This window comes from Schistocerca cancellata, chromosome 1, assembly GCF_023864275.1.
Source record: "Schistocerca cancellata isolate TAMUIC-IGC-003103 chromosome 1, iqSchCanc2.1, whole genome shotgun sequence".
In the NCBI taxonomy this organism is placed as follows: domain Eukaryota; kingdom Metazoa; phylum Arthropoda; class Insecta; order Orthoptera; family Acrididae; genus Schistocerca; species Schistocerca cancellata.
This window is the reverse complement of record NC_064626.1, coordinates 78,461,985-78,534,073: the sequence shown is the minus strand read 5'-3', so window position 1 is coordinate 78,534,073 and position 72,089 is coordinate 78,461,985. Positions and strand designations below refer to the sequence as shown.

At 42.4% G+C, this 72,089-nt stretch overlaps 1 protein-coding gene across 1 annotated transcript; it reads right to left on the bottom strand.

Annotated features, from left to right (window-relative positions):
• Positions 1-18,113: 18,113 nt before the first annotated feature.
• On the bottom strand, positions 18,114-61,907 carry LOC126165450 (28S ribosomal protein S28, mitochondrial). The gene is made up of 3 exons (XM_049920318.1): positions 61,535-61,907; positions 61,339-61,460; positions 18,114-18,415 (listed from the first exon to the last, which is right to left on the bottom strand). Exons 1-3 carry the CDS (start codon positions 61,796-61,798, stop codon positions 18,262-18,264), a joined length of 540 nt encoding a protein of 179 aa, XP_049776275.1. The 5' UTR covers positions 61,799-61,907; the 3' UTR covers positions 18,114-18,261.
• Positions 61,908-72,089: the final 10,182 nt, after the last annotated feature.

Genomic DNA, 72,089 nt, shown 5'->3' with positions numbered 1-72,089 from the left:
TGAGGATATGTCCAGCATTGTCAAACAGGATAATTTTGGTTGTACAGGTGTTATGGTGTGGGGGATGAGTGTACTGACCTCCCAATATTTGAACTTGATACAGCCGCTGGTCAATGTTATTATAACACTACTCCTTCCTCATGTGCATCTTTTAAGGGGTGTATTCGCCCTGATTTTATTTTTATGGATGATAATGTGTGGGCTCATCGAACACCATATGTGCAGCAGCTCTTGGAACGAGAGGACATTTCACAAATGAATAGCCAGTCTGGTCTTATGACTTAAAACCCACCGAACAAGTCTGGGAAGAATTGGGTAGACATATAACATCACGGGATGAAGTGAAGATAATACAGCAGTTGCCAGTCATGCTGGTGGAGTAATAGAACACCCTAACACAAGAACTCACCGTCCTTGTGACCAGCAGGCAAGCATGTTGCAGAGTTTGCACTGCTGTCCATCGTGATGACACTATTAAGAAACATGTAGTGTCTTTGTAAAGGCTGGGGGATCATCTAAAATTGTGGTGACTTCACTGTAATTATTGTCTTTCAATACAAGTGTCATTTCTATTCATCTTATTTCGTATTTCTTTCCGTTATGTTCCGTACTGTAGAGTAGCAGTTCTTTCTCTGTAAGGTCCAAGTTTCATGGATATAGTTTTATTAGTTAGCAAGGATACATCATTGCATGCAAGTGTAGTTTTGGAAACAAAATTAACACAATAACATTAAATAAAGGACAAAACATTTGTAAATATGGATGTCACATTGTTGAACCCAAACTGGATTAAATAATAGTCTTGAAGGCTTTCTATTGCTTTTTGTGTATTGGATGTTTAAAACTTCCTGATGTCATTATAGGGTTAGTTAAAAAGTTGAAAGTCCATCTACAACATCTCTTGATCCATATTTTTTGTACACCACATTCTCTATATCTACTTGTGTATTAATAACTAAACTCAGGTGATGAAAGTCATGGGATACTTCCTAATATTGTGTCAGACCTCCTTTTGCTCGATGTAGTGCAGTAACTCGATGCAGCTTTTTGTTTATTGGATGTTTAAAACTTCCTGATGTCATTATAGGGTTAGTTAAAAAGTTGAAAGTCCATCTCTTGATCCATATTTTTTGTACACCACATTCTCTATATCTACTTGTGTATTAATAACTAAACTCAGGTGATGAAAGTCATGGGATCTGCACGGAATCTGCACCCCACTTGGAGCCTACCATCAGCTCTTAACCATTGAAATCGGGACTCATTTGACTAGGCCACGATTTTCCAGCACACCAGTTGTCCAATCAATATGGCCATGATCCCAGGAGAGGCATTGCAGGCAATGTCGTGCAGTTAGCAAAGGCACTCGTGCCTGTCATCTGCTGCCATAGCCCATTAACGTCAAATTTCACTGCACTGTCCTAACGAATACGTTTGTTGTACTTCCTACATTGATTTCTGTCGTTATTCCACGCAGTGTTGCTCGAATGTTAGCACCGACAACTCTTCGCAAACGGCGCCGCTGTTCATTGTTAAGTGAAGGCCGTCAGCCACTGCATTGTTCATGGTGGGAAGTAATACATGAAATTTGGTATTCTCGGCAGACTTTTGACACTGTGGGTCTCAGAATACTGAATTCCCTAATGATTTTTGAAAAGGAATGTGCTATGTGTTTAGCTCCAACTACCATTCCGCGTTCAGCTGTTAATACCTATCATGTGGCCTTAATCACATTGGAAACCTTATCACATAAATCAACTGAGTACAAATGACATCTCCACCAATGAAATGCCCTGTTATAGCCTGTGTATGCAACACTCCAGCCACATGTATATGTGCAAATCACTACCCCATGTCTTTTATCACTTCACTGAATGAATCACAGTTTTGCAGCTGAAATAACACAATGTGAAAGGCAGCATATTGTTGTCTTTTGATTTGAATGGTCTCCTTTTTTTCACACAGATGAGCGTTCTAAGGAGTAATTTCAGTGACTCTGGGTGTCTTTTGCAACTTTACCCAAGATCATGTCTTAAGGGAGATACGTCTCCATTTCATGAACTTTGTGATCTAATGTTCTCCAGGGCTACAGCACCAGTTTCATTAACTGAGATGCGTTCCTCAAGTTGATCTTTGCTTCTGACCTCTTACTATATGTCAAGTAACATTTGTGTTTCGAAAGATTATCGTGGTTTTATAGTACTGATTTATTTTTCCAGCGAATAACAGATCTAAACAGTTTTAGAACTGATACTTTTTTTTCGTCTCGATCTCTATAAAGTATCCATTACAATTCTTCAGAATGTCTTAGAGTGCGAAATGTCACTCATCTTCATTTGCTTCCAAATGCTCGCCAATGACATAACCAGGCAGATAACTCATCACCATTTGGTCGTTCAACGCTACTGTGAATTTCAACATCAGATATGAAAAATCTTTTTCTAAATTACCATGGTATCACTTTCAACAACAAGATCATCGACGTACATCAATCGAAATTTTACTTGAGTAACTACGTCATTATCCCGTTTTGTCACCATTTCCGTTATAGATTCTGCAAATGTCTTTGTAACTCATGACCAATATAATCAGTAATCGGTTTCTTCACTTCACTTTACTTTACCTTACTTTAATGAAATAATGTTCCTTTTAATGTAAAATGTTTAAACTGACGATTGATAAATGTGGGACTCAGTTTCCACTGTACCCTTTCTAGCATAACATTCTTCTAATAAGATTTTCCCACACTTTTCATGAACAACAATGCTACAGTTCACCAAAACATGGTTGCCAACCATTCTCATCTTAATCCCTCAATAAACATTTGTATACCATCTTCCTTTCGCCGTGTCAGATCTACCCCGTTCACAACACTTTCACTTTGAATAAAACATTCAGATATAGCATTCCTTCTAGAAATGTTTTAGTCAAATTGGCCAATTCTCAGATGTTGCACGTTTTATGGCGACGAAATTGTTTATTGAAAGGCGGAAAACTAGCGTATTCTGATGTTCTTCAGCAAGGATGACGTGGAAGTAAATGTTTTGTGAAAGCAAATTATACGAGGCACATCCAGAAAGTAAGTTTCCCTATTTTTTAAAAACAAAGACAACATAGTTACATGAAACACATCATACGAAATAGGTACAGCAATGTTTGAGCTATTTTTTCGACCTATTCACCAAAAGAATTGAGACATTTGTTGTATCGTGTTGCCTTCAGCTTTTCGTCATTGTCAAAACCCTTGCCGGAGGACAGGAATTTCTTGAGGTGCAAGAAAAGACGGAAATCGCTGGGAGTAAGATCAGGACTTTATGCTGGATGATCAAACAGCTCCCAGCCGAACTCCCGCAAAACAGTTGCTGTGCGCCGAGACGTATGCGGACTAGTGTTGTCATAGAGCAGTACAACAGCTGCATTAAGCCTTTAGTTCTGAATGGCAAGTCGCAGTTCCATATTAATGGTCAGCATTCACTGTTTCACTCTGAGCAGGAAATCGATGAGCAGAATGCCCTTCCTATCCCAGAATACCATGCGCATCACTTTCTGCACCGACACAATCTGCTTGAATTTCGTCTTATTCGGAGATTCACTGTGACACCAGTACATTGACGCTCGGTTTCTGGGGTCAAGTGAGAAGCGCATGTCTCATCGCCCATGACGATCCTCTCGAGGAACTCGTCGCCGTCATTGTGATTCCACTGCAGAAACGACAGCGCCGCTCCAAAGCGTTTTGTTCTGTGGTCGGGTATCAGGTTTTTTGTCGCCAACCTGACACAATTTCTTGAACAGTAGGTGCTTAGTGACAATTTCAGGCAACAAGGATCGCGATATTCGCGGAAAATTGCTACTGAGCTCCTTAATGGTGAAGCGACGGTTCTCCAGGACGCTCTGCCGCACCATCTCAACCACGTGATCATTGTCACGGACACTGGCAATTTTTGGAAAAAAGCCTGCAGCAGCAATAAACCATATGTTTGCACATGACTTTCTGCTCGTAGACCTGACCAGAGCTAACGATGAATTTCGATGGGCGCTGTGCTTTGTGCATTAAGGAACAGACCGATTCTTGCAGTCGGCGGGAGAACGAATAACAGACGTTACTTTGGGGCACTGCTGCTGCAGTACTGGCAACAGGTGGGACCTGTCCCGCTGGTATTTGATTGTCACGTGATAGATCTGTTGCGCATGAGCGACTTTCCCGGCTAGAAACGTCTGTATTTAAAGGAAACAACATCAGGGAACTTACTTTCTGGATGCGCCTCGTAGATATGTTCACATTCAAATGTGGTGTTTGTTTGAAGCAATGAGGATGAAATTAAATTAAATTAAATTAATCCTGTCCTAACGTTTACAATTATTCATTGACGGCTAATGTTGACAGGGGTCTCAAATAGAACACTAATGGCATGACGATTTCCGACTTCTAGCAGTCAGAAAAAAAAGGGGGGGGGGTCGAAACTCCCAGAAATCTTTTACAAGCTACAGTTGAAACCAACAGGCGTGTGTGTGTGTGTGTGTGTGTGTGTGTGTGTGTGTGTGTGGAGGGGGGGGGGGGGAGGGGCGCAACAGCAGGCCAAACTTCAGATTCAAACATTTTTACGATAGGCTCAATTTAATTTCATATTCATTACTAAGTATCACAGTTGGACATAAAACGCTCCGATTCTGCACTATCATGAAACCTAATGATTTTCGTCTGCCATTTTCATCATGGCACTGTGCACGCTGCCATAGTGCCTAATGCTCTAGACTCGCATTCAGGAGACCAAAATTCAACCCCAAAGCCGCCATCCAAATTTAAGTTTCCGTGGTTTTGCAGTTCAAAAAACTAGGTCAATGCTCTGTCTCTAATGACTTTAGCCGTCGCAAGACATAAAGCCCTCAACTTACTTCCTTATACCAACCATAACAGACGAAGTGGAAACCGTGGGTGTGTTGTCAGCACTGAGCAAGATTGACATTCTTTTCTATGTACTTCTCCTCCCTTGTGGCATCATTGTGCCGTTTCCCCAGCTCACTAACCAGTTTTTATTTGAAACTATACCACTTGTTGAAAAGAAGTAGAATGCCAACATGTAAGTGCAAATGTTCACTGCCATCTCTAAACATTTACTGCCATACAGAAACATACCTCCATGGAGACACCACCGACAAAAGAATTTTTCTGATTTCTGCTTGGTGATAAATGTTCTGATTTACTAGTTAAACAATTTCTTTTGCATCAAACAAGTTTTAGGTTGGTGCAAAAGTTCACAGTGTTCTTGCATAACATTAATAAATACAACAGATACACATAACAGATTTCAGACATTAATAACATATTCTCCTTCACTATTTACAACAGTTTGCCAAAGCTGGAATAACTTTTCCATTCCGCAACTGTAGGAATCACGTGGGTTTCAGATGAAGAACTTACCGAGCCATGTTTCGGAGTGCAATTTCATCCAGAAATGAAGTTAATTGAAGACAGACTGATAGAGAGCGGAAAAAGTGAAAATCTGAGGGCACAAGATCAGGTGAATAAGGTGGGGGCAGAATGACTTCCCAATCCAACTCCTGTATAATGTTTTTTTATCAGTCTAGCAGAATACGGACGAGCATTATCGTGGAGTAATGTCATTTCAAGCAGTCTTCCTGGACGGTCTTCTTGGTCTGCGTCTGTAGGACGTCTCGGTTGCTGATAATCATTTTCGTCAATGATAGTTACACCACGGGGATGAATATGAGTGACATTTCGCACTCTAAGACATTCTGAAGAATTGTAATGGATACTTTATAGAGATCGAGACGAAAAAAAGTATCTGTTCTAAAACTGTTTAGATCTGTTATTCGCTGGAAAAATAAATCAGTACTATAAAACCATGATAATCTTTCGAAACACAAGCTATTCCATGTTACTTGACATATAGTAAGAGGTCAGAAGCAAAGATCAACTAGAGGAACGTATCTCAGTTAATGAAACTGGTTCTGTAGCCCTGGAGAACATTAGATCACAAAGTTCATGAAATGGAGACGTATCTCCCTTATGACATGTAATTGGGTAAAGTTGCAAATGACACCCAGAGTCACTGAAATTACTCCTTAGAACGCTCGTCTGTGTCAATTCATAGTACACCACACCATCACTGTTCCACCAGATGCATAATGTTATCTTTGGCGGATGCACACAGGTCTTTGTATGGGGAGTTGCTGCTTCGTTTGGGCTCAACCATTCTTTCTATACCTTACGTTAGCATAAAGACACCATTTCTTGTCACTAGTAATGACACAAGGATAGGAATGGTCAGGATGTTCACGAACCAATTGATGACAAGCAAGCAGAGACACACGTACGCCCAACCACAGATTTTTATGATTTTGATTACTTTTGAATACATTATGGGAGTGACAGTGATCAATATGTTACAAATATTTACTATCAAAAACAGTCTTTATCACAATTTATTTATTACGGTGACCAGTTTTGACCACTACTGTGGTCATCTTCAGACTTGTGCACCATATACTATACATGTCAGCAAAAGATTATTGCACCCTACTCATTGAAAATCGTTTCAATAAAGACATGTTGCTGCTCAATAGTACGTCGTCTGACTTGACAGTCTTTGCCATTCCACTTTCGCAACAACTTCGTTAGAAAGAAGCCTGCTGCCACATCTTTGCACTGGCGTCTATCCTCACCGTGGCAACCACTAGTTTGCCTATTGACTTTACAACAACTTCAGTGGAAAGAAGCCTGCTGCCTCATATTTGGAACGGTGTCCAACTTCACCATGGCAACCAGTGGTTCCAAATGGTTCACTAACAGACCTTGTGAAGGCAACCCATGTACTGTCAAAATGAAGTTCATTTATCCTACATGTTTACATATTTTTAACGCTTCTTAATTGACAATAGCTGTTAAATAAGCTAAGTTCAGTGTGTGTTTATTTTTATTTCTTGGCAATGTTCTTTTCACTAAGAAATTTTGCATTGTTATTCGAGTTATAACTCACTGGTTAGTAATGACATCATACCGTCAGAAGTAGCCGGAGCCTCCATTACATATTTTAAGATGTGCACTGGTTTCTCCAGTAGTGATTTTTCAGCAGAAGGAGGTTCTTACTCATTGGTAATTCATCGTATAGCTTTATAACTTTATGTATTTTCCTTAATGTATGTAGCGCTCTAATTAATGCTTTGTATACGACTTGTAGATCTGAAGATGACCACAGTAGTGGTCGAAACTGGTCCCCGTAATAAATAAATTGTGATCAAGACTGTTTTTGATAGTAAATATTTATGATTTTGGCTTAAATCATGCCGTACCCATACCCAAATTTGAGCCTTCCACTGCATGAAAAAGTCGCACAATGGTGTAATGATCACAGTTCATCACATTTGACAGCTCTCGAGTACACTCATGTGGATCATTGTAGAGTAATGTGTTTATACGAACTGCATCGAACCCCGGATGTCTTCCTTAACATGGATAGTCACTAATGTCAAAACTATCCTCTTTAAAACAAGAAAATCATTTTCTTGCCATCCTCTGTCCAGTGGTATTATCCCCAAATAAGGCACAAATGTTTCTGGCTGCCTCCACTGCTGTCAACATTCTACTGAACTCTGACAGAAGAATATATCGGAGATGTTATTATGATTTCTCCACTTGGCACTCCATTTTCTAATGTCCACAGTTCCAACCACTATCTCCAACTCAAACAGCAAGAGTGAACAACAAATAAAAAATGACAATGAAATAAACCCATGTAACCAGAATACCAACATGGGGAAAAGAAACCTGCTATGAACTTATGCACCAACCTTATATTTTAATGCGAGATTCAAACCGCGTTTGCCACAAAAGTGTCACCCTGCTATAACAGAAAAACAAAGAGAAGGCCATTCCATTTTATTTATTTCAACATGCAGTACTTAAGAAATAAATTGCACTTGCTTTCAAGGATGAATATAAGCAACATGTTCTAGCAATAACAGAACATGGTCTAAAGCAGGACAAAATAAGACACTTTTAATTAGATGACTATTCCCTAGGAAGGAGTTACCATAGGCAGCACAAGATAGGGGGTGAGGTAGCTCTTTATGTTAATATATCAAAGTGAAAAAAAAATTTATTTCTTGAACAGTACTGCAGAGTAGGGTCACTTGAATTACCAGGCATGGTGAAATGCCGTAACAGCTTTATGAACAGCACAATGTAACACATATTTAAGTGGTGGATCATTTTTTCAACAGCCTCAATAACATGATTGGCCAAGTTGGATTCAATAACCCCACAATACATGGTAATTCAAATACTGATGCCAATTCTTGTAACATAAGTAATTTAAAATTATCACACTTATTCCACTCAATTCAGTATGTATATGCAGACAAGGAAAAAAATTCCCGGATTTCCCCATTAAAAATACATTTTCTCCCAGGTCAAAATACATTTTTTCTGTGTTAAGTGACAGTAGACTTTCCCTCAAAACTGTAAAAGTTATCAATCCTTTGAATGGCTATGCTTTTATATACCGACGGAGAATTTCTTGGCACTTTAGAAAACAAAACACAGGGAGAAAAAAGAATCATTTTGGAAAGATCTTTGATGTGCAGCAACATACACGCTATATATATTCGTATCACGAAAGTACAAATGCAATTTCCACCAAACCTTTATTCAATATTCATCTACTCAAAACATCCCAGGAGTGTTCCCTATTCACATATGTTTGAATTTAGAAATATTGCCACTACAGGTCTATCTTCCAGACAATAGTTTGCAAACCATTCTCTTCTTAATGCGGCCTCCTTCGAATAATTATTGGTGTTGATGTTAATAATTATTACTGTTATGTTAATAATTATTGGTGTTAATGAAAAAGTGCCATCACCAACTCAAAGTGCATCTTCTAGCATGCTGAGTATTCTCGATTTTAATGCACAAAATGTGATATGTAATTTCAGATCTGGCAAAAGTGCTTCATGCATTTCAGTATCTTTTCCTTATCGCATAGTTAACTCTGTTTAGAAGAAACGTAAACAGTTTTTGTGACATTCTAAGATAATTAAATAATTCTAAGATAATTAAAAGAACTTCTTGGGCCTTCCATTATAAATTATTTCAGCAAGGTTGCTAAGCACCGAGCTGACGTCTTTTCTTCATCCAGTCACGAATCGAAATACGTTTCTTATTTTTCCTTATGCAGCGATTCCACGCAACAATCCATAACTCCATCACAACTCGTGCGACGTACAGCCGCCAAAACTTTCATTTGAGACACGACTCAGGAACACACAAAAGAACGGAACTGAAGTTTTATTGGTATCGCCCTGTCTATAGTCATATATGAAACCATTTGCGTGCAACTCATTCCACGCAGTGTCAACTATGCTTAACGCTTTTCAAACCACCATTCGCTATATTTTCCCACGACCTGTTAGAAATAGGTTCATTTCAGCAGTTGCCAGAGAGCGACAGGTAACAGGCGTCATCGCGCTTGCGCAGCTACGATAAGGCAGGAAGCCCCTATGTTCGTACGTGTAAAACATTAAAAGGTCTTACATTACGTCATAAAAGAAAGAAGACATCAGAAGGTACTCAAACAGCATCGGAATTTCGTGAACCATACTAAAATGCATAATTCGGCTTATAGTGGACATCCGCATGTCCAGATTCCCAATGAAGTAGGCCTCTACCAGATATTATGTTTTTCAGTGTGGCTTTCTGAATGTAAATTTCCTTGGAGTACCAGTACTGTATCATATAATGTCTGGTTCTTTATTATGGCACAATTCCATACGTGCTAGAAGATGAAAACGTGCACTTGAAATGCAGCGAACAGTTGAAACTAGTCAACAGCGTGGAATTAAACACTTTCAAATAAATTGACTGCCTCAGCAGAAAAGATTAATAAAAGCCAAATTGCTTTAGCAAACCGACAAAAATAACTTCATTGTTCTGCAATGCGTGCTTAATTGCAAAAATGAAGCCTAACCACTACAAACAAACATATTCAAAAGCACACTAGCTAGGGAGAACTGGAACGGTGGCTACCAGTGAGAAGGAGTAAATAATAAATAAAATAAATTCGATTCCATTCTGTTAAGAGATTTTGACTTGTTGTTGAAGTAAAACAAAAATAGCTCCCAAGCAGTGGGAGGAAAATGTCACGTTGAAACTATCAGCTAGATTAGTCAAGCTTAGACAGAATATCCATATCCTCTATAGACACAGAGACTCAAAAGAACAGGAAATTTCGTAATGCAGATTAATGGATGAGCACAATTACTTTACACATATTTATTTAAATCAATGTATAATACAGAGTATGCCATTATTTAATGTCACAAGCATTTTTATTTCTTGAATATCACTTCTGATGCACAAGCTCCCCTTCTGGATACACATTCCTGCAGGATAATAGGATCGTTATGCATGGCCTGCCACATCATATCAAAATGAATCTTTGAGATTTCCTCTTGTAATCCTGGTTTAAGTTTTTTGGTTGTAATAGGTCAAAATTGTGTGTTCTTTCAGACATGTCCAAAAGAACAGACACATATATATGTGCCTAAAACTTGGAAACAGTGCACAATTTTAAATTATCAAAATAGGGTGACAAACTAAGCTCTCATCCATTCCTGGATGAAAAAAATCAACATTCAGTCTATGACAAACAGTAAATCAAGACATGCCACAGGGGTCATTTGTTGTGTGTGTGTGTGTGTGTGTGTGTGTGTGTGTGTGTGTAAATGATATCGTGCAACCTTCCAATTCCCATATACTACTTACGTCGATGACACACACTGCTGTTTCATGGTGACAATGAGGAGGTAAATATAACATATTTTTCAACACATGGCCCATCAGAAGTGATTAAATATTTCAGTAACTAAGCCCTAAAATCAAATACCTCAAAATCACTGTTACTAGAGTTCAAAGCAGGCAACTGATCTCACAGATGGGTAGGAAATATTTGTGGAATTTCATGATGATGATGACAACACAACATCCAGCCGGAATGGAGAAAATGTCCGACCCACCCGGGAATTGAACCCGGGCTCCTTAGCATGCCATTCCATTGTGCTGACCACTCAGTTACCGAGGTGGTCAATTCCTTAGATCAGATTAGATTCAGTTTCCGTTCCATAGACCCAAAAAATAAGATGATACTCGTGGGTGTGGAACATGTCACAAAATATAACATAAAACATTTGAATACAATACTACTCTGATCATTTGTCAGAAGATTGTAGAAATAGGTGATTACAATGCGCAAACTGGAACAGCTAATACTTACAGAATTAACATGCTCTCAGAATGAAACATTGTTATGAACTATTAATTTATCATAAACCAAATATCTAATCTCAACTGTTGTGACAAAGTGTTGTCAAAACTGAGATCTGACAGACATTTCTACTTTGGTAAACTGGCTAAAAAGTCTCTGTTAAGATACTCATCTATAGAGTAGGAGTTGCCTATTGAAAAGTCTTTCAAACTCTCTTCAAACCACACTTCATCTGAAACCAAGTTTTTAATGGTTGCTGGCAGTTTATTGAAAATATGTGTTCCTGAATATTGGAACCCTTTTTGGACCAAGGTAAGTGATTTTAGATCTTTATGTAAATTTTTCTTATTCCTAGTATTGATACTACATGTTTTGATACTCCAAATCTCATTTGATAACTTCGTTATACCTTCACTTCCATATACTGCGTAGATCTCTCTTTGGTCTATGTCTTCTTCAAAAAGAGTTCTGAAAAATCCCAAATTTTTGTTTTGGATAATTGCAATGGTGTTTGTTTTGATTTTAACACACACAATCCTTTTTGTGTCTCACTTATTGAAGTAACAATTGTCTAAACAGATACTGAACACCACTATGTTGATTGGAAGAAAATGTGTACACAATACTTGTGACTGTATTAATGAAATTTGTCATTTTCTTCATTCTTTCTACTAAAATTTTTAGAATAATAAAACATTCAACACATTTTCCTTCTTTAAAAATTTTGAATCTTCACATTTTGCTCATTTTCCACCATTCTTTTTTAAAAATTAATATTACCAAGTTGACTGCCGCAAGCACAGTGTTGGATGTGTCACCAGCAGGCTGGAGGGGAGGGGGGCACTCGTTGTCAGGTGCGAGGTTTCGCTGTGGCTGGTGGTGGCCTTGTGGCAGTCAACATGTTGAATGCCACGCCTAATAGACTGTGGGCTAGTTGTATGGCTCATGTCTTCAGCATGTACTAATGTAGCTAACATAATGAAATTGTTTTTAAACTTGGAACATGTGTCATATGTCACTTCTGTTAAAGTATTTTGAGCATGCTGCCAAAGTGTGCCCCATGTAGCTCAGTTATGAACAATTCCTGAAAACAGATGCACATTTTTCAAACTAGTGCTCACAAGTTATGTTGTAATTACTGGAAAAAGGGTGACATTTGACTCCAACACTTACATAATGGAAAAGCTGAAACACTCCATCCATAGGATAAGGCTTGACGAAAGTTTCTTTACAACACATATAAAATTGGCATTTAGTAACTGAAGACAAAGTTATGCAAGTTCCTCAGGTTAAATATTGCCCAGTTTAACTGTGTCCTAGATCTGGTCAAATGAGATTTCAGGAAGAATTCATCAAATACATAATTGTATCTAAAAACACCTGACCCAACTTTAGCCATAACACTAAAGTAAGAAAATTCAAAATAAAACAATGGAAAATCCAAGATGGAATAATGACAGTATTATGAAAAGGATAGATTGCTACTCACCAAATAGTGGAGTTGAGTTGCAGACAGGAAAAAAAAGACTACTAAACATGTAAGCTTTCAGCCAGAACACTTACTTTTGAAATAAACACACACACACACACACACACACACACACACACACACACACACACACACACACACACACACACACAGCCACTGCTCCTGGCTGCTGGGACCAGACTGCGAGCAACTGTGTATGATAGGGAGAGGTAATCTAGGTGGCGGGAATAAGGAGGAGGCTGGACTGAGGAGGGAGAGCAACAAATAGGTGAGGGATGGTAAAGTGCTGTTTGTGAGAGCCTACAGGGACAAGGTTGAGACGGACCAAACAGCAAGGTCATTGATCCCATTGGATGAGGGAAGGATGGGGAAGGAAATTGGCCATCCCCTTTCAAAGGAACCGTTCTGGCATTTGCCTGAAGCGATTTAGGGAAATCATGGAAAACCTAAATCAGGATGGCGGACAAGAAGAGAAGTACAAAACCTGTGTTTGCACTTGTGGAATAAAAGGCTGTGTAGTGGGAATAAGTAAGGGATAGATGGGTGAACAACAATGACTAGCAAAGGTTATGGAAAAGCAGAATATGTTGTAGGGAGAGTTTCCACCTGCACAATTCAGAAAAGCTGGTATTGGTAGGAATGATCCAGAAAGCACAGGCTGTGAAGCAGTCATTAAAATAAACAATGATGTGTTGGACTGTGTGCTCAGCAACTTGGTGGTCCAGCTGTTTCTTGACCATAGTGATGTGCTTTGTTCTACAAGGGCATGACAAACAAGTTGGCTGTCCACATAAATGGCATCTCTCTCTCTCTCTCTCTCTCTCTCTCTCTCTCTCTCTCTCTCTCTCTCTGTGTGTGTGTGTGTGTGTGTGAGTGTGTGTGTGTGTGTGTGTGTGTGTGTGTGTTCTATTTTGGAAGGAAGGTCTTCTGGCCAAAATCTTACATGTTTAGTGGTCTTTTTGCTGTGCCTGTCTGCAACTTAACTCAGCTATATTGTGGGTAGCAATCTATCAATTTCATTGCATGTCAAAATACTTTGTGACTACAATAGTTTAACATTTATTTTATCGTGACTGGTGTTTCTCCATGCACCTGGAAACTAAAACTAAAAGCAGAACAGTTGCATTTTCACATCATTTTCATTCTACATCTACATCTACATCTACATCTACATCTATACTCCGCGAGCCACCTTACGGTGTGTGGCGGAGGGTACTTATTGTACCACTATCTGATCCCCCCTTCCCTGTTCCATTCACGAATTGTGCGTGGGAAGAACGGCTGCTTGTAAGTCTCCGTATTTGCTCTAATTTCTCGGATCTTTTCGTTGTGATCATTATGCGAGATATATGTGGGCGGTAGTAATATGTTGCCCATCTCTTCCCGGAATGTGCTCTCTCGTAATTTCGATAATAAACCTCTCCGTATTGCGTAACGCCTTTCTTGAAGTGTCCGCCACTGGAGCTTGTTCAGCATCTCCGTAACGCTCTCGCGCTGACTAAATGTCCCCATGACGAATCGCGCTGCTTTTCGCTGGATCATGTCTATCTCTTCTATTAATCCAACCTGGTAAGGGTCCCATACTGATGAGCAATACTCAAGAATCGGACGAACAAGCGTTTTGTAAGCTACTTCTTTCGTCGATGAGTCACATTTTCTTAGAATTCTTCCTATGAATCTCAACCTGGCGCCTGCTTTCCCCACTATTTGTTTTATGTGATCATTCCACTTCAGATCGCTCCGGATAGTAACTCCTAAGTATTTTACGGTCGTTACCGCTTCCAATGATTTACCACCTATGGCATAATCGTACTGGAATGGATTTCTGCCCCTATGTATGCGCATTATATTACATTTATCTACGTTTAGGGAAAGCTGCCAGCTGTCGCACCATGCATTAATCCTCTGCAGGTCTTCCTGGAGTACGTACGAGTCTTCTGATGTTGCTACTTTCTTGTAGACAACCGTGTCATCTGCAAATAGCCTCACGGAGCTACCGATGTTGTCAACTAAGTCATTTATGTATATTGTAAACAATAAAGGTCCTATCATGCTTCCTTGCGGTACTCCCGAAATTACCTCTACATCTGCAGATTTTGAACCGTTAAGAATGACATGTTGTGTTCTTTCTTCTAGGAAATCCTGAATCCATTCTACTGTTTCCAAGACAGTAAAGCTGTTTTCAAGAAAGTAAGGCACCTGTGTATCAAAATTTGGAACATTTCGCACAACTGCATATGAACTTATCTGGCCTGTCAGCATTCAACAAGCCCAGCATATCACACACACACACACACACACACACACACACACACACCATTATCTATTACTCTATTAACACAAGTAATTTGCAGAGCAAGATAAGACACAGATTCATAGACTACTTACAGTATCACATATCCATAACTTTATTATTAGAGAAACAAGGAAAAGCTCTGTGAAGCTACAGCCAAGAATTGATTTCTATTTTTGTGTTATCCAGCAATAATTCAGTAGGTAAACACTTTACTAACTCAAAACATTAGGCAACAAATAGTTTTTTGGAGAATCGACAAAACTGTGCCAAAAATATTGCTCATAAGATCGGAGGTATTCCTTTAAACACTATTATAATACAACTGTTTGGAGAAACATCTGTGGTTGTAACTGTTAGAAGCAAGCATGAAAATAATTAATTTTAACATCATACATACTACATGGAGCTAGTCAATTTACGCTTAAATGACACACATAAATGGCTTACATGTAGTCTGATTTCAACGAAGGTGGCAATTTTTTTGTCTCTTTTGATTTTCTACGAGTTACAATGCATTTTGATCACACTATTGCTTACAATCTTGCAGTATATCTTCCAGATTCTTCAAGTTGTAATATAAAGTAATTGATGTTTGGTACTTAATGTACCATACTTTATTATATTTTATGTAACACTACATGTGCGATAACTAAAATTCTTGCAAAAATGTTTACCATTTTGATCCAGTTTCGGACTTCTTCAAAATGTTCTTATACTCTGCACTGCTTGTATCATACAAGAAGTTATACTTCCTCACCTCTTTGGTAAGTTTTTCTGTTTCCATTATTTCCACAGCGTACACTACATGCTAACCGATATGGCAGATCTGCCTCCCGCCGCAGCTGCCACAGACATAAGTGTGAGAACAGAGCAAAATATGTGCCTGCAGGCATACACAGACATCGGCCGCCAGGCCAAGCCTCTGTTCTGAGACTGCCTGGTCCTGGCTGTGGCAGTAGGCCAGTGGCCACTGCATCAAAGCCACCTTCTGTATGGCTGACACGATGCAATAAGCATTTCAATGTAGTGCCTTGCTGCTGCAGGTCAGGGTCTCAGGCCATGCTGCTAGACCAAATGGTGTCTGTCCAGGCCTTAAGTGAACTAACCATCTTCATAACACAAACAGTCATCTTAACTAGAATGTGACACCAAGAATACTTAAGCAGCAGCCTGCAGGTGCAGCACTTCAGTATTTAGCCACCATGGGTCTTACATTTGCTATATCATTATCTAGGACAAGAAATTTCAAATCTGAGTATAAAATTCATCAACAGCACATCACAAAATATTACTAGTTTTAAGCACTATCAACACAACCAAACAGGACATGAATATCGTGTCACATAGCATATCTTGTTGTGCTGATTATCTTGTGATGTCTGTGTGCAGGTAGACAATATCCTATAACAGTTCACAAACATGAGCAACTGATCACAGTGATTCCTCATGTGCGACATTGCCTGCAATCGATCACTCACCTCAACATATCACACGAGCAATCTGTCATGCAATTTTAATCAGTATTACAAATGCCACTGTGTCAAGAAGTTCTGCTATTGAAAATGAACTATGTTTAGCAGCAGATGCAGTTGGTTTTCCAGTCCTTATGATTAAATATAAAAAATTAAAAATAAACAAGAATTATAATTCATCAAACTTTTTTAGAACCACTTTTCATGGGAACTATAGGTTACTTCACAGAATACATTACTTTTTCACTGACACTAAGCAGCTTGTGTACATCATTCCAAAAAAGTTTGGATAATGCGATCAGTTGTACTTTTGTGTGTGTTTACCGGTGGTATAATCAGTTCTCAGCCTCCAGCAGCAATTGTGGTGCTTATTTGTTAGTTTTCTTTTCTGAATTTTTTGTGGGCACAATTATTACTATAAATGTCAGTCTTGAGCCTGTCTGTCCCATTGTAAAAGTTTTGATTCCCCTCTCACTTGGTAACACACACTTGGTAACTCTGAAGTTAAAACACCAAACACTGTCTTCACTCTATGATACGACGTTTCCCCACTATATTACATTACATTCAACCATACAATCATCAAGTTATCCCTCACTCACTTGCAATATTAGAGTTATCTCAACTCTTTCCTATAGCCATATTTTTCTTTTAAGTTGTTCCTCCTCAATACGTTCCCAGCAGAAAGTTTTTTTTCTTTTTTTCTCCCCCCCCCCCCCCTCCCCGCCCTCCTCCTCTCTCACCCATTAAATGACTTACATGGAGCAGATCAAAAGTGACAATGAATAGCCACTTGCTTGTTTCTGTGCAACACCTGCCAAGGATTTTGCAAAAAGGTGGCAGAAATAATTTCCACATGTGGATACGTATGTGTGCCCTGAGTGATCCAATGCAATAGCATTCTTCGACTTCTCTTGAAGAATAAATGGAATCAATAACTGGCTAACTATTGGTCCATTAACATGAAACACTATGCAAATGCTTCGTCCAAAACTGTAATAGTATACTATTATGTTTAAAAAAAAGTGCTACAGTATGTGATATAAAGTATGGCTGAAATATCAGCTGGCGAAGACAATAATGCCTGTTTACACATCACCAAATACTGAGAAAAAACTCTCTAATTTTCTTTTGTATTACTTCATTGTATCAAGATTACAATACCGTGCCGTTTGTAAATATTTTTCACACATGAGGTCAAAAATTAATGGAAACCATTTTGATCATATTAGAGGCAAAATCAAACCTGAAAGTGAGAAAATAACTTCATCAGCCGTGTACGTCCACAGATTATGATTTCAGTAACACCACAGGATGAACTTCAGAACTGGACTGGCAGTATAGGACATTAAAAATATCAATTCACTGAAAAAGCACATTTCAATAGTATAGTTCACATTTATATTTACTGCTCTGTGAGAACATTATTACTGACACCACTACAAACAAGTTGTTATGATTCTCACTAAAGAAGATTACTCAGGGAAAAAATCTTCAATATAATAAATATATTTTTTTTTCTAAAATGTCATTTGCTTGTAGCAAATATTTTAAAATAAAGCCCCCCCCCCCCCCCCCCCCACACACACACACACGCCCACACACAAAATTCAACTTAGAGAAAGTGCGAGAGAGTTCATCTAAACTAAATGGAAAACATCGCATATTTACAAAATTGTAACAATTTTTGTCACACGAAAGGTAGCACAAATTCTAATATCACTATTTCACTGAAGTTCTAGCTGGTGATGATATAATTCCCATTAATGTTGCATCTGCTTCAAGCAGTGTCAAGTCACGAGACGATCCTAAAAATTTACTTGATAACTCCAAGTCCTTAATTCGAATTCGCACTCTGGCTCCCCGAACATAATCACTGAAACAGGAAAAAACCAACTGGTTATAAAGAAGGAATAAGATTTCTGCATTTTGTACCAATACACATATGGTGAATAATGCAAGAGTGTGAAATGAATAAGAACAGGTAATATACAATGATTGATAAACAGAGAGACTTTATTAGAAATTTAATTAATTCATCCAGCAGACAGAATCAATGAGTTAGGAAAACTGGAAACTAAAAAAAGCCAATGTGCCTCAAACATACTGTAGATAAAGAATAAGAAGTCTAAGTGAAAGCTTCTGTCCCTTCACATAATGTGTCATTTCATAAGCATTTAATATGGTATGAAAGTAAATTAAATTTTAGTACTAGACTACGTCGCAGAGATTCTTAAATCAGAATGGAGGTCATCAATCCTATGTTCAGTTTTACTGTTGTAAAACCCACTTTCATATCCAAAATCACTAGCAAACACTTGTGAAATTGTGACATGTGAGGCAATCTGTTCAAATCATCATAGTGGAAGGCATTTTTACTGGAAGTATTTGGCCGCCAAGTAGTAGTACTGTCAGTCTGTCTGAGAGGCACGTTTAGCTGTGTTCATATTGGGGTTATTTGTGAAGAACAGACTATGCACTGGCATCATGGGTTTTCTGGAATGCCATTATCAACACAGTCAGCCATGCTATAGATACGCATCTGGCAGTACACTTGCAAGATCGGCAATTTTATCAAAGGGTAGATCATGAAGTTGACATGCTCAGTTGCAGACAGGCACAACAAAAAGATTGTTACAAGTTTGAGCTTTCGGCCGAAGTGCAACCCCCCCCCCCCCCCCCAGACAACGGCACAGCCTGAAGGGACTAGATGGTGGCGGGATAAGGAGAGAGGGGGGAGGGGGAGCAGAGAAGGGAAAAAGACCAGTGGTTGTGTTGGAAAGAACGGCATGCAATGAGGGGTTAGGGGATGTGACTTGGAGGAAGTGACAGGACAGGGGGGATGCAAACTGTTAAGTGTAGAATGAGGGCATCAAGTGGAGCCTGGGATGATTTTGGGAGGGGAGAATGTGCTGTAAGGATAACTCCCATCTGTACAGTTCAGAAAAGGTGGTGGTGGTGGTGGTGGTGGTGGTGGTGGTGGTGGTGGTGGAGGGGGTGCTCCAGATGGCCCAGGCTGTAAAGCAGCCATTAAAATCAAGCATGTTCAGCTGCATGTTGTGCCACAGGGTGATCCACTTCACTCCTGGACACAGTTTGATAATGTCTCTCTTTCTGTTGGGCAGCTTGTTGGTAGTCACATCAATATAAAACACTGTTCAATGACTGCAGCAGAGCTGGTATTTGACATGGTTGCTTTCACAGGTCACCCAATCTCTGATGGGGTAGGGTAAGCCTTGAAAGGGCTGGAATCTGAAGAGCTGGGTTAGTGGACTGGGTAGGTCTTGCACCTGGATCTTCCATAGGGATATGATCCCTTTGGCAAGGGACTGGGGTTGAGTAGCACAGATATCGACTAGGGTGTTGTGGAGATTCAGTGGGTGACAGACCACCACTTGAAGAGGGGTGGGAAGCGTCTTTAGTAGGACGTCCCTCATTTCATGGCATAATGATACACACTCAAAGCAATGACAAAGGATGTGATTCAGTTGTTCCAATCTGGGTTGGTACGAGGTCACGAAGGTGGCGCTTCTTTGTAGCTGGTTCTTGAGGGTGGTGGAAGGATTGGGGTTGTGTGAGGATATTGCACAGTAAATCTTTGCAGACTAGATCTGGGGGATAGATCCATCTGTGAAGGCCTTTGTGAGACTGTCTGCATACTGGGCAAGGGAGTTATTGTCACTGCAGACATACCATCCCTGGGTGGCCAGGCTGCATGGGAGAAACGTTTTGGAGTGGAAGGAATGGAAGCTGTCAAAATGCAGTTACTGTGGGTGTTTGGTGGGTTAAAGTGGACAGATGTGTAGATGGAGCTGTCAGAGGAAAATGTCAACCTCTTGGAAGGTGGCAAGATGGCTTGAGGGTGATTTGGCGAAGTGCTTAGGAGAGACCTTGACACTGTCAAGGAATGGACGTAGAGTGCCACGGCCCTGATTATGAAGATATCATCAAAGAATATGAATAAGATCAGGGGTTTGGGGTTTTGGGAGACAAGGAAAGTTTCCTCAAGATGGCACTGGTGGATACTGTGTGGGCGCCCAAGACTGCCGCAGATTTGTTTTTGTATACCTTCCCTCCAAAGGACAAGTAATCTCACCCCTACATATGTCGTCCTCTGCCAACACACCTACAGGTCTTTTCCCCTTCTCTGCGCCTCTCTTTTTCCACTTCCCTCCAGCCCTCTAACCCACAGCCTCCCAAATATGCACCTGTGCACCTGGCAGCCTTGTCCTGCCACCATCTAGCCCCTTCACATTCTGCCAGGCAGCACTGACTTTTCCCTCTCACCCGTATCCTGCTAACCCTCCCTCTTTCCCCTCCACTCTGGATCACTGCTCCCATTTGATGTACAAGAGTTGCATTCTGGCTGGGAATAGCAGTCACAAGTGCATGAGGTGTACCTACTTGTGTGTGTGTGTGTGTGTGTGTGTGTGTGTGTGTGTGTGTGTGTGTGTGTGTGTCCTTTTCCTCTCTGAAGAAGGCTTAGTGACTAAATCGCTTATAAGTAAACTTTACATTTACAAATTCATTTTTTTTGGTCTTTGGCCTTTTCTGAAAAACCAGTTTTATCACCAGCAAAAGATTAAACAAACCTCCCTTGAATATCACCAATCTGTGATTGACACAGTAAATTCTTTTATTTTCATTTTCAAGTCACAGCCTTCGTGACACTGTCCTTTATGGACAAAGTACTCATAGGCCTATGTTTCAAAGTGAACAGGTTGTAAACTGTAGAAATCTTGACTGAATGCACTGAGAAGTACTGGTCAATATCCAAATTTGCTTAAAAGAATTACGGCAAAGGTTTCTAGGATAACACACTAAGCATACCAGCACTGAATATATGGGACAATTTTTTTATGATTACAGGATACTTCAACATTGAGCTCATTAGCAGCTCAGCTATAATACTATATTGTCATACCAAATTTAAAACTCAAAAATAAACCATAAATTAGTGAAAATGTCACAAATAACAAGTATACAAAAGTTGTAAATTGCAAATGGTTCTACATCTTAAGTGTTTGCTGATCAGGGGCAGCATAAAGTACAGGGTGAGTTTAAACTTCCAGACCCAAGTATAGAAACTGAAAAGGAAAAACAAAAGTTCAATAATCCTATGACTGTGCATGGTCACATACAATATATGCAAGTGCCTAGCTGCTCTTTCTGCACTGTGAGCATTTTTCCAAAACTGACTCAGATTCTCATAAATCCAAGCACCAATTAACTATAGTCCGATTAAAATTACTTGACAGTGGACATCTGTCCCTTGCAGCAGCAGTGTTGCCACATTGGCTGCTGGCTACTGCTCAGTTATAGGCACACGCAAATGCAGCAGGTCACTTCACAAATGCTGTTAATGTGCAACGCGGAGCAATGTTGGAAGTGACTGTTGCGAAGCACAACAGAAATGTGAGATGCAATGTCGACATCTGATTTTAAGTGTAATTATAGACATCATTGTTCCATTTGAACTGTAGTGGATTATTTATAACAAACTTCATGAGGGAATAAATATATGGTGAAGCAGTAGTCAGTAGAGTAGTAGTAGAAAGGTTTTGTGGGCGCACGACAGCAAGGTCTTCAGCGCCCGTTCAGTATCATAGTGAGACGGGGGTCAAGAAAGAAACTCAGAACATTTACATCAAACGGAACATAAAACACGGGGAACAATCATGGAAAAATATGTGCTCACCCACACCGAAGCGTGGGATGAAGCAGGGCGTCAGCAGTAAAACATGGACAACACAGGAAGAAAAAGGTAGAGGGAGCTAAAACATTGGAGCAGATGGAAGCGGCTGGCTGACCGCAAGGAAAAAAGGGAGGAGTCAGCCACTCTGCAATACACTAAACCCGCCAGCCTAAAAGTTTAGACCAGAGTCCGGACACATCACAAAACTTAAAAACCCTAGACACACACGTCTCATTGTTAGCTAAAACACAGGGCAGATCCCCATCAACTTGTGCTTCTGCCCTTGCATCACGGTATAAAACGCAGTCTGTTAAAATGTGCCGGACAGAGATGTGCACACCACAAGCATCACAAAACGGAGGATCCTCCCGCCGTAATAAATACCTATGTGTCAGAGGACAGTGCCCGATCCGAAGACGTGTGAGGGCCACCTCTTCCCGCCTGAGCAGCCGGCAGGAGGAACGCCACGGCCGAGTGGTTGACTTTACCGACCGCAGTTTATTGGCCGTCACCGCCAGCCATTCGTCCTCCCACAACTCCATGCACTTCCTGTGGAGTGCAGCGATGATGGACTGCAAGGGGATAGGACACTGGACCACATCCTGCTCTCTGCAGGCCTCCTTGGCAGCCCGATCAGCCTGGTCATTGCTCAATATGCAGACATGACCAGGCACGCAGCAGAAGGATACCTCTTTACCCCGCCGTTGGAGCAAGTACAGTTGGTCATGTATCAGCTGGACCATCTCTTCAGTCGGGTACAGGTTCTGCAGTGACTGTAAGGCACTAAGAGAATCGGAGCAGAGAAGAAATCGATCGCCCCGAACACGATGCATCTGCTCCAGTGCCGTCAGGATCGCGTGGAGCTCCGCTGCGAAAACGGTATATTCAGCAGGGAGGCGAATCCGGGTAATATGATCAGGGAACACCACAGAACAGCCAAGGAAAGTCTCCTGTTTGGAGCTATCAGTATAAACAACAGTGAAACCGTGATGCACATCTAAAATGTTAAAAAACAGAGATTGGAACGTAAAATCTGGTGTGCCAGCTTTCTTAAAATTAGTCAAATCTAAAATAAGTTTGGGTCTCCGGAGGAGCCAAGGTGGAGATCTGCTCCAACCGCGACGTAAAACACGAAGACCAGCCATAGACATCGCACCGAGGCAATCCTGTGCGCGAATCCCATAGGGCTGCGTCGCACGTTGCAGGTTATGAAACAATCGTGCCAGAGGAGGCTGAGCAACGGTATGGTATGCAGGGGTGTATGGTGTGGACAAAGTTTTATATGCCTGGCGCACTGTAAGTAGCCGTCGCCGCATATGAAGTGGCGGTTCACCAACCTCTGCACAGAGGCTGGGTATGGGGCTAGTTCAGAATGCCCCAGTGGCCAACCGAAGCCCTTCATGGTGCACAACGTCCAACATTTTTAAGTAAGAAGGCCTCGCAGACCCATACACCGTGCACCCATAATCGAGCCGAGACCGCACAAATGCCCTGTAAAACTGGAGCAGACAAGTCCTGTCAGCTCCCCATGTACTGTGGCTAAGACATTTTAAAATACTTAAAGCCTTAAGTGACCGCCGTTTCAGGTCTTTAAGATGAGTTAACCACGTGAGCTTCGAGTCAAAAATGAGCCCCAGAAATCTCACCGTGTCTTTAAAAGTAAGAATAGCGTCCCTCATCCTCAACTCAGGAAAGGTTAAAATCGAACGAGAGCGGTTAAAAAGAACACATACAGACTTCTCGGTGGAAAACTTAAAACCACTCTTCTGCGCCCAGTCATCCAAACGCCTAATCGTAAGTTGCAACTGACGAGTTGTCGTTTCAAGGCTTGAAGAAGAGCAAAACAAGGAGAAATCATCCACAAACAAAGAACACTGGACAGGACTTTTCACTATGGACGTAATGCTATTAATAGCGATGGCAAAGAGAGTCACACTTAAAACGCTACCCTGAGGGACACCGTTCTCCTGCTCAAAGCGATCAGACAGGACGTCACCAATCCGGTATCTAAAATATCGTGGCGAGAGGAAAGACTGAATAAAAAGAGGAAGACAACCACGAAAACCCCAATCGTGAAGCTGCTCCAGGATGAGACGCCTCCAAGTAGTATCGTAGGCCTTCTCTATATCGAAAAATACACCTAGAAGGTGATGACGGCGTAGGAAAGCTTGTTGTATAGCTGCCTCCAGGAGGGCAAGGTTATCGAAGGTGGAACGAAACCTCCTGAACCCACACTGAAAGCGACTAAGGAGTTGCCGAGATTCTAACATCCAGACAAGGTGGCGGTTGACCATCCGCTCCAAGGTCTTCCCTACGCAACTAGTGAGAGCAATACTACGGTAGCTACTTGGGCTCGTGCGGTCTTTCCCAGGTTTTAAAAAAGGGATTAAAACTGTCTCACGCCACGCGTCAGGAAAGTGACCCGACGCCCAAATGGCATTAAAAAGTGCGAGGAGGACTTCTCTGTTCCGCATTGTGAGGTGCCATAGCATACTGTAATGGATCCTGTTGTGACCAGGAGACGTGTCACGAGCCCCAGACAATGCAGAATCCAGGTCCCACATAGAAAATGGGCAGTTGTAAACTTCATGAGAGGTGGACTGGAAGTTCAGACTACGTCTCTCAGCAACCGCTCTATGGCACTGGAAACCGGGATCCTGACTGGTTGTGGCAGTAGCTGTGGCAAAATACGCTGCCATAGTCTGGGCAATGTCTCGCGGATCCGTGTGGAGAGCGCCGTTAGTCATTACAGCAGCTATGGGGCATCTCCCTCCTCTGCCAGAAATTCTCCTGATGGTCTCCCACACAATGGAACTTTTGGTGGAACGATTAATGGTGTTCAGGAACGTTTGCCATGACCTCTTCTTGCTCTCACAAATAATGCGGCGACATCTTGCCCTCGCCACCCGAAAGGCTGCAAGATTCTCAGCAGTCGGCCGACATTTGAACCGACGCAGAGCCGCACGCCTGGTCCTGATTGCAGAGCGGCATTCGGTACTCCACCAAGGCACAGGTGGCCTCTTCCGGTGGCCTGTGGACTGTGGAATGGATGCTGCAGCGGCGTGGTGGACCGTTTTGGTAATATGATCCACCCACGAAGCAGTAGTCAGAATGCCCAACTCCTTAAACATATGTCTACAAGATGATCATGGGTGAGCACCATGTAATATTCTTATAGCCCATTTTTGCACAATGAAGACTGTTTACAATATACATAAATAATCTAGTAGAAAATGTCAGAAGCTTCAAAAGCCTTTTTGCAGATAATATGGTTACCAATAAGAAGATAGCAATGACACATATGGTGGATGACACATTTTGTAATCCTGAATTTAACCTCACAGTCTAACCTTACCTGAACCTTGTGATGAGCAATATATCCAAGAAAACAGTGGTCAACAATCTGGAGTAGAACTAAAATCACTATAACTTTGTTCGTGGTGATTAACCTCTACGAGCAAACTCAAGACAGAAAAATTCCACTTTCAGTACATAACCTGCCACATTACCAACCAATGAGCAGTCCTGTTTAGCACTTAATTGTAGATTATAGGTGACACAGGCAGATTCCAAATGAAAAAAAACAATGATAGGAAGAAAAAGATGCAGCAGATTGTTAGAAATAAAAAATTACATTTAAACCAATTAATTGGATAAGAATAATAATCAAAGTCTTTTGACTAGATTTAAGAAAATTTTGCTGCCTTTGACATGATTTGAACCTGTCATCTCCAAAACTTCAGGTGAATACACTAACCCTTCCACTACATTGCATTTGATTCTTATATTTGTGACTTTGGCGTCACAGTAGGAATGGTGAATTTCAACCTTCAAAAATTCAGCTTCATGCAATGTCATGTGAAGCTTATCCAACATTGGGCAATCTCTCTGATTGTAACAGAATGTGATTTGCTGACTCTCTATACCCCCTCCCCCCCCCCCCTGTGTGTGTGTGTGTGTGTGTGTGTGTGTGTGTGTGTATGTGTGTGTGTGTGTGTGTGTGTGTGTGTGTTTGGAGGGGGGGGGGGGAGTGGTTCTCATGTGTGATACAATCCAAAATAAAAAGATCAGACCCAGGATTTGGGATCCAAACACATCACAAAAGAAAGGTAGACAATGATTGGGAAGTGTACTGACCAACTGTTGTGCCAGTTCAGCACCCGCGAACAGTTCAGGGATGGCTGTAGGCTCCGATTGGTGGAAACCAGCTGCAGAACGTGTAGTGCAACTGCTGTGTTCGGATGCAGGCTGAGTTGGCATCCCTTCGCTCCCAGCTTCAGGCAGTGTTGGCTTCGGTCACACAGCTTGAGGCTGTTGCCAATGGGCATCACTGTGGGGGTCAAGATGGGGGTTTGTTGGGGACGGCCAGCTCGTCCCACACATCCCCCGATCGGACTATGACTGTGGCTGCCCTGGATATTGCCCACATTGAGGCTGATCCCTCACCTGTGGTAGAGTGGGAGGTCGTCTCGAGGTGTGGCAGGGGGCGAAAGACATTCTGGAGGGCTGAACGGAAGGCCTCTCCAGTTTGTCTGACAAACCGGTTTCAGGCTCTGTCTCAGGCTGATACTGATCTTCAGCCGGACATGGCTGCTTGTCCTGTTACAGAGGTTGCCCCTCAGTCTGCAAGATCCGAGCGGTCGCAGAGGGTGGGCTTACTGGTAGTCGGGAGCTCCAACGTCAGGCGCATAATGGGGCCCCTTATGGATATGGCAGCAAGAGGGGGGAAGAAAACCAATGTGCACTCCGTGTGCATACCAGGGGGAGTCATTCCAGATGTGGAAAGGGTCCTTCCGGATGCCATGAAGGGTACAGGGTGCACCCATCTGCAGGTGGTCGCTCATGTCGGCACCAACGATGTGTGTCGCTATGGATTGGAGGAAATCCTCTCTGGCTTCCGGCGGCTATCTGATTTGGTGAAGACTGCCAGGTCTCGCTAGCGGGATGAAAGCAGAGCTCACCATCTGCAGCATCGTTGACAGGACTGACAGCGGACCTTTGGTACAGAGCCGAATGGAGGGTCTGAATCAGAGGCTGAGACAGTTCTGCGACCGTGTGGGCTGCAGATTCCTCGACTTGCACCATAGGGTGGTGGGGTTTCGGGTTCAGCTGGATAGGTCAGGAGTCCACCACACGCAGCAAGCGACTACACGGGTAGCAGGGGTTGTGTGGCGTGGACTGGGCGGTTTTTTAGGTTAGATGGCCTCGGGTAAGTACAGAAAGGGCAACAGCCTCAAAGAGTGCGGGGCAAAGTCAGGACATGCGGGGACCAAGCAGCAATCGGTATTGTAATTGTAAACTGTCGAAGCTGCATTGGTAAAGTATCGGAACTTCAAGCGCTGATAGAAAGCACCGAAGCTGAAATCGTCATAGGTACAGAAAGCTGGCTGAAGCCAGAGATAAATGCTGCCGAAATTTTTACAAAGGCACAGACGGTGTTTAGAAAGGATAGATTGCGTGCAACCGGTGGTGGCGTGTTTGTCGCTGTTAGTAGTAGTTTATCCTGTAGTGAAGTAGAAGTGGATAGTTCCTGTGAATTATTATGGGTGGAGGTTACACTCAACAACCGAGCTAGGTTAATAATTGGCTCCTTTTACCGACCTCCCGACTCAGCAGCATTAGTGGCAGAGCAACTGAGAGAAAATTTGGAATACATTTCACATAAATTTTCTCAGCATGTTATAGTCTTAGGTGGAGATTTCAGTGATCATAAGGCCGTTGCAGCATCCCTGAATATGGAAGTTAATAGGAATATTAAAAAAGGGAGGAAGGTTTATCTGTTTAGCAAGAGTAATAGAAGGCAAATTTCAGACTATCTAACAGATCAAAACGAAAATTTCTGTTCCGACACTGACAATGTTGAGTGTTTATGGAAAAAGTTCAAGGCAATCATAAAATGCGTTTTAGACAGGTACGTGCCGATTAAAACTGTGAGGGACGGGAAAACCCCACCATGGTTCAACAACAAAGTTAGGAAACTACTGCGAAAGCAAAGAGAGCTTCATTCCAAGTTTAAACGCAGCCAAAACCTCTCAGACGAACAGAAGCTAAACGATGTCAAAGTTAGCGTAAGGAGGGCTATGCGAGAAGCATTCAGTGAATTCGAAAGTAAAATTCTATGTACCGACTTGACAGAAAATCCTAGGAAGTTCTGGTCTTACGTTAAATCAGTAAGTGGCTCGAAACATCATATCCAGACACTTCGGGATGATGATGGCATTGAAACAGAGGATGACACGCGTAAAGCTGAAATACTAAACACCTTTTTCCAAAGCTGTTTCACAGAGGAAGACCGCACTGCAGTTCCTTCTCTAAATCCTCGCACAAACGAAAAAATGGCTGACATCGAAATAAGTGTCCAAGGAATAGAAAAGCAACTGCAATCACTCAACAGAGGAAAGTCCACTGGACCTGACGGGATACCAATTCGATTCTACACAGAGTACGCAAAAGAACTTGCCCCCCTTCTAACAGCCGTGTACCACAAGTCTCTAGAGGAACGGAAGGTTCCAAATGATTGGAGAAGAGCACAGGTAGTCCCAGTCTTCAAGAAGGGTTGTCGAGCAGATGCGCAAAATTATAGACCTATATCTCTGACGTCGATCTGTTGCAGAATTTTAGAACATGTGTTTTGCTCGCGTATCATGTCGTTTTTGGAAACCCAGAATCTAATCTCTAGGAATCAACATGGATTCCGGAAACAGTGATCGTGTGAGACCCAACTCGCTTCATTTGTTCATGAGACCCAGAAAATATTAGATACAGGCTCCCAGGTAGACGCTATTTTCCTTGACTTCCGGAAGGCATTCGATACAGTTCCGCACTGTCGCCTGATAAACAAAGTAAGAGCCTACGGAATATCAGACCAGCTGTGTGGCTGGATTGAAGAGTTTTTAGCAAACAGAACACAGCATGTTGTTATCAATGGAGAGACGTCTACAGACCTTAAAGTAACCTCTGGCGTGCCACAGGGGAGTGTTATGGGACCATTGCTTTTCACAATATACACTCCTGGAAATTGAAATAAGAACACCGTGAATTCATTGTCCCAGGAAAGGGAAACTTTATTGACACATTCCTGGGGTCAGATACATCACATGATCACACTGACAGAACCACAGGCACATAGACACAGGCAACAGAGCATGCACAATGTCGGCACTAGTACAGTGTATATCCACCTTTCGCAGCAATGCAGGCTGCTATTCTCCCATGGAGACGATCGTAGAGATGCTGGATGTAGTCCTGTGGAAGGGCTTGCCATGCCATTTCCACCTGGCGCCTCAGTTGGACCAGCGTTCGTGCTGGACGTGCAGACCGCGTGAGACGACGCTTCATCCAGTCCCAAACATGCTCAATGGGGGACAGATCCGGAGATCTTGCTGGCCAGGGTAGTTGACTTACACCTTCTAGAGCACGTTGGGTGGCACGGGATACATGCGGACGTGCACTGTCCTGTTGGAACAGCAAGTTCCCTTGCCGGTCTAGGAATGGTAGAACGATGGGTTCGATGACGGTTTGGATGTACCGTGCACTATTCAGTGTCCCCTCGACGATCACCAGTGGTGTACGGCCAGTGTAGGAGATCGCTCCCCACACCATGATGCCGGGTGTTGGCCCTGTGTGCCTCGGTCGTATGCAGTCCTGATTGTGGCGCTCACCTGCACGGCGCCAAACACGCATACGACCATCATTGGCACCAAGGCAGAAGCGACTCTCATCGCTGAAGACGACACGTCTCCATTCGTCCCTCCATTCACGCCTGTCGCGACACCACTGGAGGCGGGCTGCACGATGTTGGGGCGTAAGCGGAAGACGGCCTAACGGTGTGCGGGACCGTAGCCCAGCTTCATGGAGACGGTTGCGAATGGTCCTCGCCGATACCCCAGGAGCAACAGTGTCCCCAATTTGCTGGGAAGTGGCGGTGCAGTCCCCTACGGCACTGCGTAGGATCCTACGGTCTTGGCGTGCATCCGTGCGTCGCTGCGGTCCGGTCCCAGGTCGACGGGCACGTGCACCTTCCGCCGACCACTGGCGACAACATCGATGTCCTGTGGAGACCTCACGCCCCACGTGTTGAGCAATTCGGCGGTACGTCCACCCGGCCTCCCGCATGCCCACTATACGCCCTCACTCAAAGTCCGTCAACTGCACATACGGTTCACGTCCACGCTGTCGCGGCATGCTACCAGTGTTAAAGACTGCGATGGAGCTCCGTATGCCACGGCAAACTGGCTGACACTGACGGCGGCGGTGCACAAATGCTGCGCAGCTAGCGCCATTCGACGGCCAACACCGCGGTTCCTGGTGTGTCCGCTGTGCCGTGTTTATGATCATTGCTTGTACAGCCCTCTCGCAGTGTCCGGAGCAAGTATGGTGGGTCTGACACACCGGTGTCAATGTGTTCTTTTTTCCATTTCCAGGAGTGTATATAAATGACCTAGTAGATAGTGTCGGAAGTTCCATGCAGCTTTTCACGGATGATGCTGTAGTATACAGAGAAGTTGCAGCATTAGAAAATTGTAGCGAAATGCAGGAAGATCTGCAGCGGATAGGCACTTGGTGCAGGGAGTGGCAACTGACCCTTAACATAGACAAATGTAATGTATTGCGAATACATAGAAAGAAGAATCCTTTATTGTATGATTATATGATAGCGGAACAAACACTGGTAGCAGTTACTTCTGTAAAATATCTGGGAGTATGCGTGCGGAACGATTTGAAGTGGAACGATCATATAAAATTAATTGTTGGTAAGGCGGGTACCAGGTTGAGATTCATTGGGAGAGTCCTTAGAAAATGTAGTCCATTAACAAAGGAGGTGGCTTACAAAACACTCGTTTGACCTATACTTGAGTATTGCTCATCAGTATGGGATCCGTACCAGATCGGGTTGACGGAGGAGACAGAGAAGATCCAAAGAAGGTATCGAATGTATTGCTTCCCCCTACTTATACCTCCCGAGGAGATCACGAATGTAAAATTAGAGAGATTCGAGCGCGCACGGAGGCTTTCAGACAGTCATTCTTCCCGTGAACCATACGCGACTGGAACAAAAAAGGGGGTTAATGACAGTGGCACGTAAAGTGCCCTCCGCCACACATCGTTGGGTGGCTTGCAGAGTATAAATGTAGCTGTGGAGTAATTTTAAAATGACTTTAGTGGATCTTATTGTTAGTGTACATAATTTTAAAGAAAACTTGAAAAATAGTAATATTTGCTGATGACACAAGCATACTTGTGAAGAGTCTAAACTCCACCTTATGATACGCAGCTCAGATGATAGCTGATGTCTGTCTCTTGCAGAATTATGGTACATGTTTTATGTGTACAAATTATGACATAGGAGAATTAAAATCTCATCTACAGAAATCAATATGGATTCCACAAACACAGATCTTGTTAAATTCCGCTATCTCTGTATCTCCACAAGATCCACAGCATTGTAGACATCAGTGTTCTACCAGATGGAGCTCAACACATCAATCACTCTTAACAGAATAAAACCAGCAAATGTAAATATAATTTTAGGAGTCCTCCAAAGAAGTGTGATAGGACAGTTAGTTACATGTTCCACACATCATTTTGCATGACAGGTCATAATGATGTGGAACAAGACATTTTACATTCACATCAGATATTAATTTGTAGCTACAGTTACATTCTGAACATTTCTAAGTTAGTTTTCTTTTCTTTACTTACAAAAAGAAAAAGAAAAAGATGTACAGGCGTGAATTAGTAATTCCTACCAACCACCTTTTACACATTATAGTAATAGAAATTCTTCTGCGATATAGGAGCTGTCACAGAGAAATTTTCTCAGTTTGTTTTCAAATTTCATTTTGCTGCCTGCCAAACATTTTATATCACTGGGTAAGTTATCAAAAATTTTTGTTGCAGCACTGTGCGTCTCTTTTTGTGCTAAAGACAACCTTGGTGTGGAGGAACGTATGCAATTTTTTCCTTCTGGTATTGTAATTATGTACATCATTGTTCCTTTTGAACAGTATTGGCTTACTTATAATAAACTTCATGAGGGAATAAACGTACTGTGAAGCAGTAGTCAGAATGCCCAATTCCTTAAACAGACATCTATAAGATGATCATGGGTGTCCACCACATATTATTCTTAGAGCATGTTTTTGCCAAATGAAGACTGTTTACAATATACATAAATGATCAAGTAGAAAAGGTCAGTAGCTTCATAAGGCTTTCCACAGATGATATGGTTATCTACACGTAGGTAGCAACGCCAGAAGACTGTAGCGATTTGCGGACAGGTCTGCAGAGGTTTGACCAATGGGATTGGCAGCTGGCCCTGAACATAGATAAATGTAACATTGTGCATACACTGGAGAAGAAACCCACTACTGGATAATTATACTTTTGATGACGAATTCCTGGAAACAGTATCTACCAGAAAATATCAAGCAGTAACCATCAGGAGTGACCTTAGTGGAATGAGCACATAACACAAATACGAAGGTGGTTTGAAAAGTTCTCGGAATCACCACGAGAGGTCAGCGCTAGCGCAATGAGTTGTACACGCGATATGCATTGTACTGTTGCCTGTAAACACGTGCCACGTCAGTGCTCTTGGAAGAGAACTGTGGAAGTAACGTGGCTCTGTTGTTGTTCCCGCATAGTGATTTGCAAAGGTGGAAAAAATTGAGATTCAAGCAGTGATTAAGTACTTCGTAAAGAAAGGTATGAAAGCAAAGGACATTCATGCTGATTTACAGAATACACTGGGGGATTCTGCTTCTTCATATTCAACTGTTGTCAAGCATACAAATGAATTTAAATTTGGTTGGGAGCGCTTAGATGATGCACGCAGTGGTCGGCCAAGATGTGTCACTACTCCAGAAATCATTGCAAAAGTGCACAAAATGGTCATGGAGGATAGCCAATTGAAAGTGCATGAAACTGCCACGCTTGCCAGGTGTCATCTGAATGGGTATATCACATTTTAACTGAAGAATTAGAAATGAAAAATTATCTGCAGGACGAGTGCCGCGACTTTTGATGCTGGATCAAAAATGCATGAGAATAGGCATATCGGAACAATGTTTGGCTCGTTTTAGGAGAAACGAAGGAGATTTTTTGTGCCGTTTTGTGACCACAGATAAAACTTGGGTGCACTACTATACCCCAGATACAAAACAACAGTTAAAGCGGTGGAAACCTGTTATTCTCCACCACCAAATAATGCAAAGACAAATCCTTCGGCGGGAAAGGTCATGGCATCTGTGTTCTGGGACATAAGGGGAATCTGTTTGTAGATTATCTCCCCACTGGGCAAACAATTACTGGAGAATACTATGCTAACCTCCTGGACAAATTGCAGCAAAAGATATGCAAAAAAGGTCAGTTTTATCAAGGAAAACAGTCATCTTCCAGCAAAGACAGTGCATGCCCGCACACATGTGCCATCGCCACGGAAAAATTACATGAACTAAAGTATGAATTGTTGCCACACCCGTCTTATTCACCTGATGTGGCTCTGTCAGACATCCATCTCTTCTCAAAACCGAACATTTTTCTTGGTGGATGATGATTCACTTCAAACGAAAAATTTATAGCCACACTTGACAACTATTTTGCAGACCTGGAGGAAACTCATTTTTGAGATGGGACCAAGGCACTGGGGCATTGTTAGACCAAGTGCATTACCCTACAGGGAGACTACATTGAAAGAAAAAAGAAAAAGAAATTCAGTGATGTAAGTACTTAAGAGTGGTGCGTTTCATCAATGGATATTTGTTTGGCATGAAAGTGTTACAGAGATGCTCAATAAATTCCACTGGCTGATGGTACAAAAGGGGTGTTTAGCATCATGGAGTGCTTTGCTACTGAAATTGTGAGACAGTTTGTTCTGGGAAGAGTCGGACGACATTACTCCCTATCAAATGTCGCAAAATGACCACAACGGGAAAATCTGAGAAATTATGCCTTTAGGAATATCTCTCATTGTAGTATTTTGGAATTATCTTCTGAGACAATGCAAATCAAGTATTTATTCAGTAGAAGTGAGCTGTAAGAATAATGCATACACTAGACAACCATAAATCTTGACAAAACAATTTTTCAGAATATTGGATTATTTGGGAGTACAGTGAAACCTCTTTATAACATTCCTCCATATAACGTTTTCCTCTACGTTACGTCCGTTTTTTTCGGTCCCAACTAAAAGCCCATATAAACAATGTTAAATTTTCCTCTTTACTGCGTTTCCTCTATATTACAATTTCCTCCATGTAACACTCATATTTTTGGAACCCTGGTCAATTATTTACCTCTTTATAACGTTTAAGTGACTGGATCTAGACGCATCATTTTCTGTTCTGTGGATTCACAATTGGCCACTCAGAGTGTTTCATTTGTCAGCGGCAGAACCCAGTCATGTGATACGTGACGCACATTCCGTTTACAATCTTTTTGGCACCATTTCAGTTTCTCGGAGAATTTGATGCCAAAATGGGGAATGCTGCAAGAAAAGTGCTGCTGTTTGTGGACAGATGTGCTGCACATCCACCAGATGTATCCTTTCTGAGAAATGTGAAAGTATTTTACAGGCAATGAATTTAATTATGTACTCGTGGAGGGGAGTCAGTGCTGAGACTATTAAAAACTGTTTAAAAAATGTGGGATTCTGTCAGAATCAGATGGCAGCTCCTGTGGAAGATGTTGCAAGTGATTTGCAAGAGTTTTAGGAATTAATAGGCAGTGATTCTGTCACTTTTGAGGGCTTTGTGGCTGTGGACGACAACGTGGCAACCACAGGAGTAAAAGTATTGAGGAGCTGACTGCAGATAGAAGCTTGGAGAATAATAGTATAGTGAAAGTGACAGTGACAAGGAAGATGACCCTGTGCCCTCATATACTAAGGCAGCTGAAGGCTTTGAAACATTTAGGAGATATATGATGACCCATAGACTTGAGGACAGAACAATAGTTCAACTTGCTCATTTGGAGCAAGAAAAGATTGCCATAGTGTCTAGGAGAAATAGAAAACAAACATGCGTGCTTGAATATTTTAAAAATCGTAGGTATGTGATTTTCAGGTTGCATAGGTTCCTAGAGTTTGTGCAAATTTAAGTTCCATTTCATAATGTAATTATTAAAGTAATTTTTTTTAACTAATTCTTTTTTTAATCTGTACCATTTACTGTGTTTTTATGTAGTATGTTCAGTACATCATAAAATTTGGCTCATATTCTGCAATTGGGTCAACTGAAGAACGGGATACCACCTGTCAGCTTTGGACAATGATGTCATATCTTAAGAATCTGTTATAACTTTTTACAGTACAAACTGATCCATTTCCTTTCACGCATCCACCTACTGGGCTCCATGTTTTAATCACAAAAAACTAATCATTTGTTACATTGATCATTTGATCATATTACAGTGTTGTGAAAATTTAAAATGTAATCTATGGCACCATTTGTCAAAGCTTATTAGTGGTATCCCGATCTTCAGTAATGCCCAATAATTATTATTTGGAAGCCTTCCTCTTTATAGTATTTTCCTCTATACAGTGTTCAGAATTTGTGGTCCCTTGAAAAACGTTATATAGAGGTTTCACTGTATTTGTTTTCCTGCATGCACCAAATCACACTAAAAATGTTACCACCGAACTCATATTGATGCAACAAAGAAACTAAGACCAAAAGCATTGTAGCATCTATGGAGATGATGGCGTCATTACCTAGCAGTATAGCTGCAGATATGTTTGAGATGGACACTGAGTCTGATAAGACACTGTAATATCTCAAGGAAAAGTGGCAAAAAGAGTCCTCGAAGGTAGTGTTCTAATCATGTCTAGCAAATTCACTATGGTACAGCACAATGCAAAAAAATCAACAGGATGTCACAACAGAGAAAAAAAAAAAAACAATCAGCCAATGGTACAATTATAATGCTTTGCTCCAGTAATTTCAGATAGAAGTTATCTGTTGTGCTCATGAGAACAGAACTGAAGTACTTCACCAAAATTGCATACTTGAAAAGAAACATAAAAAAATACTGAAGCTTGGGCACTGGACATCGACTTTCATCTAAAATGACATCAAAATGGCAGACATAATCAACTCATCTAAATCTATTATAGAAATCCTGATGTCATTCATGCAGTCATAATAAATACATAACAGCCATTTCATCACATAAAACATGTTTTAAAACATTTAAAAATCAATATGTGACAACCTGCCGGATTTTCAGAGTTTTAAGGAGAATAAACAACCTCTTTCTCCTCACCTCCCAAATCTGAAAATACATTAACCTATAAAATACAACTTTTGTACCAGTGTTGTCAAACAATATAGCTAAAAACTGTCAGTGTTCAATGTAAATAACTTTGTAGTATTCCTTTGGGGTTTTGAAAGTGTGCGGTGAGCTGGCTCCATTGTTTTTATACTTATTTGGTATACTTCGATTCCAAGGAAGTGAAGGATCATTAACTTGTGAAGGTTTTTCTTTTAAACACAATTCCCAAAAGTATTCAAAACTATCACGCCTTCCATTCAATATAAAAAAATCAAGCCCTCATATATTTTTTCCATATCAGCAACACGTAGATGAGGGTATTCAATTTTTTCACTGACATCGTCTACTAGGTTCATTGCATGGCAATAAAGATGTAAAAAGAAATAAGTGTTGAATTGTAACATTGACTCAAGGTAGCCTGCACATTTGTAATCTGCCTCTGTTTTGTCCACTTCAGAAAATGTTTCAAAAAAACTCTAGAAGTTCTTCAAAGTTTTTCAATATTCTCAAGATACTAGACGTTCGCATAGTCCATTGAGTTGGGCAAAGGGGTTGTAGACCAGCTTGGTCATTGGTGCTCTCACAGTGTATGCTTCTGAAAAGTCCCATCCTTTTGTTGGATTCCCTTACAGTGTTTATTAAGTCCTTAGCTAAAGCCGTAATATCCCTCATACATGTAAGATGTCGGAGACTGTCTACACCTGCCAAGTCTAATCTGTGAGCAGTGCAGTGCACATAATGTGTGTTTCATTGTATATCCAAAACTAACTTTTTTAGTCCTTCAAACTTACCTCTCATATTCGAGGCACCATCATAGCACTGTCCTATTAAGTTTTCCATTGACAAATCAAGACGAGCAAAAATGTCTTTTAAAATACTAACCGGAGTTTGTGATTCAGTGTTGGGGGTCTCGTATAAGCCAATAAAGTCTTTGTTGATGATTAAGGAATCATCGACGGTATGAATACAAAATGACACTTGTTCGTGAAGCGAAGAATCACTTGTTTTGTCAACTATAGTAGAAAAATGTTCAGTCTTCTTGACTGAAGCCAATACCTTCCTCAATACAGACTTTCCAAGTAGATCAATGACCTCATTTTGAATATCGTGGGAAGTCCACTTATAGCCTGAACACCCTAACCAATCTTTAAACTCAGGCATTTCATTCTTTCGGAGTTCCAACAATTGAAAAAAATTGAGCTTACATCTTCGTGCCCTCTAATTGCTAGCACTTGTCGGCATAGAAATTGCACGGTAGTAAAAATTGTCTCAAGAGCTAAATGGCCTTTCTTCAAATCACTAACTGTTCATTCAATAGGAAGGCCACACTTCAGTTAATGATAGAATTTTGTTTCAGATCATCATCATTATGCGTAAACGTATTTTCATGAAGACAGAATTTTTCCAGTTAGAAAACCTTACAGAAGTAAATGCATCTTATTTTTTTGAAGAAAATTGTAATAGATTTTTAGCATCTGCCTCTCGGCAGGTTTTGCAAAAATTTTTTTTGGTAGATGCTTCATATTCTAGCCATGTATATTTGATCAACCAATACTTCTGAAATGATCTTCCCTTATCGGATTGTCCAGGTTTCGGCTGTGAACAGTAATCGTCTGAAGACGATGAAGCAATTGATGACACAATAATTGTTTGAGGTTGACTTGCAGTATCGTCAACTTCCAAGCATGCCTTTTTGGTAACAAATTGATCCATTGCAAACTTAATTCACAATACACTAAGAGACTAAAGTAAATGAATAAAATATAGTCATATAAAATAGTCCACTAGAGACTGAAGTCGGAACACTAAACACATCTGCAGCATGCACTGAACGAAACTATCCACACTGAATGACTGCGACAGCAGGTTGGGCTTTATATAGCCAAAGTGTTGTAATGTCTTGAAGCATCAAGGAGACGCGAGGCGGAGGGTTCCAGGCGCTTCTGCTCCAGTCCTTTTGATGTCACCACAGCCGCAATGCTGGCCCGCCAGTGCCAGGCTATACCCGAAGGTTCGCGCACCGGTACAAATTCTAAGTGTGCCTGCAGCACTGTAACACTATCATGATTCACACTACTCATTTTCAGTTATCCTGCTTACTACCATAATAATTATTTGTTTTAATTCACTACTGAATGTATTTTAAAAGGCAACTATCGTCAAACAAGGAAAATAAAAAATTCCAACATAATTTTGTGATTTTACAACGTATAATATAACTAATAATTTTCTTAAATTATTGGAGGGGCTCCGCCCATCTCCCCCCCCCCCCCCCCCAAAAACTAATTTTTGAGGGGGCTCGAGCCCCCTCGGGCTCGAGTTGGAGTTGGCACCTGTGTAGAGAAATCCCAAACATTCTGGTATTTTTTGTATGTTTATGCAGCCATTGTATCACTTAACTGATGAGAAACCCCACACGTACAAAAGATACAGGCTTTATCAAAATTTTAAGTTGTCAACACTCTTTTAAACAGAGAGAATAGTCCATATTGCCAGTTGGTTTAATCAATTTATATTGTTACTGGTAGTAAAATGTGAAGCCAGTGACAAATGCCTTGGGAGGGGTGGGTGGGGCGGGGGGCAGTGGAGTGGAGTTTCTGAAACACACAGCCATAAAATGAGCAAGAGTAAAAAATGAAGCATATACAAATTGAAAAGGGAATACAGTTCAACCAAAACATCATGGTTAAGACTGCAGGTGAATTCTAACCTGAAATTTAGCATTGCTTCAAAACAGGTTTAATTACCACAGTGAACATAATAATGTAAGACATTAAATCAACTGAATATGTAATTCTATTTCCAGTTGTTGGATGAAGTGCACAAGAACTAAGATAACGGAGGCCAGCAAGAAGGAATTATACACCAGCTTTATTAACGTCCAAACAAAAAATGGACAGTATGGATTCTTTCAAAGCCTCATAGGAGTAAAACCAGTGGCACCAAAGAAGGAAGTGATAAGGAATTTTTATCCTTTTGGTTTCTTCCTCCGAGTCATATGTTCACTGGTTATTAAGGTCTGAAGTAAAGATTCAGGTTTACACAACTACCTTCCAATGTGCTTTTCGTGTCAGCAATGACCAAATAAGGAGTCTATGAAATGTGCTGAAAGAAGGTAAATCTCCACAAGATCAGAGGGGGTATGTCATCCTGGAAGTGCAAAACTAGTGGCTTTAATGGTGGAAATAAAAAAAGCACATAAACTCATTTCCAGTCAGGAAAGCACAGTATACTAATGAAGAATGGAATTATCTTGACCCTAAACTTAATATGAAGAGTATATGACGGATGTTCAAAAACATTAAATAAGATATTTGAGTTGACCATTGATTGTATGAGAAAAATTTCCATGGATATTTTAATTTAAACTTTGGGCAGCCACAGGTGGACACATGTTGCACATGTAAAGAGCTCAGTGTGAAAATCAAAAGTCTATTCTGAATGATGCTGCTATAGGGCAGCAACAGCTGAATTAATAGTGCACATGAGGTGTGCTGATAAATTCTTCACAAAATTATATACAGTTAAAGCAAAAACTATAACTGATTCTACCACTGCAGGCCTCTTGTTTGGTTTTATGCAGAACCTGCAATTGCCTCAATACCAATAAAAGATATGTTTTACTTGAGACAGGTTTCAGTAAATATCTTTCACATGCACTACATATGGAGTGGAAGAACCAGGATTTATCTCTGTCATGAAGGAAAGCACAAAAAAGCCATAATCAAGTCTGTTCATTTCTTTTTTATTATATCAATGAAAATGTTGAACAACATGTTAGGGTCCTTCACCTGTGCTCTGACTATGTAGAGGCCAAAATAAAAATCATAAAATTGTGAGATTTTGTTTAATGCTTGTCACACAAGGAAGCTTTCAGTTCATTACCCATTACTTTCCAAAAATAGGCCACTCTTATCTTCCCAGTAACAGAGATTTCAGCACCGTGAAAATGCAAATCAGAAAGAATATGCAGAATTAATAATAGAATTGAGCACAAAGATGAATTTTTATGTGAAAATGTCAAAACAGAACCAGTACTAAATTTTAAGGAATTGTTGCTGAAGAAAGAATGCTATTTCTGTCTAAACTAAGGGAAGGGCTAAACACAGAAATGACAAATAGCTCTTTCATGTAACAATTCATGCATTTTTGCTAGTCACATGAAACACTTGATGTTGTTAAAGTTAGCCCATTCGTTAACAGGGCAGGAGAGCACAAATCCCAACTGGCTGATCGAACTGTAATTCCACTTTCCACTAAACCCTGTAAGTCAGGCTTATCAAGGCCATGTGCCCATAAATGAGAAGAAAATGCATGACCTAAGGTGATCTGTACCATTCTTACCAAAAGAACAAATCATCAAGAACTTCTATTCTGACATATACAACCAGCCAACATGTGTCAAAGAATGAACCATGAGTGGTTGGTTGGTTGGTTGGTTTAAGGATTAAAGGGACCAAACTGCAGAGGTCATCGGTACCTTTTTCCAAAATACTAAAAATACCCACAGAGAATAAAAAATGTTCAACAGAATAGGAGACAGACGACACAGAACAAAAGAAACATAGACAAGGACCAGACAAAACGAAATAAAATCACACGGAGTGTGACGGTGGTTGGCCGACCATAGGAACAAAAAAAGGAAAAGCCAACCACCGAAAACACATTAAAAACTTAGTTTAAAACAGTAGGCCAAAGGCCAGAATCAACACAAAACAATAAAATAAAACAGAAACACTCAGATTAAAGAATAAAAACCCCCTGCACTAATAAAACGTAAAACTAAGTCAGCCATAACAGGGTCATCAGATAAAAGGGCAGGGAGCGTATCAGGTAGCGCAAATGTCTGCCTGACCACAGCTAAAAGGGGGCAGGCCAACAAAATGTGGGCCACTGTCAAAGCCGCCCCGCAGCGACATACAGGAGGGTCCTCCCGGCGCAGTAAATAACTGTGTGTCAGCCGGGAGTGGCCAATGCGGAGCCGACAAAGGACGACTGAGTTCCTGCGGTTGGCTCGCATGGATGACCGCCACACAGTCGTCGTCTCCTTAATGGCACAGAGTTTATTGGGCGTGATCCGATCGCGCCATTCAGTGTCCCAAAGCACAAAAACTTTTCGGCGGAGGACTGCCTGCAAATCAGTCTCTGGGAGGCCAACATCCAGAGACAGTTGTCTCGTGGCCTCTTTCGCCAGGCGGTCAACATGTTCATTGCCCGGGATACCGACATGACCGGGTTGGTTGGTTGGTTTGGGGAAGGAGACCAGACAGCGAGGTCATCGGTCTCATCGGATTAGGGAAGGACGGGGAAGGAAGTCGGCCGTGCCCTTTGAAAGGAACCACCCCGGCATTTGCCTGGAGCGATTTAGGGAAATCACGGAAAACCTAAATCAGGATGGCCGGACGCGGGATTGAACCGTTGTCCTCCCGAATGCGAGTCCAGTGTCTAACTACTACATGACTGGGGGTCCACACAAAGACCACAGAGCGGCCGCAACGCGCAAGAGTATGCAGGGACTCGTGGATAGCCATCACCAGATGATAACGAGGAAAACACTGGTTGAGAGCTCATAAACCGCTCAGGGAATCGCTACAGATAACTAAGGACTCACCTGAGCAGGAGCGGATATACTCTAGAGCTCGAAAGATGGCGACCAGCTCAGCAGTGTAAACGCTGCAGCCAGCCGCCAAGGACCGTTGTTCGGAATGGTCCCCTAGAGTTAGCGCATACCCAATACGACCAGCAACCATCGAACCGTCGGTGTAAACAATTCCAGAGCCCTGATACGTGGCCAGGATGGAATAAAAGCGACGGCGGAAGGCCTCTGGAGGGACTGAGTCCTTCGAGCCCTGTGCCAAGTCGAGCCGAAGGCAAGGGAGAGGAACACACCATGGGGGTGTACGCAGAGGTGCCCGGAAAGGAGGTTGAACAGGGAAAAACCCAAGCCCGCAGAGAGCTCCTTGACGCGTACGGCAATCAGACAACCCGACCGGGGCCGACAGTCTGGCAGATGGACGACTGACTGCGGGAACAGGACACGGTTATTTGGATGCCCGGGCAAGCTAAAAACATGGGCAGCATAAGCAGCCAGTAATTGTTAGCGTCGTAACCGCAGTGGAGGGACACCTGCCTCAACAAGGATGCTGTCCACAGGGCTGATGCGGAAGGCACCAGTGGCAAGTCAGATCCCGCTGTGTAGTATTGGGTCCAGCATCCGCAACGCAGAGGGGGATGCTGAGCCATAAGCCAGGCTCCCATAATCCAGACGGGACTGGATTAACACCTGGTAGAGCCGCAACAGGGTAGATCGGTCGGCGCTCCAGCGGGTGTGGCTCAAGCATCTCAGAGCGTTTAGATGCCGCCGACACGCCTGTTTAAGCTGCCGGATATGAGGCAGCCAAGTCAACCGGGCATCGAAAACCACCCCCAAAAACCTGTGTGATTCCACCACTGAAAGAAGTTCGCCAGCAAGATAAAGCTGTGGCTCCGGGTGGACAATGCGTCGCCGGCAGAAATGCATAACGCAGGTCTTGGCTGCCTAAAACTGGAACCCATGAGCTACAGCCCAAGACTGTGCCTTGCGGATAGCACCCTGTAGCTGACGTTCAACAGCTGCAATGCCAGTAGAGCTGTAATAAAGGCAGAAGTCATCAGCATACAGGGAAGCAGAGACAGAATTTCCCACGGCCGCAGCGAGCCCATTAATGGCTATTAAAAACAGGCAGACACTTAAAACAGAACCATGTGGCACACTGTTCTCCTGGACGTGCGTGGAACTATATGAGGCTGCGACTTGCACGCGGAAGGTACGATACGACAGAAAATTTCTGATAAAGATCGGCAGTGGGCCCCGAAGACCCCATCCATGAAGCGTAGAAAGGATGTGATGATGCCATGTCGTATCGTACGCCTTCCGCATGTAGAAAAAGACAGCGACCAGATGCTGACGGCAGGCAAAGGCATTACGGATGGCCAACTCCAGGCTCACCAGATTGTTGGCGGCGGAGCGGCCTTTACGGAACCCACCCTGAGACGGAGCCAGAAGGCCCCGAGACTCCAGTACCCAATTCAAGAGCCGCCTCACCATCCATTCGAGAAGCTTACAAAGAACGTTGGTGAGGCTAATGGGGCGGTAGCTGTCCACCTCCAAAGGGCTCTTGCCCGATTTCGAAACCGGGATGACAATGCTCTCCCGCCATTGCGACGGAAACTCACCCTCGACCCAAATACGGTTGTAAAGGTCGAGGAGCCGTCGCTGGCAGTCCACTGAGAGGTGTTTCAGCATCTGGTAGTGGATGCTATCTGGTCCAGGAGCGGTATCAGAACAAGCGGCAAGGGCACTGCGGAATTCCCACTCACTGAATGGAACGTTGTACGATTCTGGATGGTGGGTGCGAAACGAAAGGCTCCGACGTCCCATCCGCTCTTTAATGGAGCGGAAGGCCAGGGGGTAATTCGCAGAAGCGGAACTCATAGCAAAATGCTCAGCCAAGCGGCTTGCAATGACGTTGGAGTCTGTACAAACTGCGCCATTCAGTGAGAGCGCAGGGACGCTGGCAAGGGTCCGATAGCCCTAGACGCGTCGAATCTTCGCCCAGACCTGCGATGGAGTGACATGGAGGCCAATGGTGGACACATACCGCTCCCAGCACTCCTTCTTGCCTTGGCGGATAAGGAGGCGGGCCCGCGCACGCAGCTGTTTGAAGGCGATAAGGTGGTCTATGGAGGGATGTCGCTTAGGACACTGGAGCGCCCGCCGGCGATCTTGAATCGTTTCAGCGATCTCAGGCGACCACCAAGGCACAGCCCTCCGCCGAGGGGACCCAGAAGAACGGGGAATGGCAGATTCGGCGGCAGTAACGATGCCGGTGGTGACCGATTGAACCACCGCATCAATGTCATCACGAGAGAGAGGCTCAATAGCGGCAGTGGAGGAAAACAAGTCCCAGTCAGCCTTATTCATAGCCCATCTGCTGGGGCGCCCAGAAGAGTGGTGCCGTGGCAGTGACAGAAAGATTGGAAAATGGTCACTACCACACAGGTCGTCATGCACACCCCATTGGACAGACGGTAAGAGGCTAGAGCTACAGAGTGATAGGTCAATGGCAGAGTATGTGCCATCCGCCACACAGAAGTGTGTGAAGGCACCGTCATTTAAGATCGAGAGATCGAGCTGCGCCAATAAATGCTCAATAGTGGCGCCTCGACCTGTTGCCACTGACCCACCCCACAGAGGGTTATGGGCGTTAAAGTCGCCCAGTAACAAGAAAGGTGGCGGCAATTGGGCTATCAGCGCAGCCAGGACATGCTGCGCGACATCACCCTCCGGTGGAAGGTAAAGACTGCAGACAGTAACAGCTTGTGGCGCCCACACACGAACAGCGACAGCCTCTAAAGCTGTATGTAGAGGGACAGACTCGCTGTGGAGAGAGTTAAGGACATAGATGCAGACGCCACCAGACACCCTTTCATAAGCTACCCGGTTTTTATAATAACCCCGATAGCCACGGAGGGCAGGTGTTCACATTGCTGGAAACCATGTTTCCTGAAGTGCAATGCAGAAGAAAGGGTGAAGGCTGATACGTTGGCGCAACTCAGCTAGATGTTGGAAGAAACCGCTGCAGTTCCACTGGAGGATGGTATTGTCCATGTCTGAGAAAGGCGTGACGGGACTGGGTAGGCAGATTACGCCGCTGGGTCACCTGCTGCCTCCGATTGAGCACCTGTGCCAGTGCTTGCCATGGCGTCTGAAGGATTGGCGAGATCGAGGTCCTCAGCAGACGCCAGAATCCCCACCTCGTCCTCAGACGCAGAGCTTGTAGGAAGCGGTGGGACGGGTGCCACTGCAATGTTGGTATTCTTGGGGACTTTCTTCTGGTTCTGTTTCTCTCGTTGTGCCTTCAGTGGTTCAGGCTTGGAGGGCTTGGAGGGCTTCACAGGGTCAGTCTCAGGGACGGAGGACGACCGTGAGGCCCTACGACCAGGGACTGGTGGTTGTTTGAGCCACTTTTGGGTGTCTGCTGTGCCGCTGGTCGGAACTTGCGAAGGGAGGTCCCCAAGGGACCCCTTCCTTGCGAGAGTAGCCGAAGAAGTCTTACTCTTCTCCGGCTGGGAAGGGGGAACTGATGTCCCCGATGGTTTGGGGGGTGTTGCTCCTGAAGTAGATGGAGCAGGAGCAACAGGGGCTGGGGGAGCAAGGGGGCTGGTGGATGCTGACCGATCTTAAGAGCCGATTCGTGATGATGGGAGAACCGTTGTTGCAGCAGCGGCGTAGGTTGACATCATTGAAATAGAATGGAGCCTCTCATATTTCCGTCTAGCCTCGGGGTAGGTCAGGCGGTCCAGGGTCTTATAATCCATGATCTTCCTTTCTTTCTGCAATATCCTACAGTCCGGCATGCAGGGGGAATGGTGTTCTCCGCAGTTAACACAGATAGGAGGCGGGGCACATGGAGTATCGGGATGCGAAGGACGTCCACAATCCTGACACGTGATGCTGGAAGTACAGCGAGATGACATGTGCTCGAACTTCCAGCATTTAAAACACCGCATCGGATGAGGGATATATGGCTTCACATCACAACGGTAAACCATCACCTTGACCTTTTCGGGTAAAATATCACCTTCGAAGGCCAAGATGAAGGCACCGGTGGCTACCTGATTATCCCTCGGACCCTGATGGACGTGCCGGACGAAGTGAACACCGCGTCGTTCTAGGTTGGCTCGTAGTTCATCGTCGAACTGCAGAAGAAGATCCCTGTGGAATATAATACCCTGGACCATGTTGAGACTCTTATGCGGTGTGATGCTAACGGAAACATCCCCCAACTTGTCACAATTGAGCAACCTCCATGACTGGGCAGAGGACGCTGTTTTGATGAGTACTGAACCAGAGCGCATTTTGGACAAGCCCTCCACCTCCCCGAACTTGTCCTCTAAATGCTCCACAAAAAACTGGGGCTTGGTTGACATAAACGATTCCCCATCAACTCGCGTTCACACAAGGAACCAGGGTGAATATTCTCCACTGCCTTCTTTTGCCATACGTTCCTCCCATGGAGTGGCCAGGGAGGGAAATGATCTCTGATCAAATTTCTTTCCATTGAGGTTAGACCTCGATCGCTTAGAGACTGCTGGTGGAGGCCCACCAGCGAGAGATGATGTACCACGCTTCATTGCGGGTCATCCGCCCTGATGCCACCTACTCCGACCAAGGGCCCTCCCCACGGGCGCCACCCAGCCGCAGCAATAGCCACCTGGCAGGATGTCCATTGCCGGGAGTCCTGATGCTCCAGGGAGACGGGCATCTACTCCTTGGCATACGTGGGGAGTTAACGGCGCAGGCATCAGTAGAGCGATCCCTGTGTTGTCAGGGGGCTACAACCAATAGGGTACATGGCGGCCCCACCACAACGGACTGGCTACCGTGCTGGACCTTAGGTGCAAGAAAGTCCAAGGTCGTCGTTGCAGTTAAAAGCAACACTGCAGAGTGCAGCGTGGTAATCGTACCCAGGGACGTATCCTCGCCCAAGAGATGGAAAACGAGCGGGACACCATTGCAACGACGAAAAGGCCGGCTAAAGGTCTCAATGCACGACGGATACAGAGCACCACGTAAGGCGCCCTTCCCCAATTGGCTCCCTCTTCGGAATAATTTAGAAAGATGGAGGTCAAACCCGAGAGGGGACCTTCACATAAGGCCGAAACATTTGAGACTCCTTTTAGTCACCTCTTACGACAGGCAGGAATACCACGGACCTATTCTAACCCCCGAACCTGCAGGGGGAAACCAAGAGTGGAGTAATGCCAAAGAGAATGGAAAATAGCCATAATTTGATTTTTGAACATATAAGCAATAAAGCACGAGTGAAGTATTGATTTATGTTTATTACAAAATTCTGAGAAAACCCACATGTTAAATAAATAAATTTTAACATAGTGTTACAAAAATATTTTAGGACTGCCTATACAGCATTGGCATTCATCCCTCTACATTAATTTTAATGAAAACAGAGTAGAAAAATGGCGTTTCTCTACAATTTTAAAACCTGGAATGTTTTTTGTATCTCCTGAAAACTTTCATTTCTTGGATATGAGGGGTTTCTCAACACTCCCATTCAACTATCCCCCTATTTCCTCCAAACAATCACCCCTACTAACTTCTCACTACAAACCACAACACCCCTCCCACCAACTAATAACAAGTTTTCTCCACCAAACACCATACATACTAAAATTAAATAAGAAACAAAATAAAAAAAATCCTTACAAAATAAACCTCAACTTGAGAGGCTTTTACCAATATGACCTTCTAATCCATGGGTAGAGCATGGCATCAAGACAATTTTGAGCAGAAGAAAAGTAGACGCTACCATGACGCATGAAAAATGGTGGGATGTGGATGTGACTCCATTACAGCCATGGGTTAAAACAGAGGCAGTGGAAAGGGCATACAGGCTAAAAACTGGAAATAACTGTACGCTTTTAAGATATCCTGAATATCACACCAAGATAGGGCATGTGGTAAATGTAAGAATGGTTTGGGAAATGTCGGATAACTATACAATACCGTATTTACTCGAATCTAAGCCACACTCGAATCTAAGCCGCACCTGAAAAATGAGACTCGAAATAAAGGAAAAAATAATTTCCCGAATCTAAGCCGCAGCTGAAATTTGAGACTCGAAATTCAAGGGGACAGAAAAGTTTTAGGCCGCACCTCCAAATCGAAACAAAGTTGGTCCATTGTAATATGAGACATAATTCAGGTCGAATGAATGACGATACAGCTACAATAGTTTGGTTCGTGCCGTAAGCTTAGCAGTTAAGCTTTACCAGGTAGCCATTGCTATGCGTCAGGCGCTCCATCCTTATTTATGCGGGTACCCTTCGTTTTTCACATGCTTCGTCTGGTTTGAATTGATTGCTTATTTTTCTTTGATCTGATAATTGCCGTTCTCTTTGTTATATGTGTTTTCGTCACTCTAAGCTGAAAATGCATAACTGTACTGTGTCATGCATTGTTTGTCGCATTCCGATATAATGAATGTTGACGACCTGTCGCCCCTCGCAGCATGGTTTTCTTTTGTGCGTGCTACCGCTGCTTATATATATATAAAAAGAGAGTAATTGTCTCAGTAGCGAAACAATGGCAAGAGACTGCTATTTGTTGTTATCTACACTGCTGCTTTCTTTGATAATGATCAACAAGAACCAAATAATAAACTGCGTATGATAGAAGATGTTCTGAACGAGAGTTTAGCGAAAATTTTTCTCCATTTGAAAATCTTTGCAGACGCCTCTTTAGTACATTATTTTCTGCACAGAAATTAGAGTCATCTTAGATTTAAAAATCCAGTCAATTGCCGTGCTTCATTTCTGACAGTATCACTATTAGGCATAAGAATAATACGAATATGAACATGACATATGTGTATACTTCCGCGTTTGTGTTATCTCACACTAGTTTCGTAGTTTATTAGGCAGACAGGATTTAAATGAGATAGCAGCAAACACGAAAGAATACATGGCAAAATGTTTATATTCGTATTATTCTTATGGTGAAGAGAATGCTGCATGTGATTCAGAATTCACAAAAGTTCCCATTAGCAACCATCTCTTCTCACAGATAGAAAAAAAAAAAAAATCAGAACGTAGAATTGGCCATACTGACAAAAATCGCAAAAGGTCTCGCCAGTCGGATTTTCGTAGTACATTGAAAAGCTGCTACATTCGAAGATGAACAATACGGAATTTGTATTTACTTCGTTGGATAATGTATGAAAATGCAGTGGTCGAAATTCGGGGCGGAGAAAAAAGCTCGTCTTCCACCTTTTTTTTAAATGTATTTACTGACGCAGAGGTTTTGGCGCCAGTATTTATCTTTGTGCCTGTAAAGCATGCCTGTGTAGCGCTACATATATTCGACGGCAGAAGTTAGTAGTGGCGGCACCTACCAACATATTTCAGAACTTCCGCTGACTTTGCACTCGATTCTAAGCCGCAGGCGGTTTTTTGGATTACAAAAATCGGAAAAAAAGTGCGGCTTAGATTCGAGTAAATACGGTAATTTCCAGCTGCTTCAATAAAACTTTCAATGTAACAATTGGAGGTAGGAGCACTGGAAGAATAAACTACTACAGTGCGGTGGAGGCAGTCTGGTTTAATGATACGTCCAAAACAGATGTAGACACTGGGGCCAGGGTATATAGTGTACATTCTGTACCAGAGCACAATCTCTCTAGGAAAGCTGGCAATGGTATTCCAGCAGGAAATACCCTCCATCATGGTATGCACAGAGGAAAATTTGCATAGCCATTACAAAGGATATTGCATCTACATTTATTCAGACAGCCAAGCAGCCCTGAAATCTCTATCGGTTCCTGCAATGTAATCAAGGAATGTTGCAGAATGAAACAACTGTTTCAAACTAATGGGGAGCAACAGGGTAATCCTGCTGTGGGTTCCTGGTAACTCAGGAATCAGTGGCAATGAACAAGGTGACATGCTAACCAGGACAAGTGTGACAAATCCATTTACTGCACTGGAACCTGTAATAACCATCACTAAGGCCGCAGTTAAATCTAAACTACAAAACTGGATTAACAGGCAGCATGATGACTTTTGGACTATGATCAAAAACAAAAACATTCTAAGCTAATATTCCAAAGCCACACTTCAAGGGAAGTTCTGTAATTCTGGGCATCAAAAGGAGACTCACTATACTCACAGAAGGACTTGACTTATAACAGGGTCAACGGAGGCGTCTGAACCCACCTGTCACCTTTGACCCATGACGTAAGGGTGTTGAGTTGTGTGACGTCATCACAGTGCGGAGTTTAGTTTATGACTGTGTTGTGTTTTTTGATATCGTCTTGTTGCAGTTGGTGGTGGTGGTGGTGGTGGTGGTGGTGGTGGTGGTGTGTGTGTGTGTGTGTGTGTGTGTGTGTGTGTGTGTGTGTGTGTGTGTGTGTGTGTGTGTGTGTGTGTGGTCCGCTTGTTATGTGGTGTACCGGGTTCATTTGGGTGTCGGTGCTTGAATTGTGCATTTATCTGTCATGATTGTTATAGAAGAATGGAATTATCTTCTGTGAGCTAAGAATTAAGTTTCCGTTGTGTTTACGTTATTGTGGTGTCGTTTGATGGTTAGGTGTTTGTTGTGTGGTAAGTCGTTTAATTCAATTTGTGGCTTCTTTTGTTAGGTATGGATACGGCTTCTAAGTTTAATAGTGCGTGTCTGCGGGCTGAAATGAGGGACAACATGCCGTCTGTCATTAAGTTTCTGTATCTTTTCGAGCTTGTGGCAGAGATAGTGAAATGTGGCGTAGGTTGGTTGGTTGGTTGGTTGGTTGGTTGGTTGGTTTGGGGGATGAAAGGGACCAGACTGCTACGGTCATCGGTCCCTTTTTCCAAATACAAAGAACACCCACAGAGAATAAAAACGAGGAACAGAATAGATCACAGACGATACAGAACAAGAGAAACGGAGACAAGGACAAGACAAAACGAACTAAAACCACACAGAGTGTGACAGTGGTTGGCCGACCATAGAAATAAAAAAGGAAAAGCCAACCACTTAGAAACACATTAAAAGATCAGTTTAAAATCATAGGCCAAAGGCCAGAATCAACACAAAAAATAAAATAAAACAGAAACACTCAGATGAAAGAATAAAAACTCCCTGCCCTAATAAAACGTAAAACTAAGGCAGCCATAACAGGGTCATCAGATAAAACGGCAGGGAGCGTATCAGGCAGCGCAAATGTCTGCCTGACCACAGCTAAAAGGGGGCAGGCCAATAGAATGTGGGCCACCGTCAAAGCCGCCCCGCAGCGACATACAGGAGGGTCCTCCCGGCGCAATAAATAACTGTGTGTTAGCCGGGAGTGGCCAATGCGGAGCCGACAAAGGACGACTGAGTCCCTGCGGTTGGCTCGCATGGAGGACCACCACACAGTCGTCGTCTCCTTAATGGCACGGAGTTTATTGGGTGTAATCCGATCGCGCCATTCAGCGTTCCAAAGCGCAAAAACTTTTCGGCGGAGGACTGCCCGCAAATCAGCCTCTGGGAGGCCAACATCCAGAGATGGTTTACTCGTGGCCTCTTTCGCCAGGTGGTCAACATGTTCATTGCCCGGGATACCGACATGACCGGGGGTCCACACAAAGACCACAGAGCGGCCGCAACGCGCAAGAGTATGCAGGGACTCATGGATAGCTATCACCAGACGAGAACGAGGAAAACACTGGTCGAGAGCTCGTAAACCGCTCAGGGAATCGCTACAGATAACGAAGGACTCACCTGAGCAGGAGCGGATATACTCTAGGGCTCGAAAGATGGCGACTAGCTCAGCAGTGTAAACGCTGCAGCCAGCCGCCAAGGACCGTTGTTCGGAATGGTCCCCTAGAGTTAGCGCATACCCGACACGACCAGCAACCATCGAACCGTCGGTGTAAACAATTCCAGAGCCCTGATACGTGGCCAGGATGGAATAAAAGCGGCGGCGGAAGGCCTCTGGAGGGACCGAGTCCTTCGAGCCCTGTGCCAAGTCGAGCCGAAGGCAAGGGCGAGGAACACACCACGGGGGTGTACGCAGAGGCGCCCGGAAAGGAGGTGGAACAGGGAAAAACCCAAGCCCGCAGAGAAGCTCCTTGACACGTACGGCGATCGGACAACCCGACCGGGGCCGACGTTCTGGCAGATGGACGACTGACTGCGGGAACAGGACACGATAATTTGGATGCCCGAGCAAGCTTAGAACATGGGCAGCATAAGCGGCCAGCAAACGTTGGCGCCGGAACCGCAGTGGAGGTACACCTGCCTCCACTAATACGCTGTCCACAGGGCTGGTGAGGAAAGCACCAGTGGCAAGGCGTATCCCGCTGTGGAGAATTGGGTCCAGCACCCGTAACGCAGATGGGGATGCTGAGCCATAAGCCAGGCTCCCCTAATCCAGACGGGACTGGATTAACGCCTGGTAGAGCCGCAACAGGGTAGAGGGGTCGGCGCCCCAGCGGGTGTGGCTCAAGCATCTCAGAGCGTTTAGATGCCGCCAACACGTCTGTTTAAGCTGCCGGATATGAGGCAGCCAAGTCAACCGGGCATCGAAAACCACCCCCAAAAACCTGTGGGTCTCCACCACAGCAAGGAGTTCGTCGGCAAGATAAAGCCGCGACTCAGGATGGACTGTTCGGTGCCGGCAGAAATGCATAATGCGGGTCTTGGCTGCCGAAAACTGAAACCCATGCGCTACAGCCCAAGACTGCGCCTTACGGATAGCGTCCTGTAGCTGACGTTCAACAGCTGCAACGCCAGTAGAGCTGTAATAAAGGCAGAAGTCGTCAGCATACAGGGAAGCAGAGACAGAATTTCCCACGGCCGCAGCGAGCCCGTTAATGGCTATTAAAAACAGAACCCTGTGGCACACCGTTCTCCTGGACGTGGGTGGAACTATAGGAGGCTACGACTTGCACGCGGAAGGTACGATACGACAGGAAATTGCGGATAAAGATCGGCAGAGGGCCCCGATGACCCCATCCATGAAGCGTAGAAAGGATGTGATGACGCCATGTTGTATCGTATGCCTTCCGCATGTCGAAAAAGACAGCGACCAGGTGCTGACGGCGGGCAAAGGCAGTACGGATGGCCGACAACAGGCTCACCAGATTGTCGGCGGCGGAGCGGCCTTTCCGGAACCCACCCTGAGACGGAGCCAGAAGGCCCCGAGACTCCAGTACCCAATTTAAGCGCCGGCTCACCATCTGTTCGAGAAGCTTACAAAGAACGTTGGTGAGGCTAATGGGGTGGTAGCTGTCCACCTCCAGAGGGGTCTTTCCAGGTTTCAAAACGGGGATGACAACGCCTTCCCGCCATTGCGACGGAAACACCCCCTCGATCCAAAGACGGTTGTAAAGATCGAGAAGGCGCCGCTGGCAGTCCACTGAAAGGTGTTTCAGCATCTGACAGTGGATGCCATCTGGCCCAGGAGCGGTATCAGGGCAAGCAGCTAGGGCACTGCGAAATTCCCACTCACTGAATGGAGCATTGTAAGATTCTGGGTGGTTGGTGCGAAACGAAAGGCTCCGACGTTCCATCCGCTCTTTAATGGAGCGGAAGTCCTGAGGGTAATTCGCAGAAGCGGAACTCATAGCAAAATGCTCTGCTAAGCGATTGGCAATGACGTCGGAGTCAGTACAAACTGCTCCATTCAGTGAGAGCGCAGGGACGCTGGCAGGGGTCCGATAGCCGTAGACGCGTCGAATCTTCGCCCAGACCTGCGAAGGAGTGACATGGAGGCCAATGGTGGACACATACCGCTCCCAGCACTCCTTCTTGCCTTGGCGGATAAGGAGGCGGGCCCGCGCACGCAGCCGTTTGAAGGCGATAAGGTGGTCTAAGGAGGGATGTCACTTGTGATGCTGGAGCGCCCGCCGGCGATCTTTAATCGCTTCAGCGATCTCAAGCGACCACCAAGGCACAGCCTTCCGCCGAGGGGACCCAGAAGAACGGGGAATGGCAGATTCGGCGGCAGTAACGATGCCGGTGGTGACTGATTGAACCACCGCATCAATGTCGTCATTAGAGAGAGACTCAAGAGCGGCAGTGGAGGAGAACAAGTCCCAGTCAGCCTTATTCATAGCCCATCTGCTAGGGCGCCCAGAAGAGTGGCGCTGTGGTAATGACAGAAAGATAGGAAAGTGGTCACTACCACACAGGTCGTCATGCACACTCCATTGGACAGACGGTAAGAGGCTAGGGCTACATATTGAAAGGTCAATGGCGGAGTATGTGCCATGCACCACACTGAAGTGTGTGAAGGCACCATCATTTAAAATCGAGAGATCGAGCTGCGACAATAAATGCTCAACGATGGCGCCTCGACCTGTTGCCACTGACCCACCCCACAGAGGGTTATGGGCATTAAAGTCGCCCAATAGCAAGAAAGGTGGTGGCAATTTGGCTATCAGCGCAGCCAGGACATGCTGCGAGACATCACCATCCGGTGGAAGGTAAAGACTGCAGACGGTAACAGCCTGTGGCGTCCACACCCGAACAGCGACAGCCTCTAAAGGTGTGTGGAGAGGCACAGACTCGCTGTGCAGAGTGTGAAGGACATAGAGGCAGACGCCACCCGACACCCTTTCATATGCTGCCCGGTTCTTATAATAACCCCGATAGCCACGGAGGGCGGGGGTTCGCATTGCTGGAAACCAAGTTTCCTGAAGAGCAATGCAGGAGAAAGGGTGAAGGCTGATAAGTTGTTGGAGCTCAGCTAGATGGTGGAAAAAACCGCCGCAGTTCCACTGGAGGATGATATTGTCCATGGCTGAGAAAGGCGTGAAAGGACTGGGAAGGCAATTTACGCCGCTTGTTCACTCACTGCCACTGATTCAGTACCCGTACGAGAGGCATCCATGGCATCTGAGGGACCAGCGAGATCAAGGTCCTCAGCGAACGCTAGAAACTCGACTGCATCCTCAGACGCAGAGCGCGAAAGGTGCGGTGGGGTTGGCACCACCGCAAGTTCTTTGGCCTTAGAGGTCTTTCTCTTGGAGTTCTCTCGCTGAACCTTGGGTTGCACCGGCTGGGAAGGCTTCACCGATTCAGTCTCCGGGACAGAGGAGGATCGTGAAGCCCTACGCCCGGCCGCTGGTGAGGACTTATGCCACTGGCGGCCGTCATCCTTCCCGCTTGTGGAACCCTGGGAAGGGAGGGTCCCAAGGGAACTCTTACGGGCGAGAGTAGCCGAAGCAGTTAGACGCTTCTCCAGCTGAGAAGCGGGGACGGACGTCCCTGACGGGTGGGAGGAGGTTGCTCCTGAGGTAGGTGGTGCAGGAGCAACCGGTTGGGGAGAGCCCCCCCCACAGGCAAGGGGGCAGGAGGAGTCTTACTGCTTATCGAGCTGGCTGGAAGTCTCGAAACTGATGGGGCTAGCACAGTTGTCATAGCAGCTGCATAAGAAGATGTCATTCTCACAGGATGGAGTCTGTCATATTTCCTTTTGGCCTCAGTATAGGTCAGCCGGTCCAGGGTCTTATATTCCATAATTTTGCGCTCTTTCTGAAAGACTTTGCAGTCAGGCGAGCAAGGTGAATGGTGCTCCCCACAGTTGACACAGATGGGAGGCGGGGCACATGGAGTATCGGGATGAGACGGGCGTCCGCAATCTCGACATGTGAGGCTGGAAGTGCAGCGGGAAGACATATGGCCGAACTTCCAGCACTTGAAGCACCGCATCGGGGGAGGAATATAGGGCCTGACGTCACATCGGTAGACCATCACCTTGACCTTCTCCGGTAACGTATCACCCTCGAAGGCCAAGATGAAGGCACCGGTAGCTATCTGATTTTCCTTCGGACCCCGATGAACTCGCCAGACGAAATGTACACCCCTGCGCTCTAAGTTGGCGCGCAGCTCGTCATCAGACTGCAAAAGAAGGTCCTTATGGTAAATAACTCCCTGGACCATATTTAAACTCTTATGCGGCCTGATCGTAACAGCAACATCCCCCAACTTGTCACAAGCAAGCAACCGTCATGACTGGGCAGAGGATGCCGTTTGGATCAGGACCGATCCAGAGCGCATTTTTGACAAGCCCTCCACCTCCCCAAACTTGTCCTCTAAATGCTCGACGAAGAACTGAGGCTTTGTGGAGAGAAAAGACTCCCCATCAGCTCTCGTACAAACTAAGAATCGGGGCGAATAACTATTACCTCCATCCTGAGACTTACGCTCCTCCCACGGCGTGGCCAGAGAGGGGAACGTTTTCGGATTGTACTTTTCAGCATTAAATTGAGCCCGAGAACGCTTAGAGACTGCTGGCGGCTGGCCGCCAGCGAGAGATGATGTACCACGCTTCATTGCGGGTCATCCGCCCTGATGCCACCTACTCCGACCAAGGGCCCTCCCCACGGGCGCCACCCAGCCGCAGCAATAGCCACCTGGCAGGATGTCCATTGCCGGGAGTCCTGATGCCCCAGGGAGACGGGCATCTACTCCTTGGCATACGTGGGGAGTTAATGGCGCAGGCATCAGTAGAGCGATCCCTGTGTTGTCAGGGGACTACAACCAAGAGGGTACATGGCGGCCCCACCACAACGGACTGGCTACCGTGCTGGATCTTAGGTGCAAAACTGTCCAAGGTCGTCGTCGCAGTTAAAAGAAACACTGCAGAGTGCAGCGTGGGAATCGCACCCAGGGACGTATCCTCGCCCAAGAGATGGAAAACGAGCGGGACACCATTGCAACGACGAAAAAGCCGGCTAAAGGTCTCAATGCACGACAAATACAGTGCACCACGTAAGGCGCCCTTCCCCAATTGGCTCGCTCTTCGGAATAATTTAGAAAGATGGAGGTCAAACCCGAGAGGGGACCATCACATAAGGCCGAAACATGTGAGACTCCTTTTAGTCGCCTCTTACGACAGGCAGGAATACCGCGGGGCCTATTCTAACCCCCGAACCCGCAGGGGGGAAATGTGGCGTATGCAAGCAGAATACGCAAGTTGAGGGCTAGAGTGTAGCACCGGAACTTTATGGTAAGTAGTCGTTTTTTGAGTCTATTGTTCGCGTGTTACGATGTTCAGTGGGGTTTTTATGTGTTGTTGGGTTGGCATTATTTACTGCATGTGTTGGTGGTTGATGTTTTGTATCGGCACTTGTGGTTGATTTATGTATCTAAGAGGAAGTACAGGATTTCAATTTTTTTGGTCTCGTCAGTTGTATTTGGGCTGTATAGGTCAAGGGAAGTGTCTGATTCTGTGTCATCATAGCTATGTGTGTTTTGGTACCATGAGCTGCTGTTAACCTATATAGGTCAAGAAGTGTCCGATTCCAATTTTTGTTGTTTTAGGTGTTGGTTTTGTGGTAACGATAGTTGCGGTGTGATTATAATTTTTGTAGTAGTTGGTTTTTAATTTGTGGTATCGACAATTGCAGTTGAGCTTTGTAGGTGAAGGGAAGTGACCAATTGTAAGCGTAGCGGAATTTGGAAATTTTGTGGCGTTTTTATGCCGTCGTCGTATGTGGCTTGGGATCGTGGGGTGTGTCTGTATGTGTTTATATTTAGTTTGTGCCCACCCAAAAACCCCCAATTTCCCGCACTGGTCCCACTAGTTTGATTATATTTTTGGAGAGAGATGTGTTTGTTGGTTTTATATGTATTTTCGTGTTTGTTGTCATGTTTATGTGATGAAATCATAGGCGCCATATTGGAGACATTGAGAATGGTTGTTTCCGCCATATTGGTGATGTCATGGGTCAAAGCAGACGGGTGGAATCTGACACTTCTGTAATACACAAAAATACATTGAAAAACCAACACACACACATTCCACAAAAAACCTAATGAAACTAACGGGACAAGTGTGGGAATTGGGGGTTTTTGCGTGGGGACAAAGTAAATATAAACAAATTCAGACACACACCACCATACCAAACCACATAAAATTATGAAAAAAACCAACAACACAAAACTCCCAAAATTCCACTAAACACAATATCCTCTTAAATCGGACACTTCCATTGACCTATATAGCTCAACAGCAGTTCCCGGACCTACAAATTGGAACTGAACACTTTCCTTGACCTATATAGCTCAACAGCAGCTCCCGATCCCACAAATTGGAATCTAACACTTCCCTAGACGTATATAGCTCAACAGCAACTCCCGATACCGGAACACTCACAGCCACACATTGGAATCGAACACTTCCCTTGACCCCCATATGTGTAAGTCGTGTCGCAAGGGTGATGAAACTGCATCAAGCCTAATCTTCCAATGCAAAGTGTTGGATATCAGAAGACATACAATATTTTAGTCATCGAGTCCTGAGGAAATTGTGTATAATAAAGAATTAGTAATAGGCCTCCTACTACTCTAAGCGTACAGGTTAGCTTTACTAGAACCACAGGGAATGAAACTGCACAAGAAACTGTTTAGGTGCAGTTAATAGTGGAGCAGAACTACAGTTTTTATCTCCTGTTCAAATCATATATAGACCCCACATACAGTGACAGAAAAAATGGTAAACAATGTTCTTAAAAGGGTCAGTGAATGGTTTTCTACAAACAGTCTCACTCACAGTTTTGAAAATACATGTTCAGTTCTGCAGTCTAGAAGTACTACACCAATGGCGAGGAAATAATAAACAGGATGGGAACTTCAAAAATTCTAGGTGTCTATGTTCTTGATAATTTAAACAGGAAAAAAGGCATTTTATGAAAAGAATGGTTGCTACTCACCATACAGCAGAGATGCTGAGTCGCAGATAGGCACAACAAAAAGACTGTCACACAACAAGCTTTCAGCTAACAAGGCCTTTGTAAAAAATAGACGAAAACACACACACACACACACACACACACACACACACACACACACACACACAAGCAATGGGTCAACAGAATGGTCCTATTTCACGTTGTATTTGATCAAGCCCTCTGGGAGAGCTGAATTTAACATGTGGTATTGTATTCAATCGAGTTTTGGTTGTCATTGTGTTAACGTGGTCTTTAGTTTAGGTAGTTGGAGCAGTAATGCGAGTTGTGGAAGTGTTTTCAGTGATTTATTAAGTTGTTTTGGTTATATGTTTGGCATTAGATGTGCAGAAAGAAGTATATTTTTTTAAATTGCTTTTTGGTTAGGTATGGATATGATAGTGAAGTTCATGAGTGTATCATTATGTTCTGAGGTGGGTGATGATATGATGTCTGGTATACAGTTTCTGCAGGTGTCCAGTTTATTGCTTAATACATTTGGTATCACGTTTAGGGTAATAACATGAGACTGACGAGTATGTGGTGCACAACCTATGTGGTATTGCTGGAGCCTTTTGTTGGTGGTTTTTTGGCATCGATAGCTGCGGTTGAGTTATATAGGTAAAAGGAAATGCCCGATTCCACTTTTCGGGGTTAGATGCTGGTTTTTTGGTATCGATAGTTGCGAATGAGCTATATAGTTCAATGGAAATGTCTGATTCCTGTAGTTTTGTTGGTGTAGTGGAATGTTGTAATTGAAATCTTTTTTTTATATTATGGGATGGTGCGGTGTTTTTTTTCTTGTTGTATATTGTGCTTGTAGTCACCCTTAACCCCCTATTTTCCACAGTTGTCCTGTTGGTTTCATTTAATTTTTGAGTGAAATGTTGTCATTTTCACTTTTCTTGGCATGTGTATGTAGTGATGTCATTGTCATTTTGTACATGCTGGAAGTAGCCGTTTATGCCATACTGATATCGTCATGGGTCAAAGCAGACGGGTGGAATATGTCATTTCTGTAATGCCAAAGCAACTCAACACACACATAATTAGTCTCTGGCAGCTTCACTAGCTTCAGCTGCCACTGACTGTGGCCATGTGCGTGTGAGTTGCATTTGCGTGTGAGTGAGAGTAGTGTATTTTTGACGAAGGCCTTGTTGGACAAAAGTTTATTGTGTGACAATCTTTTTGTTGTGCCTATCTGCGACTCAGCATCTCCATTATATGGCAATTATCCTCTACATAATATTGTTACATTTCATCCTGGATTTTCAATTTTTTGAGCAAGTATATTTGGAACTCCTTGTCCTTACCACAAAAAGGGATGCACAATGCTGCGACCAAATGTCTGACAAACAGCAAAGTAAAATTTGAAAACAAACTGAAAAAGTTTCTTCTTGACAACTCTTGTTATCTAACAGAACTTATATTATATTACGACGACTGAAAGGTAATGAGTATGAATTACTTATGCTTGTAATTTTTCAAGCATAAATGTTCAGAACATAGCCACATTTACAAATTAATGTGTGATGTGAATGTAAAGCTTGTTCCACAACATACTTTATCATGCAAATAATCAATGGAAGATGAAACTAAATAACTGATGAGTTTTAATGTCAGAATCTCTCTTTTCAACATACACTTACTCAAATAAAAATGTTCTCCATTACAGGCTGTACTACAGTTACTAAATATGAAAGTTGTCTGTCCACAATGGGCAATGTTTTCATTTGCAAAATATTTAGACACCCACATGCAAAAACAAAATTATCAATATACTTTGGTGGTGAGTGAAATATTCAGTCCAGTGATTCTTTGTTCCATTTCCATAGTGAAAGTGTGTCCCAAAGCTAGTCAAACTGAATGTGTACACTTCAAATCATTTAGACAATTTATCATACGATGATTAACAAGTCATTTTATATTCAAATCACAAACTATTTTGTACAAAGGCCTACATGCCAACCATTTACAAGTTTTTTTAATTAAAAAAAGACACACAGATGTGATTTAGTAATTCCTACACACCACCTTTTACACGTTACAATAATACAAATTATTATATGGGACAGGACTAGTCAAAGAGAAACGTTTTCATTTTATTTTCAGATTTTACTTTGCTGTTTGCCAGTCATTTTGTATCACTGGGTAAGTTATCAAAAAGTTTATTTGCAGCAATGTGCACCACTTTATGTGCTGAATACAACCTTAATATGGCATAATGAACGCTTTTTCTCTTCTGGTATGTACGTGTGGATATCATTGTTCCTTCTGAAATCCTTTTGAAATGGTGTGTGTGGAGACGCAGTGACAGAGAGGCGGAGGGAGATTTTCTTATACTAAATCTTCACTGACGTGTACCAGACAGTAAGTCTACATACATAATTCATTATAATTTGCCGTATTACTTCCATTGCACGAAATGATCCAACAAAAAGGAATTAGTGTTTAATTCCACAGTAATCATTACTTGAAACTTGGCACAATTTACAACACCTGTGTGCAATATCACAGGGTTAATTCAATACATACATGCTAGTAATAATCGGAGACCAAAGTAAAGATTCAAATACCTCCCATTCCTTGGTGGACGCTGGCATACGCAATGAAATTTCCAGCCGAAGTCTACGTATAAATCATCGTCAACAACGTGAAATATGGTACCTTCTACAACTTTGCCCACAGGATCGCCTAACTGTAAATGCAAACTAAATAAAAACACGAACACGAAAAAGTAATATGATCAAGATTTTAATATAAAAAACATACGTCAATAAACTTTGAATTTCTCAACAATGCAGGAAATGTAAGTTGTTCTTGAGCTGCAGGAGAATCTTCTGAAGTATACTTCGCGAATGCTTTTGCAAAACCACTTAATTTCACGTTCTTTTCCTCACGACTGTCTTCCTCCGTGCTTCCTGAACCAGCAGAAACTGAGTGCCGTCGAGATACAGTTTTTCGTCCACATACACCATGCGCAATGCTACAGTTATACGCGACATTGCACCATTGCCTACTCCTAAACACGCTCATTTTCTAGCGATCACCCAGGGGCCGGGATGTAAATGTAAACACGAACTGAATCATCTGAAAATATTTCATATCTCTGGAGCGAATATCAAAGATTGAGAAACACTACACACAGGACGCAAGACTCCAATGATCTCTACCGCCGCCTCTTTAAAGAACACCCCATCACTACCAAATTCACAGCCGTTACAATTCACAAATACCCTGTACACGGCCGTCTGTACTAATATCGGCGAGCGTACCTGTTGATTTATTTATATCACACTGCAGCTCTGTATTTAACGGTTATTTCAAATAGTTCTTACACAGAGGAATAGATTTTAGGTGGATCAAAAGACATTCCTGAATAATGAAAATGAACTTGGTTTGTCCTTAGATGATTTGCCGTGAAACTGAAAATTCTGTTAAATAAAGCTGTAATAGAGGTATAAGCCAGAGCAATCAACAAAATCCAAAATTGGAAGTGTCGTCTAAGAAGTTACAATATGATTCCTCATGAAAATATTGATTTTCTGTGCATTAATATGTTCCAGTTATAAATGATATCGGTAAATTAGTGCGAAGTGGACGCTGGCAGATTAACATACAAGGGTAACTGTGCTACATGAGATGAATGCACGTGATGGTGAATACGCGAAGTTCACTGATGAAGACCAGGGCTCAGAACATATTGGTGAGTCAACACAAATAAACAGGAAGATTAAGCTAATATTTTTGTAGAGAAAATTAAAGGCCAGTCCACACGCAATGATCTGTTTGTGCACATGACATCTATGTAGACAGATCGTTGCATATCAACGGGATATTTGCACATGTAAAATGCGCATAAATCTAGGACATAGAATTGAAGATTGGAGCGAGATTGATCAAATCTGGAGATTAATTCCACATCTGTGCAGGCAAGTTGGAGCGTGTGGACAGGAGATCGCCGCAAATCTGGCGCGCAAAACGTGTCTGAGTCAGCTGCTTGTTCAGACTAGTGTTTCCCGTCTTTCAGTGCACAGTTAATTTTAAAGTGACATATTCTAGACAGTTCGTTGCTGAATTTATCGCAATGTCTAGAAGTCATACATGTTTGTGGAATATAGCAATAAAGATAAAAAGGCAGTTGTTTACATTTGTGCAATAGGGATATTATGAGCATTGTATCCTAAAGCACGCAAGGAAACGGTAATAAAATAAACAAATTCGTTGCGGACTGTTTACCACAAACAGTAACTCAAAGTAATGAAATATATTCGATCTGGACCTGTGGAATTGCTAGCATCCTTTCACTCAATACTATCTTATATCAAACTTGAGGGACAGTCTAGTAAAAAAAAAGTAGGCTCTGTTTGTTCTAAAGAAGAGTACAATAATAATATTATGTTAAGTTGATAATGGAAGATCTGGAAACAGTGCTGGTAGGGACATAAAGTTTAGTACACTTGTTTTGCAGTGCTTCTTAATGTAATATATGGTTCATAAAAAGAATGATTTAGAGGCAAACTGTAGAATTCACTGCTACAATGATAGAAGTAAAACTTTCCAGACAGACTGTGAATCCCTGTCTAGAGTTCAAAATTGAGTTTTATATTCTAGTGCAGATTAAAAGCCCAAGTCAGAAACAAACTAAATTACAGCTCATTGGTCATGTATATGATTTCTGAGAATATAAGATGTCTAAAACTGTAAACATATTAACTGTAGCTTCTTAGAAATGAAGCACAGTACTCTACTGGCACTCCTAAATCATCCTTCAGGGCAGTGTAAATAGCTTTGTATGTGTTGGGTATGTTTCGAAATTACAGTAGAAAATTCTTCACCCTTGTTGCTCCTTCCTGTTGCCAGTGATCTGCCCATGTGGAGAAATTGCTTTCTTCATACAAGTATTTTTCCGTATCTTAGGAGGAGTTATGAGCAACAAAAGATAATTATATATTTCCAAATTCATCTGAAACTGCCTTTGCTTAAGCAGCCAGTGTGGATTACGTTTTTTGGCCTATTTGTCTATTGACTTTTTTTGCACTTTTTTTCAACACAAGTTGTGAACACAGGCCACAATAGAATTTCCTCCATTTCTGAATAAATTAAATATACTTTCAGGTTACAACAGCGTAGTCGCTTGCCACTGAAATTTCTTTTCTATGCCGACAGATGGCGGTCGATCAATAGACTGGAACTTGTACTGTATGAGCACAATGTATTAGCAGAAATCTACTGCATGCACAGACATTTGTGCTGATATCTGGACAGAAAAATCATTGCCTATCGATGGGCTTTAAGCTGATAACATTGTTGATCATGTAAACATAGCTCCTCAAAACAGAATTAGTGATGCAAAAATTTAAGATAATTTTTAAATCTGAGACATTACACAAATACACCGAAAATTTAAAAAAAATTGTTCTATGAAATTTTAATGTTTCACTCTATAACGAAGTTTGGACCTCTGTGTATTTGCTTGTCGATTTACTTTTAGAAGAAATGTGCAATTAACAGTTAAATTGTTATATATGGGTATCAGACTTCCAACCACTGCAGCAAAGAAATGAAGGAAAGGGACAACTCTTGGATAACTCTTTAATGCGCTATAATACTGAAACTGCATATTTGCACAAAAGCACATCGCACAGCACAATATCGATTTCACAGTTTCCGAAGGTATCGTTCTGTACTTCGTGAATTTCGTATTTGTATTTGCTTACTGCACAAATATGCAGTTTCAAGGCTATAATACATTAAAGATATATCGAAGACACACACTTTTCTTCTCCATTTGTCATGCTACAGTGCCAGGAAGTCCGACACAGGAATATAAAAATTCTACCCAGTTAACAGTCTGCTATATTTCCACAACTTAAATATGAAGCTTTGTATAAATGTTCCACCTAATTATAAAAAAGCGAGATCAGAAGAAGATGGAAATGAATTTCTGTGATCTATCTGTGAGAACATTAACCGCATCGGTGGTAAAAGGTGAAGTTCCAGTTTGAAAGCAGAACCAACCTGTAGTGGTGATTATGTAGAAGTAGATTCACAAAACCGAAAGTGTCTTATAAATGTCTATGTAATTTAAATAAACATTGTTGTAAGCCTGCAGATATTTTTGTTTCTAAAGGATTATCATATTCTGGCATACTTTTAGGTAGCCTAGCAGATGAGACTGAGCAAGAAAGTGATGGAGTATATCCTCTGATTGGACCAGGAGTTTCGACGACTGATGCACAAAAAGCAAATCTTATCTTTGATCTGTTGAAAGTTGGATCCTGCAACTGTGTTTCAAAAGCTGTGTTTCTTGAAGTAAGAATAAAACACTAAACATATGTTGCTAGCAAATTGAGGTTCCTTAATGGGGTAGGACGTTAAAAATTTAAAAAATTCAATTTTTCAAAAATATGCCTAGTTTGTAGCGTACATCTTCCTGAATAGTTTGATGTGCTAAAGTTATATATTTGAGAGATTATAAGGCACGTTATTTGGTCTTAAGTGTACCAAGATGCAGCACCACACTCCTTTGCACAGCATTATTCTGTCATACGTAAGTGTATTTCGATCTGTAGAATTCGAATGTTTATGTTTGTAACAAAGATTGTCTTATGTGAAACAAAGGACTATTGATTTCGATACTTTCTCTGCTGCTATCGACGTGCATTATTGATCGCTGATTTTGTTTGTTCTCTGTTGTGAATTTCGAAGCGATTTTCATTTGGCTGTGTTGTTTTGTGGCATATTATCGCACAAGATACCTAAAATTCGTTGCTTCAGCCGTAAACAAAGTCACCAGGGTAACTGATACACAGTAACTGGTACAACAAGTGTTACGCCAATGGCTCAAGACTGCAACCTCTCAGAGCCGGTAAACAAACCACCGCCGGGTGATTCAAGACGAAAACTAGTTTTTGGTGCTAATGAAAATGGAGAATGTGAATCTAAAGGTTCGTGTAATGTTATTGTTGATGTTAACATACTGTCACAGATAATATTGGACAATGTTATGTGCAAGTATTGCTTTCGTGTGGAGTGTGTTTCTGTGGCGGAAGATGAGTGTTCCAGGAAAGGTGATATGCAGCAAGTGCAATGTTGGTGCGTCTTGCATGACATCTAAAACCGTAAACAAAGGTTACGACATGAATTTGAGGGTAGCGTATGACATGCACTGTATTGATAGAGGACAGACGGCAGAAAGAAGACTTTGTACAGTGATGAATCTTCCACTTCCTCGAAAAAAATTTGAGAGATATTATGCCTTACTGCACGGGGCTGTAAAAGAAGTTGCAGAATCATCAATGAAAAGTGCTGCAGAAGAATCTGTTATCAAATATGATGGTAACAGGGACATAGTGGCTGCTTTTGATGGTACCTGGCAAAAAATAGGGCACACTTCATTGAATGGTGTTGTCACATTAATATCTGTTGACACTGGCAAAGTACTAGTTGTTGAAGTGATGAGCATAATCGTGTGAAATGGATTCCAGATCAGGAATGTACTATGAACTATAAAGGCTCAAGTAGAGGTATAGAAGTGCAGGGGTTGTTAGCTTCTTTACTAGATCTGTTGCCTCCCATAGCCTGCGGTATGTGGGGTACCTTGGTGATGGTGATAGTAAAGCTTTCCTTGAAGCTCAAAAATGTGCTCCATGTGGAGCTGAGACTATTATACAGAAGTTGGGTCTAGTGCAGCAGGGGATACAACCCGTCGGCTTTGAACAATGACGTCATTCCTTAGTCATAGATCGTAATGTCTTCACTTCGAGGCATAGATAATAAAGCAGTTCTGTGTTCTAATAAGCACTATCATTAAAATAATTGAATGTAAATCTAAAAGCGATCGCTTGATATTGGGTGCATCATTTTACTGATTGCTTAATGAAGTAGGATCAGTTTATTCTATCTCGTGAGATTTTTTTTTTTTTAAAGCCAAAAAACTCTTATTACGTACTGAAGGGAGCTAGAACACTAAGAAGAATCGCTTCTCGGCTTTTGACAAGATATTGCTTAATAAAGTAGGATCAGTTTATTCTATCTCGTGAGATTTTTTTTTAAAGCCAAAAAACACTTATTACGTACTGAAGGGAGCTGCTTAATAAAGTAGGATCAGTTTATTCTATCTCGTGAGATTTTTTTTTAAAAAAGTCAAAAAATCGTTTCTTTACTGATTGCTTAATGAAGTAGGATCAGTTTATTCTATCTCGTGAGATTTTTTTTTTTAAAGCCAAAAAACTCTTATTACGTACTGAAGGGAGCTAGAACGCTAAGAAGAATCGCTTCTCGGCTTTTGACAAGATATTGCTTAATAAAGTAGGATCAGTTTATTCTATCTCGTGAGATTTTTTTTAAAAAAAAGCCAAAAAACACTTATTAGGTACTGAAGGGAGCTGCTTAATAAAGTAGGATCAGTTTATTCTATCTCGTGAGATTTTTTTTTAAGTCAAAAAACACTTATTATGTACTGAAGGGAGCTAGAACATTAAGAACAATCGCTTCTCGGCTTTTGACAAGATATTGCTTAATAAAGTAGGATCAGTTTATTCTATCTCGTGAGATTTTTTTTAAAAAGTCAAAAAACACTTATGCTTTTGACAAGATCAATGTTTATCTCCCTTGCATTCCTTTGTTTCTCAACATTCTCCTCAGCTCTTTCATCTCTGTAATACATGCTCTCTGGCGACTTGTGACGTCATTGTTCAAAGCCGACGGGTTGTATCCCCTGCTGCACTAGACCCCAGAAGTTAGAAGGTGTGGGACACGTACGTAAATGACTTTGCACTGGACTTAGAAAACTGAGACAAGATTCGTCAGGAAAAAAATTATCTGGTGTGAAGGGAATAAAAGAGAGAGGGTGAATGATGGATGCAGAAACTGACAAGCTGCAAATATATTATGGCATGGCAATAAGAAGGAACACTGGGGACTTGAAAAATATGAAGCAAGCAGACAATAAACAGACAATAAACCTATCTACAACTTGTGCCCAAAAGGAACTGAATCATGGTGTGGGTACCAAACGTCAATTGCTGGTGGTGAAGAATATCATCACAGGAATTCTCTACCAACTGCTGTAATGGAAGCCGTCAAACCTATGTTCAGGGACAATTTGTATGGAAAAGATCGCCAAAACCCATTTCATTGGGAAGAAATTGGTCCTTATGATGCAGTTTAATGTTTTAATGATGATGTGCAACGCAGGAAATATGTTTTAGAGAAAATAGGAACTAAGTCTGGAGTGAACTGCATCAAAGCTTTGTATGCGATAGACAGAGAGCTTGTAGTGAAAGCAGATAAATCATTTTTGGAGGTGATAAAATCAAGAAGAGCGCGTCATAGGAATGTGGAAAAGAAGAAAATTGCTTTAGAAAATGAAAAAGAACCTACTTATGAAGCTGGACAGTTCTAAAAGAATGCCAAACACAGGCAGAAACTTTAACGACCATTTTCTGCAAAACAAGAAATTCTGTACTTGGGTACATTTAACAACCAAAATTAATGTCCTATTACTTTCAAGCTTGGTATGCTTATTAAACGCAAACTCCTTAATGCAAAACTATAGAATTTTCCAAACCTATTAAAAACTGTGGTAAAAATTGAGATAATTAGCTATAAAATTTGGGTTTGTTCTAAACATGGAGTTTAAAATGTAATAGCTCATACTTCTTTATTTCTTCGTTTGGGTCATCTGAGGACTATGCACCAATTTCAATACCTCCTTCTTTGTTGTTCTTCCTTTTTCCTCCAGTATTCTTTCATCTTTTCACTATGTACTCTTCTTCTCTCCTGAGATCATTTTGACCCTATCTTCTTCTCCCTCCTGCCTTGGAATCCTTTCATTTTTAACACCTTCCGCTTGCAAATCTCCCTTTCTGTTGCATCTTGGTCACATATGTTGTTTCTTTCCAAATCTTTCCTAGCTTCTTGAATCCGGGCTATTTTTGACTTCTTGTCCCAAAGATATTTAAAAATATGTTTGGTTAACCTGTTGCTGTTCCTTCTGTATAAGTGTCCAAAAAAAAAAAAACTAGCAGTCATCTCTTTTGTAGTGTTTCATTTATGTATTCTATGTTGTGATACATTTCTTTATGGCATCTTAATTTCCATACCTCTGCATTTTTTGATGGAACAAGTATTTTTCGAATGATTTTTCTTTCTAGGCCTTCAAGTTTGTGTAATATGTAGTTCAATACTAAACATTCACTTGCATAAAGAAATTCTGGTTGTACTACTGTGTTGTAGGCTGTATCTTCAAATTTTTAGACAGACACCTTTTATTGTAGACATTCCTAGCTGTTCCAAAGCTCTCAACATTTTATGTAATCTTTCTTCTACAGGATAATTTCCCCCAAATATTTAAATTTATTTACCCTCTTTATCTGGCCAATATCTGTTGCTAGGCATTCTGGAGCACTTTTTATATTTGTCATAAATTTGTTTTTCTACAGATATTCTTAAACCTGTTTTGTTGGCTATTTCTTCTAAGACACTGATTTGTATTCCAGCTATTGTTAGATTTTCAAAAAGGATGGAAAATTCATCCACAAATGCTAAACAGTGAATTTCAATACCTTTGTTTTTAGTTCCCAGTCTGATTGGTGATAGCTTGTGTACTTTTAGTTTTTGTTTCTATTCTCTTACTATTTTCTCTAGTATGCAGTTAAAGAGGAATGGAGACAGGCCATCACTTTGCCTTACACTTGCTTTTATCTTGAATGCCTTCATATTTCACCCCAAAACTTTACTTTTGATAACATGTCTGTTAGTGTTGTACTAATATGGTTTGATAATTTAGATTTGATACCAAATTCTCTGATCACTTTATCTAGTGTTTCCCTATCAACCGAGTCAAATGCCTTTTTAAAAACTATAATCGTTACTACTATATCTTTGAAGTTTGAAAGTCTGTGACGAATTATGGAGTTAAGGTTGAAAATCGGTTCTGAACAAGATATGCCCTTTCTAAATCCACTCTGATATTCATTTTTTCATAAATTAAATAAATTCTAGAGTTTCATACACCTGTATGATATGTATGCTGTGCAAAATTGATCGAACAACCTCTTATGTATGAAGGAAAGTGTACCTATAGCAATAAATGCAGCCAATAGAAGGTGAAAAAATGATGAAATTTCACATGGAAGAAAAATTATTTTGTATGTTTTTGAACTTCCACTGCTATGAGTGCGAATCCTGAATCCTTCCTGGTCATGCTGACAAAGTTTTATGATTTTATTTGCAAAAGTATAGACAGTGGAAATTAAAATGTCCTCTGGTGCCTCTCCAGCTCCAAGTTGTCCCATTTGACATCCTCCCCCCCATTAAAGGAATCTACTAAGTTAGCCTATCTGTTATATCAGATACATCACATGAACCATGCAGTCCATGCCTGTCTTGTTATCAAACAGTTTTTACAATTAAGGACTGCTGTTTCAACTACAGTATATCAACTGTCCTCTTTTTTGCAGTAAATTCGTTAAATATGCGTTAGTAGCCCAAAAAGTTGTTATATCATTGCATCCTAATTGGATTACCATTTTGTTACAGCTGTAATAACAGACATCACACAAAAATTTTCATATTATTATCTTGTATGTATTTTCTCTATACATTTTCCTTTTTTTGCATATACAGTGTCGTATTCATCTGTATGAACTACTTGAGACCAATGTATGTCAGAATTACGTTTCTTTTCATTTCTTCCAAAAGAAGGTGCCTATTTTCATTTATGCTCAGTTTTGATCTACACTTCTGCAGCTCTTCCAAACATTTTAATTTTCAGCAGTTCGACAGAGAACTTCTGTATTATTTCTGTGTTTTGTGCTATTTTATCATTTTAGGAGATGTAATTCAACAGACTAGTGTGTAGCATGTGTGTGTGTGTGTGTGTGTGTGTGTGTGTGAGAGAGAGAGAGAGAGAGAGAGAGAGAGAGAGAGAGAGAGAGAGAGAGAGAGAGAGAGGGAGGGAGAGCATTATGAACAGTATGAGGTATGATACCAAACTTTTTGGGGGCTAGCACACTTTATATGTTGATTAAGTACATTTAATAATGGAGAAAAGAGATACTAAGTTTATATTTAAGAAATCGTGCTTACCTTTCAGCAAAATAATAGTTTGAGAAATAATGAGTTGGTGTCTACCAGATATCATGGTATAATATTTTTTTGTCTCATAAATTTAACCTCTGGAGCATGACTACGGTTCAGACTCATAAAACTGGTGCATTGAGAGTCTTAGGTTAATGTGAATATGGATGGCCACAAATATACTGAATGTTTTTGCTATTTTCTGCTGAAACTACACAGTATCACATTTATTGGAAGTAGACCATAATGCAGATTAAACTGAACTTTTCTTCCTAACTACTACTTCATGTTTAGTGTATTTTCACATTTATTTAAAAAAGTTTAACTGCAGTCATTGGTATATGTTATAGCAGAGTAATCCCTTTTTCATTAGATTCAAACATTGTTTTTTCAAAGAACGTTAAAAATTATAGTTTCTACATTAGATCTTATAGATCTATAGGTCCCAAAGACTAATCATTTAGCAAAATATGTACCATTTTAAACCTACCATCATACAAGAGGTAAGTTTATAAACCCAAAAGGAAAAGTGAGATTTGGTTTGGACACATTTTCAACTATGAGGTTTGAGTATAAACACAGACTGTTTGGAGATGAGTAAGGTAATCAGCCACTTCCTTCCCATGGGAACAGTCCTATAGTTTACCTTAACAGGAAACTTAAGAAAAATATAAAGCTGGATGACCAGACACAAATTTGGGTTTTTTCCTCCAGAACACAAGTCATGTCAGTAAACAACTGTGCTATCAAGTTCATTAATTATTTATCTTATCATTTATGGAATATTAGGATGTTCACTTCATGCACACATTATAGTAGCATATTCAATGAAGAAGACGTTGAATAATGTGGCAAATAACTCAGTTTCCATCAATTTATAAACTTCGCCAACTGTTTCATTAGGACAACAGCTATAAGCAAAATGCTAGGAGATTTTCGTGGAAAGACGAAAGGTGCACTATTAATGTTGTAATCGAGAATTGAAGTCTCTTGTCTAGCAAGAGACATATTGTACAGACTAAGATGGAGAATTTCGTTCAGTTCACCACTACTATCAGTGCAGATCCACCTTTTTATTGTTACTGAGTGACTGCTGAGAAGGGTGCAGAGGACATCTGTTCCAGTAATTATAAAATGTATAACTCTCTTGCACATGTACTTGGGAGCTGGAGTGATGTTTTCTACAACATGCATTGAATTGAAAAGTCTTGACAGAATGAGTTGCAGCATACTAGAGGTC

Coding starts and splice junctions, on each gene's coding strand:
- LOC126165450 (XM_049920318.1), bottom strand. CDS start 61,798: ATGAGCGTGTTTAGGAGTAGGCAATGGTGCAATGTCGCGTATAACTGT. Junction 61,461..61,534: donor GAAATTCAAAGTTTATTGAC/GTATGTTTTTTA, acceptor TTGCATTTACAG/TTAGGCGATCCTGTGGGCAA. Junction 18,416..61,338: donor CGTCCACCAAGGAATGGGAG/GTATTTGAATCT, acceptor TTCCTGTTTCAG/TGATTATGTTCGGGGAGCCA.